This window comes from Porcisia hertigi, chromosome 28, assembly GCF_017918235.1.
Source record: "Porcisia hertigi strain C119 chromosome 28, whole genome shotgun sequence".
NCBI lineage: Eukaryota > Euglenozoa > Kinetoplastea > Trypanosomatida > Trypanosomatidae > Porcisia > Porcisia hertigi.
Genome location: NC_090587.1, coordinates 175,123 through 236,070, shown reverse-complemented (window position 1 = coordinate 236,070; position 60,948 = coordinate 175,123). Strand labels below are relative to the sequence as shown.

The window sequence follows — 60,948 nt, the reverse complement described above, 5'->3', positions numbered from 1 at the left end:
TCCTGTCACCTCCGTGTCTTTCATCCCCCTCCCCCTCCCCTCCCCTCTTCCCCTCCCCTCCCTCCCCTCCCTCTTCCCCTCCCCTCCCCTCCCATCCCCTCCCCTCTTCCCCTCCCCCTTCCCTCCCATCCCCTCCCCCCCTCCCCTCACCCTCCCCTTATTCACTGCCCTTACTTTCAATTTTCCCAAAAACGTTTCTTCTTTTTCCTTGTTTTGGTGCTCTCATCACCGCACATAGTTGCCGCGTCGTGTCTTTTCGCTGTTTTGTTTGACGCCGAGGGGGGGGGGCGAGGCCACGCCACGCCATATTGCTAGTGCTTCAAGAAAAACCAAGGGGCGTCTAGTGCACATACTTCGCGGGGAAGCCAAGGACCGGCGACATAGCAGAGTCAGAGCCGGTCCATCGTTGGCGATGTCAACGCTCAGCCTCTACGTAGCTCCTCGTCGCACTGGTGTCCGACGGTGAACTCGAACCCGCTCCGCCTGCCCCCCCCCCCCCCTACTGCCCACCGGCGGAGGTCGGCAGAGCGGGAGCGGGATCGAGGTGCGGTGTGAGGCAGACGTCCTCCTTGGAGAGTGGAGTCGGCCACTACTCTAACGTGTGCCTACCGCTTCCAATCCACTACGCGACGGGTCTGTGGACGGGCCTGGGGTGCTGTATTGCGGGTTACCCTCACGTTTTTTTTTTCATGGGTAAAAGGGCACGCTCTAAAAAAAAGGGGAAATAACCACGATGACTTCAACATACCCCCACTATCCTCTTTTTTTTCCCCGGAGTTTTACTGTCGTTGGTGTGCTGCAGGTGCCCAACATGTTATCTAGAACTGATAGACCTGAGCGAATTCACTTCCCAATGATGAGATCATCCCTGCTCCATTTTTGTGTGCTCTATACTTTTTCTTTTCAGATCCCCTGCTTTGTGCCCCCCTCCCTCACTCTCTCCATCTCCTCTCTTCCCTTGGTGCTGAAGTTTATGCCTTGTCTTGAAACCTCGAAACCAGAAGAAAATGAGGTTGTGTGGAATAATCGACGTGTGGCACTATCCGCCGCTCCTTCTTTAGCCCCCCCCCCCCCCGAGACAAAAAAAGCACCTGCCCCTCATTTTACCCCAACTCCCATCGCGTCGATGAAGTGTCGTCGAGCGGACGACACGCGAATTTTCTGGAACGAGTGCATCGAAGGTTCAGGAAACGCTGTGGGTTTAGCATCGAGGCTTTTTTTTTTCACTCCAGCTTACGCAGATACTCTCTGTCCCTCATCGCGTGTTTCTTTTAATACTTTTGTTCATGCGTGAGTGTGCTTATCTGCAACTTTTTTTTTTGGGGGGGGGCCAAGGTCGCCATTTTCACTCACCTCTCCCCTATCCCCTTTTTTACCCCCCTCCTGTTCCTCGATCGTCACTAACAACATCCTCTCCTCCTCTTTTTATCTCGCTCCCTCTGTGTGTGTGTGTGTGTGTGCTTGAGTCTTCCCCCCCCCTCCCCTACCCCGATATTTTCCTTGAGTGTTCCCTCGCTCCCTGGCCCTGCGATGAAGCGGGAAAACTACAGAGCCTAAGGCAGCAAGCAGAGTTTTTTGCAGTCTGTGTATCTGTTTCTTCTCTGCTCCGTGCACTTCGGCAATAAGTCACTCCCCCCCTCCCTACACACACACACACACACACTTTTTCTTTTTTTCCTCAATCCGTGCTTCGCGCTCGGCCTTTCTCCTGTGCACTCCATGCTTTACAGTGCTTTTACTTCCTTCTCGAAATTATCCTTTTCATCGTTTTTTTCTTGTATTTATTGAGTGTTTTTTTTTTGTTCGTTCTTCTTCCCCTTGGTATTATTGTACGCCAACCCCCACCCACCAACCACCCCCCCCCCTCTCCTTCCCCCACCTTCTCCTCCATCGACACAAGACCCCCCTCCCACCCGGCACATTTCCTCCACATCTTTTTTTTTTTTAATTAGTTCAGCTGTTCCACTTTGTATTTTACATTTGCTACTAGGTGTTGTTCATATGTGTGTAATTGAAGATGTTCTTTTCTTAATTCGTATGTGTTTGTGTATACGCGTGTCTTCTGTAAAAGGGGAACCCCCTCCCTTCCTCCTGTGGCCCCCTTATTCCACTCTTCCATCTTTATTCTCCCGTTTGTGTGTGTGTGTGTGTGTGTTGTTCCGCGGTGAAGGTTTTCACCACGCTCTGTTGCCCCTGCCCTCCGTTTTTTATTCCGCCCTCTGCGTTTACATGATTGTTTCCTCGTTAGCATGCTCTCTTCGTTTTTCTTTTTTCGGGGGGGGTCTATTTCTTGGGCTTCTCTTCTCCTCCCCTCCCTCCCCCTCACCCCCTCTTTTTCCAGCGGTCAGAGATTTCTTATTATATGCATTTTGCAATCCCTTTGTCGTTTATCCCACCCTTCGCTGTGAAATATATTTTTTCTTCCTCTCATCCTTTTTTTTCTTTCCCCTGCCCCCCCCCCCCACCCCCTTCTCCACAAAAAAAAGATCGTGGCTGTCCTCACCCTTTCTTGATGAGATGTGTGTTGTCTGTGTGTGATTGTGTGCTCTTCGGGATTACGCACTTTTTTTTTGCAAATGTTAGTTTGCTTCGGGCGGAGTCTCGAGTACTGCACAGCTGGAGTATGCGTGGCTATGGTGGGGGTGAGGCAAGAGCTAAAGCTGGACTCCTAGGCAAACAAACAAAGGAATAGAGAGCGGGTCGCTGGCTACTTCGAGAGACGGATCGCAGGTGCACGCAAACTTTTAAAGAAAAAAATATTGGAATGAAGCCAGAGCGAGCACAAAACAGAAATATATTTTTTTATATACAAAAAGATGGATAACCTACTTGAGACTCTCTCGACACACACACACACACAAAAACAGAAGACAAAAGGAGGCTCGTATGATGTGGGTTCAGGCAGCAGAAGCGATGTTGCATCTTGGCTGGCCAAATCAATTCCCTTTCCCGCAAAGCTCACATCGCAGAACTCTCTCCTTGGCCCACCCCCATAAACGCATCTGTGCGTGTATAGGCGGGAATCTGCCGTCATACACACACACACACATACACACACACATACATACACACACTGTTCCCCTAATCCGCCCCCTCCTCCCCCCCCTTCACACACACACACACACACACACACACACACACACTTAGCTTCACAACCACAGCAGACAACACATCAACGCAGGTGTTGTCCATACCGCTTTTCGTACCTTCTCGAGTTTTGCTCACTTTTTCCCTACCCGACTTTTGCCGCGTCGGCTCGGCGCTGCAAAGTCTCTTGATCTATATATAAATATATGCATGTGTGTGTGCTCCTTTTCGTGTCGATACACACACCATGCAAGCGTCTGTAGCACGTGAGATCGTCAAAGCTGTGCACACAGCCCGCAACTGCGCCCTTTATTGCGACTACGAGAACGCCCTGCACTATTACGACCTCATCCAGAATGAGATCGCCTCGCACCTGAGCGGTCTCGACGGCGTTCTTGCACGTCACTGGGCGAATCTACTAGAGGAGCTGGAAAGAGAGGCACAGATGGTGCAGGATGTGCAAATGGAGCTGCACTCGTTCATTGACCCTAATGCCGCAAAGAGACAGGAACAGATGGACCACAATGAGAGTCGCAGCATCGGGAACGTCAAAACAGCTGGTGTGCGCAGAACAGGTGCAAAGAAAAAGGCACGTATCGGCACCTCGCTAGAAAGCAGTATTGCTACCAACGTCGGCGTACAAAACGAGAAGCTCTACGGTGACAAGGACCGCTTCGGCCCGCCCGAAGGTCCTCAGATCCCACCAGCACCATTTCTGCAACCGCGCAGCGGTCCACCGTCCTTCGCGGCGGTGGCGCCGCCCATCTCGAGTGGAAGCTCCGCGCCGACTGCACCGCATCGTGTCAGCCGCACCTTATCGAGCAGCGGGGTCGGGTTTGCCGGCCGACACATGGGTGGTGCGGTCGGAGTCGGTTTTCGTCAAGGGACTGGTGCGTCAGGTGATACCGGGGGAGCTCCAAGGGGCAGGTTAAAAGCCAAGAATGCAACCCCCCGGTTTACCGGTCGGCCCGGGGAAGAGGAACTGGTGCGTCTCATTGAGGCTGACATGCATGTCGGCAAGCTGCCGGTCACGTGGAATGACATCGCTGGCCTTGAGGAAGCAAAGCGCCTGCTCGAAGAAGCGGTGGTGTACCCGGTCCTCATGCCTGATTACTACCAAGGCATCCGCCGTCCGTGGAAAGGTGTGCTCATGTACGGCCCGCCAGGTACCGGGAAGACCATGCTAGCCAAAGCGGTTGCGTCGGAATGCAACACCACATTCTTTAACATATCTCCCGCAACGCTCACGAGCAAGTGGCGTGGCGACAGCGAGAAGCTCATACGCGTGCTCTTCGAAATGGCACGGCATTACGCTCCCAGCACCATTTTCATCGACGAGATTGACTCCCTCTGCGGACAGCGAGGCGGCAACGACGAACACGAGGCCTCCCGGCGAGCGAAAGGTACGCTGCTGGCGCAGATGGACGGCGTTGGGGTGGATGCCAACAAAATTGTCATGGTGCTTGGCGCTACGAATCACCCGTGGGATATCGACGAGGCGATGCGCCGTCGGCTTGAAAAGCGTATTTACATACCCCTGCCGGATGCCGCAGATCGTGTAGAGCTCTTCAAGATCAACACGAAATCGATCAAGCTGGGCAGTGATGTGAATTTTGTGGAGTTGTCAAATATGCTGGAAGGCCGCCACTACAGCGGTGCTGACATCACGAACCTCGTGCGTGATGCAGCCATGATGACGATGCGGCGCTTCATGAAGGAGGCGGACAAAACGACACTGAAGAAGAACGCGGCGGAGATTGGCCGACAGGTGGCAGAGCAGCCTATCAATATGGATGACTTTTTGGCTGCCCTCAAGAAGGTCCCGAGTAGCATCAACGCCGCAAATGTCAAGAAGTTCGAAGCATGGAAAAGGGAATTTGAGCTCAACATGTAGAAAGGCGGGTGGTGTATAAAAATGGGATTCCATTACATCGCAACCCTTCGTCTATAATGGGTGTCTCTTCGCTTCTTCCTTGGTGACCTCTCCCTTTTCTTCTTCTTTACCATCCCCCGTCCGCCTCCCCCCCCCAAAAAAAAAAACATTGGGAAGCAAAGAAAAACCGCTCGAGAGAGAGAGGCATCGCCGTCTTGGATTTGAGGGTATAGCAGAAACTGAAAAACAGAAGGAATAGAGAAATAGAACTGCACTCACCCTTTCAGATTGGCGAGAATCCAAATAATGGTGTGTGTATCCGTGTTGCAGTGTGTAGTCTTCTGTGGTATTGCCTCCGCACCCCTCCCTTGGCTGTGGATATCCTCCTCCCTCCAGGTCCCTCTCCGTGGATTCCTCTATCCAATGCATGACAGCCAGTATCACCCTCGCATACGCGTTGGTGCGTATGCTGAACAAGCACCCATGCTAGCAGATGATTCACCGGTACTTTATTTGAACATTATAAACGAACACACACAGAGAGACACGAAGTTACACACGCACACATTTTTCGCGGGTGCGCGAAGAGTCTGTGTGGTTGCGCAGTGACGCACCTTTTTCTGAGCGCTTATATCCGACCCTGTTCGATGACAGATGTTTTTCCCACTCGATTTCTGCGCGCGAGTGAGTGTGTATTTGTGTATTTTCACTGGGATTGTCTGTATCGCCTAGAAACGTAGTCTCCTCACCCCAAGTGTTCTACAGCTCCGCCGCACATGCGTCATAAAGGGAATCTGCCAGAAAGGAACACGGCCTGCTCAAAACCGAGCATTCATCTGCCGGCTACACCATTTGGCTCCAAATGGACTTTCTCAGTATCCCTGGATGATGATGGCTTTTTTTTGCCCTCCATTCACCCCCTTTCCCTCATCTTGGACAACTGACATGCTTCCTTTTCTTCTTCTCTGTTTGTTTCGATGCCACTTGCTGTAGTGACGCCAGGTCTTTGGTGGTGGTGTGTGTGCATCGCTGTCTACGAGTGTGAACCCTATTGCGTCTGCTGAGTCCCCCATATTCTCTCCCTAATTTCACACACACACACACGAGCGTGTCAACACTCACTGTTCTCATCTTTATTCCCATACCACCTCCTTTTGGTTGTCATTGTTGTTTTCTCTCACGGACAGATTAGAGGGAGAAGGTGGCCAGAGGAAACCCTGACCATCATGTCCCAACTTCCCCCCCACGACAGTCATCGACTTCGGCGGCGTCCCCGCCTCCCATCTACCGGGCCACAGAGCACTAGCAGCAGTGTGAGACCCTCATCCCGGTGGCGCACGGAGGCGTTGGAAGGTGGGCCGCCCACCGTCTCGCCACCCGTTTCGCCGCCCGCTACGCCCGTGGTTGCAGCGACGCGGGACCGCTGCTCCAGCACCCCACCTCCGGTGGGGTGGCAGTACCCATCTTGCAGTCGCTGCCTCGCCTGCGGACAGCTCGGGTGTGATTCATGCAGTGTCAAAGTAGATCCAGCCGCCACGAGGCAGCGACTGGAAAACCTGCGTCTGAACACACTGTTCGAGCGCGCAAAGCTTGCCCGCAGCACTGATGAGCTGCGCAACGAAGAGGGTCGTCAACGAGCGCGACTAATGGGACGCTACGAGTCCTGGCTTGAAAGCCTCCACACACTCGAGCTGATGCGACGGCACACCGTGCGTGTTGTGATGCAGGAAGCGGCGTACCGCCTGCATATTTATAAAGAGGAACAGGAGCGGCGTGCGACGCATGCGATAGCCGCTGATCAGCACCTACTGCTTCTTGCTCTGCAGTCGAGCGAGGCGGCGACCCGTTACGCAACACTGGCGCGAGAGCGCGAGGGATTTTCCGTGCTGTCCCGTCACTATGCCTACGAAACGCAGGTGGTGCGGTTGCACAAGCGCGAGTTCACGACGCGTGAGGCGCTACGGTTCAACGAGTCTTCTCAACGGCATCGACTCCAGGCGCAGGAAGTCGAGTGGCGCAACCTCATGAGGGACCACGTCACCGAACAGCAGCGATTCTGCGAGAGCTGCTGGGGAAGCAGGGAAGAGCTGTGCCGCCAGCAACTCTCCGGGGTGGAAAGCTTGGCTGCGCAAGCGGCTGCGCACCGTGAGGTACTGCGTCAGCAGGGTCAGCAGCGCGACACGCTATTCACGTTGGCTGAGCACGTCAAGCGCGGTGTTGTTGTCGAAGAGGCCGCTACTCGCCTGCGGGTTCGCGAAGAGATGATGGAGGAAGCGGACTACATCGAAGAGTGCCACCGCATCTTTGAGCGTCAACAGACCACTCTCTGCAACACCGAAGCTTCGCAGCGGCAAGGCATCCGAGAAGCGGCTGAGCATGGCTACCACGTCCTGTTTCTCGACATGAGGGCGAACGAAGACGCCGTCTTCGCTGCCGAGGAGGAAAAAGCTGATCATCGTCACTCGGCGCTCATCCTCGCGCTCGAGACTCTCTCCAGCATCCAGCAGGAAGAGAGCAAATTCTTTACTGCTCTTCTGCGCAAGGAGCGTGATGAGGGTGCTAGTATCCGTGTGGGGGTAGCAAAGAAAGCCGAGATGAGGGCGGCACTGCTTCACCGCTGCATCCAAGAGAAGAAGGATAGCGTGATGGCTGAGGAGTCGCTCGCCCGTGAGGCGATTTGCAAGGCCGCTGCGATTAGTAAGGTTGCTGTAGCGAAGTGGATTGAGGCGAAAGCAGAGGCGCGAGCCGAACTGTGCGCGTGTGCCAAGGCCGCTGCTGAGAGTCTTGCGAAAGAGGAGCAAGAGTCACGTCTTAGTTTGCTGTCACTGATGGCGGCGCAAGAAGGGCTGGTGGTGCGCTTGTGTGAGGCCAAGAGACTGGCGCGACTGGCCTTTGTCGAGAGCGAGGCGACTCCTCGCGGCGCTATTTGCCAGGAGGAGCAAGAAAGTTGGCAGCAGCTCTGTATGGCATTTGCTCGCACGGGCAAGGCAATCGAGGAGAGGCTTTTCAAGGATTACCAAGCTCGTGTGAAGGTGACACAGAATGCCCTCGAAGCCACTGAGCAGCTTACCCGGGAGGAGGCACGGGAATGGGCACGCTTATGCTACGAGGAGAAGGAGCAACACGACCGCGCAAGAGATGCCCTTCACTACCGTTGCCAAGTGGAACTCATGTACGAAGAGACGCAACACCGTGCGTATCTGGCTCGCGATGAGGTTGCGGCCAGAGCAGAGCTGCGCACGAGGATGGCACTCTTCGCGCGCTATGCAGCAGAGGCGGCCCTATCCAACCTCCACACACAACTGTGCGAGGTTATTGCGTTAGAGGAAAGTGCGCGTGTGTGCTTCTACGAGCATGTCGGCGAGTGGTACGACTGGGCGATGCACCAGCAGCGTGAGGAGGAGCTGCAGCTCATTAAAGCATTGGAGAGGCGCATCCAGGAGGAGCTGTACTCTCGCCATGACCACATCAAGGAGGACGACCGCTTGTACGATACCACAGAGTCTCTCGTGTTTGCATGTGGCGGCGCCGAGGACAGTGATCGCAGTACTCTTGGCGAGGGCGGGGCAGGTTTGGAAGTGAAGTACACACCGAACCTCCGTCGCGAGCTCGTGATGCAAACCTTGGGCAACCCCGCCTGTGTCTCGCCACTCTCAACCGCTGCTGTGGACTTCCTCGTCGCAGTCATTGATCATTTTGGGCAGCGCCGCGACGCAGCACAGGAGCGCTTCGCCGTAGCGGAGCGCAACGCAAGAGAGGCCTCCAAGAAGGTGTTTCAGCACGAGCGCCTGTTAGCCGCTGAGAAGGAAAAGGAAAAAATGTACGAAATGTCCACCCGTCGCGAGACAGAGGAGCGGGAGCGGCGAATAAACCAGGAAACGGTAGACAAAACACGCAGCCAGCAGATGATTGTCGCAGAGAAACGACGTCTTGCAGATGTACAGGCGGAGCTCTTGCAAGAGCAGAGGAAGCTGGACCTGCTAAAGAGAAGCATGAGCAAGCAGTAAAAACCGCTGATTACTGTCCTTGTGCAGCTTTTCTGTTTCCCTTTGGTTGCTTAACTTTTGCGCAGTGAGACCGCGCGTCTGTGGCGATGGCGGTGCACTGAAGTGGGGTTCAACTCCGCAAATCGGGTGTGATGTGTGTTTTCGTACAGCCTCATCGAGGTTTATTTCTTCCTACCCCCACGTGTTCGTCACTACGTAGGATTCGACCCTCGACAGCTTTTTTTTCCCCTTCCCTTCCCCCCCCCCCCTCCCCTCCGAATCGTCTAGCCGCGCGTGAGCCCCTTCATCTATTCGTCACCGCTTCCGATTGGTTCTCTGTTGATGTCTCCAAGGTTGTGTAGCTTGACGCTGCAGAGCAGCAGTAAATATGGAAAGGGAGGGGGTGGGGAAGGGAGTCTCCAGGGCCACAGAATACTCTTCGACCACCAACCCACACATACATACATGAGTTCGCTGCCATTCTCAGTTCTTGTTTCGTTGTGTTGTCTTTAGATATCATAGATGCACCCCCCCCCCCTCTATTGCTTTTCTTTTTCGAGGTGACCTACCCGTCTCAGCGCTTGTGTCTTTTCCGTCGTTGTTGTTAGGCTGTTTTTTTTTCTCGACTTCACGCGCATTTGTTCAGCGCGCTGAGTACTGCCGCTTGATAGACCCCTCGGGAATACTGTACGGCGGTGGCCACGGTCGTCTGACGTTTCTTTAATGCCTGTGTGCGCGGATTTGTCTGCTCCACACCTTGGACCTCCGCAACTCTACTCACACGCCTGTGTTGCTTCCGTGTTGCGGCGTCGTTCTTTTTTTTTTCAGTTCTCCATTCACTTAACCCCCAAAACCAACCACGATGGGTGAGGCATGGGGGGATCTCTCTGAGAGGTGCTGTATCGTAAAGCGCACATGTGCAGGGCAGGTCGAGCTCACCATTCACCTGCGTCACCTCCCGCTCTGCGACCAATGTGGTCTAGCGTGGCACCGCCTCTCTGGCGCCCGTGAAGAGGGATTCCTTGCCTTACATCCCATCCGACGCGTGCCAACCAAGGAAGAATGTTCGTCAGGGCGGTTCTGAGGGTGATTTGAGCGCATTACCCTTGAGAGTCCTTTTTGGGCATGCTGTATATTCACTGGCCTCCTACTCCACTCTTTGGTTCTACTGGGTTTCTGCTGCCTCATCACCCAGCCCACCTCACACAACGCACTTGCACTACCACGCCCCCCCCCCCCCACCCCAATCTGTCCCAACACCCCATCACATACACACGATGACCTGTTTTGGTTCCTTTCCTCCTCTCGCTCGCTCGCCTGTCTGCCACCTCCATCGTTAACTGTTGGCGGTGGTGTTTACACACTCCCCCCCCCCCCCCCCGCCCCCGCCCCCAAAGCCCCACTTTTATCCCTTCCTGTGGCTGCCTTGCCGCCTCAAACAATCCAAGCGCACACACAGCGGAAGCGATGATGGCTCTCCACCTACCACCCTGTATTTCGGTTTTGGCTTGCTCTCACCACACTCTCCCCCTCTCTCCCCTCAACTAAAGCCGTAACCCTCGGCCCTTGAGCCACAAAAGGATCCGAGCAAAGGCAACAGCTTCTTGCACACCTCCCTCTTGTCCTTCAGTGGTCTCCATTGTGCTGCCTCCGCGATTCGTTCCTCTTTTTCACCCCGGCAAAATTCCACGAGCGACCCACAGCCCACACATCAACACATCCGCAGATATACACTTCTCAAGCCCCTCCAAAAGCGCTGGTCGGTGTGTGTGTGTGTGTGTGTGTGTGTGTGATATATATATGTATATATGTATATACATATACATGTATATTTGTACGCATACGAGTCCGCTCCCCTTTTTTCTCCTTTCCGTTGCTGCTGCTCTGTTTTCCCAGCCCCCGCTTTGCCGCACCTCACTGCTGTCTTCCCCACAAAGGTGGATACCGAAGCCTCCTCTTCTCGACATCGGGGAGTGCGCACACTTCGCGGGGAAGCCAAGGACCGGCGACATAGCAGAGTCGGAGCCGGTCCATCGTTGGCGATGTCAACGCTCAGCCTCTACGTAGCTCCTCGTCGCACTGGTGTCCGACGGTGAACTCGAACCCGCTCCGCCTGCCCCCCCCCCCCCTACTGCCCACCGGCGGAGGTCGGCAGAGCGGGAGCGGGATCGAGGTGCGGTGTGAGGCAGACGTCCTCCTTGGAGAGTGGAGTTGGCCACTACTCTAACGTGTGCCTACCGCCTCCAATCCACTACGCGACGGGTCTGTGGACGGGCCTGGGGTGCTGTATTCCGGGTTACCCTCACATTTTTTTTTTCATGGGTAAATGGGCACGCTCTAAAAAAAAGGGGAAATAACCACGATGACTTCTTCCCTCCTCAGCATCCAACCCTTTCTTCTCCCGCTTTTTCAATTATGCATCGGGGGGGGGAAGCTGGAGGGAGATCATTCTTCCCTCTCTTTGTGACATCAAGTGTGCAGCCTCTACACGCAATCAGCCGTACACCTCATCCCTCTTTCCTCCTTCCTCCTCTCCTCCTCGCCGTGTGTGTGGTGCTTGGTGCTACACAGGTACTGGTGCCCTCGCCCTACTCCTACACAGCGCATACTCATTCAACACTTGCAAGTCGGAAGAGACTGGGGTTTCTTCCCCTTATTTTTCTGGTGTTTGTCATCTCTCACATACTCTGCTGCTTATTTGTGTACATTTTCTCTCCCACTCCACCGATCGCTACGGGCATCGTCTCTCCAGCGTGAAACGCGACGAGGGCGAATAGGCAAAAACAAAAAGATGACCTCGAAGCTGGACATTGTTGTGATCGGCGCCACTGGGTTTACCGGGAGACTCACTTGCCGATACTTAGCGCGCAAGGCAGAACTAAAGGGGCGTTGGGGTATCGCTGGTCGCAGCGAGGCCAAATTGGCTGCTCTCAAGGCAGACCTCGGCATCGACGTCCCCACGTTTGTGGTGGATACCGGCAAGCCAACAAGTGTCGACGCTGTGTGCACGCAGACGGCGTGCGTGATCGCGTGCGCTGGCCCCTTTACACTGGTCGGCATGCCTATTGTCGACGCGTGTGTACGCAACGGCACTCACTACGTCGACTCTACCGGAGAAATCTCGTTTGTTCGTCGCGTGATCGCAAACTACCACGAAACGGCGGCGAAGAAGGGCGTTGTGATTGTGCCATGCTGCGCCTTTGAGTCTGTGCCGGCGGATCTTGGGAACTACATCATTCACCGTAACGCAGGGGAACCGCTGAAGGTGGTGCGTGGGTATTTCGACGTCCATTCTGCCGGTGTGTCGAACGGCACGATAAACACGATAGCGTGTGCAATCGATAAAATGACGAAAAGAGACCGAAGCCCTCTGGCGCTGGTCTCGGAGTCGGATGTGCAACCCACGAGTACACCCACACGATATGGGGTGCGGTACGAAAACGGACGCTTCACCGGCCCATTCCTCGGCGCTTATTGTGATGAGAAGGTGGTGCGCCGCACCAACAGCCTAATGGGCTCGTCAGCTGTGTACGTGGAGGCCATGCAGGGCACCCTTGCTCGTATGTTGGGCCTCACGGTTGCCAGCTATGCGGCTCTCATGTCGGTAATGGTCGCGCCCCTGCGCCGCTGGATCCTTGATAAGTACTTCACTGGCACCGGTGTGGGCCCCTCCGACGTGGCCATGTCCACCTCCAACTTCTGCTGCGAATTCGTCGGCGAGACGGCATCCGGCAGGCGTGTGGGGGCGACGATCTCCGCCAAGGAAGACGCATACACTGCTACAGCGCTGTTTCTCGGGGAGTGTGCCATGTGTGCGGTGACGTTGGCCCGCAAAGGGTCGGTGAAGGGCGGCGTCCTGACACCAGCCTCTGCCTTTGGCGATGAGCTCGTGGACCGATGCCGTGCTGCCTTGATTAGCATCAGCGCAGCGGTGTTCTCTGGACCAACAAACTCAAAGAAGCCGTAGCGACCGCGCTTCTCCCATGTCACACAACCCCCCTCCCTCCCGCGTCGAGTGATGGTCAAGTGCAATGCATCTGTTTTGGGTCGATCCCCTCCCCATCCCACCTGTGCTTTGTGAGCTGCCGGTTTGTTTTGCTTTTCCAGTTCCGAGGGCTTGGCGATGTGATGGGCGAGAGGCGTTTAGCGAACATTAAAGCTTAAGAGGAAAAAAAAACTGATTGAATGACTGCCGCTAGATGTGTACTCGCCTGCGCGTGCAGGTGATCTGCGCACGCCGTTCACGGGTACCTGTCGTCGGACTACGGCACATGAAATCTGAGCGAAGCCCGTTGAACGCACGAATACAGTAAATAACCTGGTGCGCGTACTACCGGGAAAGTGGAGCAGAGGGCGCACGCTGCCCGCCCCCTCCTCCGAACCAGAGAGGCAAAATCCCTATCCTCGTTTCGTGAACGCCTTTAGTTGTCTTGCTCTCTCTACCCCTGCTTGATCTTTTCCCTGTGACTCACGTGCTGACTGCCTCTCTGCGGTCGACACCAAGGGAAAGGTTGCAGGGAGCTTCCATGTTCCTTTGCTGCGGAGCGGGGATGCGCGCGCGGCTCTTCGCCGTGTTGCTGTGTTGCCTTGCTGTTGAACTTGCTTTCGCGACTCTGGTCCGCTCCGCTGAGTATAGCAGCCGCGTTATGGCTCTCACTTGCTGTGAACGGGTCGAGACTGCGTGGACCATCCTGTGGTCCTGGAGCCGCACCTGTGCTGATGAGCGAGCACGCCGCGACGCCACGGCAAAGGCGTTCACGAACATGCTGGCTGCGCAATCGCGCTCCTCTATTCCTGCTCTACCCGTGCAGAAAGTGTGCCGCGGTACGCACCTGACGCGTGAGGCCATTCGGGCATTTTTCGAGCATGCACTCTGCGCCTCTCTCCCGCTGACTCACACGGACCTTGTCCGAAGCGCCTACAGCTCCTTGATGGAGGATTCCCCGCATGACGAGGATGCGCTGACGTCGGGTGTGGCGGTAGCGTGTTATAACGTGCAGCAGGTGTCGAGCTTGAAAGTGGTTGAGTGGGAGGAGTTGCTGAGCGGCGGGAGCGATCTCGCGGATGCTCAGTCCCTCCTCTGCCCGCGACCATGCATGTGGGTAGTGGACACGATTGCCGGTGGCGCTTATAGGCTGTGAAAGAAAAAAAATAAACTGTTTCGGACGAACCCTGTTTGCTATTGTCATCAACGTTTCGTAGGTTGCCAGACACCCTACCCCTCCCCCCTCCCCCCCTCCTATGCTTTTTGTTACCTGCCGCGATGATGTCAGGAGAAGACGAGAAAAAAAAAGGTACAACCGCATGACGTGGGTGTCAAATGTGTGGTGATGATTGTTGCGCCTGGTTCACCCCACCCCAGCCCCGTCGGGCACACTCTTCTATGCAGTGAAAGAGTCACTGCGGGTCACAAGGGACAGACATGTGTTGAAGGTTACCCACGTTTCTTTGCACCCTACTCTCCGCTCCTCCCCGTCGCGTCTTGTTTAGTCTTCTTTTACTACAATCCTCTCCGCGTTATCTCCTGCGTACGCACGTCTAGTGCCTCATATTCAAAACGGTTACCTGTAGACACCAACTGTGCGCCCTCTCCTCTACCTCCACCTCCACCTCCGTCTCTTCCCTTGACCCAAGCAGCATCCATGAGCGACGCAGAAGCGGTGCGGTACGACCGCCAAATCAGGCTTTGGGGCAAATCGACTCAGCACCAGCTGAAGCACGCAACCGTAGCGCTGCACGGCGTCGCTGGTGCTTCTTCAGAGGCAGCAAAGAGCTTGGTTCTGGCAGGGGTGCGCGCAGTCGCAGTCGTCGATGAAGGCCGTGTCACAGATGCGGACGCTTCTACCAACTTCTTGATGCAGTGCGAGGTGGGCGACACGCGCGGCGCACGAGCACTCGGTGCATTGCAGCGCCTGAATCCGTACGTGACCGTGCACAACGCCGTTACCAAACTAGGCGGCTCTCCGGGGGTACGGGTGACCATTGCTGCCGTCGGCTGTTTAGAGGACGCCGAACCGCACGTGCGAGCGGCTTCGCCAAGCGCCGACATCGTCGCACTGCACGTCACGTTTGGCTCGACAGTCCTGGCGCTCTTTCTCTATCAGCGGCTTCCGACTCACTCGCTGGCAGATCAGTGGCACCGCCTTGTGAAAGAGCCGAGTTTCTTAGCGCGAAAACCCCGCGGCTACCAAAAAGCAGTCTTGGCGCTGCACATGCGGGCAGAGGCAATGTTGCTTGGGTTCTCTGCTGCCGCTGCACAAGCGTACGAGCTAGTCGACCGGCTGCACCTCCAGCTGCTGACCGCCGCCGATGTGCAAGAAGTTCTACAGGGTCGAGCCAACAGTACCAGTCCGGCAGACTGCGTTCGAGACACCATCGCTGGCGCGTGCATTGCCCAGCACCTGATCCGCCAAATCGGCGCTCTCACTCAGCCGCTGGACACGCAGTCCTTCCGCTGGATGCTTTGCGGCGCCGGTGTGGGTGTGGAATGCCTCGTTGGAATGTAGCGGGCCGGCGCCGTCCCGCCCCCGCCTCGGGCGCCCACCAGCCCCCCACCCCGGCGCGCCCTTCCTGGCTGGGCCCGAGGGGGGGGAGGCGGGGGTTGGTGGGCGCCCGAGGCGGGGGTTGGTGGGGGGAGGGGACAGCCGCTTGTTGGATGCAAGTTGAAAAAAGAGGGTACGTCGCAACCCCGCTTTTTCCCCCGGGAAGATCAGGGCATTGCTCAGCTGCGTGTCCGCAGGTAACGGAGTCGATGAGAGCAGTTACCAGAGATACCTTTGGATGCGTGTACCCCAACCGACTGCCAGCGAGAAAGAGAACAACCAAGACACACAGACTCTATAAGATAACCAAGCTAAACGAGCCAACACACAGCGTGCGGCGTGGCGCATTTGCGCGTCCGTCTTTTTTTCCTGTCACTGATCAAACGGCGTGGGAGCGATGGCCTCCTTGATCTCCTTTGGCGCCACCGGCTTGCGGCCATACATGGCCAAGAGCACTACTTGCGCGCAGCACGCGAGCCAGCATAGGGCGTTAGGGACAATAATGAACATGTCGCCGATCATGAAACCCGCGATGAGCCATAGAAGGGTGTTTAAAAAGGCACACCCGACCATAACCGGCGCGAGCACCTCGGCGTTCTTCGTGGCGACAATGTGCTTGAACGCCATAAGAGGGGCACTCAGCATGACGATGCAGGCCACGCTGCCCTCGTAGCCCGTCATCGTCTTCGCCATTTCTGGCCGCCCAGACAACGTGAGGGCGATGCTCACTAGCAGGTGGGCTGCGCAGAGCACGAAGAAAAAAGCATACGTGAACACGCTCTTGGAGTAGCTGGTGGACTGCAGTTTGCACCCTGACCTTTCCTCCCGCCGTGCTACAGTGAGGAATACGAGACTGCAGTAGGTCGAGACGGTGTTGCCCAGGATGTTCGAGATGAGCAGCGGGTAGGAGACGGAGAAGACGCCATACGATGCCCACGTAACCGCGTTGTACATTTGTGCGCCGTAGAAGGTGATGGTAGACGCTCCCACAGTGCCCGACTTCTCCAGCCGACGAATCGTCAAGACAGGCGACGCATTCATCACGACGGAAAACCCGCCAGCCGTGTAGGCCAACACGTTGTAGACGATGGTGAAGGTGGTCATGGATAGCAGGAGAGCGGGTTTGGAGTGTTCCTCTTCGTCCCGTTAAACAATAAGGCGCCGTGAGCGAGTGGCGAAAAAAAAAAACAACGTGGCTACGGTCAAGGGTGGTGGCGGCGGTTTGGGTGGTGTGTTGGGGGGGAAGTTCGGCAGATACGAGAACTGCTCTGGTGGTCACAGGTGACGATGCGTTGGACTAGGGAGGGAGGGTGGAGGGGGGGGGGGCTAAAGGTAGAGGCCGTTGGGAAATGGTGCTGACGTAGGAAGAGAAAAACAAAAGAGGCAAATCCGTTTGTAGGGTACGACACAGTAGCATACACGCTTCGAGCAGGGTAAAAAAAAAGAATAGGATGAACTCAAGTCGAAGCACAACCTTGAAGTCCCCGATGAGGACACGCTGACACACTCATGGCCTGCAGCCTCCACTCTCCAAGGAGGACGTCTGCCTCACACCGCACCTCGATCCCGCTCCCGCTCTGCCGACCTCCGCCGGTGGGCAGTAGGGGGGGGGGGGCAGGCGGAGCGGGTTCGAGTTCACCGTCGGACACCAGTGCGACGAGGAGCTACGTAGAGGCTGAGCGTTGACATCGCCAACGATGGACCGGCTCCGACTCTGCTATGTCGCCGGTCCTTGGCTTCCCCGCGAAGTATGTGCACTAGACGCCCCTTGGTTTTTCTTGAAGCACTAGCAATATGGCGTGGCCTCGCCCCCCCCCCCCCGCCCCCACCCGACCCCTGTAATGAGCTGACGGCCATATGCCCCTCTCTTACGTCCCTTCGATCTGAGGGTTCATGCCGTTCCACACACAGTGTGGCGCTGAACAACTTATTGAGTCGTTATGTAAAGCTGCGCCGTAAGAGAACGAAGTGAGAAGGGGAGGATGCGGCGGCGGGCGTAGGCGAAATAAAAAAAAAGGGGGTCCTGGATTTCATGTTTACGGGTAATGCATAGCTTGCTGCTAAGGGGAACGAAATACACTCAATGTAACGAGAACAGCGATCAGCTCGGGGCGTTCTTTTTTTTTTGTCTGGAGGGGGGGGGTTGCCCAATTGTCGGTAGGGAGTGGAGACGAGAGAGGGTCCTGGAGCAGGAAAGTGTGTTTGCAGGGGACGGGGGGGGGGAAAGGTATATCATACTTCAACAACCAACTGTTGTACGAAAGACGATAAGAAGCGCGGGTGGCCGTCATCGCAAAAGCTGGCACCGACGCCCCGGTGAGCGGGCAGGTGAGACTCGCGTCTATGACACCCCCCACCTCCACCTCCACCCCTACCGAATGCGGTGCATCACCGCCCGAACAAAAATGAGCGAAGCGACACTAGTTTCTTCCTTTGCCCCTGGGCCTTTCAAAGTGCGGTGGTGTGTTGCATTGCCCCTACCCCCAACTCCCCGCTGGGACATGCCTGCGTCCATATCATAATCGCCTACAAGTACAGCAAGTAGACTCTCAGCTCTGCACCCGGACAAAGGGAGCAGGAACGTCCCAGTGCGGCGAAAGCTCAGTGACTCGTGATCAGATTTAGCTGCTCCTGTTCCTCTCCGGAAAGCAGCACCGTCTCTTTGCTCACGGTGCGAGCCAACTGCGACAACTGCACACGCGCCACCTGGTGAAAAACGAGTTGCGAGGATAGCGTGTCCAGCACTGCGCGTGCCGTGCTCGCCTCTAGCTGTTTAGCGGCGTGCAACGCGACGGCGCGTGCTGCCATACCGTCCAGGAGCTTTGGCAGATTCCAGTTTTGATCGAGCGTGATGGTGCACAGCTTCATGATGTCTGGCCCAGTCAACTCGCTGGCGTGCTGGGCCACATAGTCCACAATCGTTGCTATATCCTCGTTTGTCACCATGTTAGCTCCCATGAGCCACAACGACGTCAACACATCCGTAGCGACAGAAACAGACGGCAGCGACTCCACCGCTGCAGCAATGCGGTTCGAGAGCGTCGCCGCCAGCTCCGGGTGGCTCTCCTCCACAGCACCATAAGCGTGCAAGAGGTCGCACTGCGCCTGCAGCGGGAACTCGTCGACGAGCTCAATGGCCCTCATTCCTACCCTGCGGTAAAAGGTGGAGCTCAGCATGCTCATGCGACTAAAACCGCGAAGCGACATGAGGACATCTGGGGCGACCAGGCTGTCCACGCGATCAACAAAGACGCGACAGAGAATGTCCATGAGGTCTTTGTTCACAAACTTGACGCTCCCGAACGCAAAGAAGAGCAAGCTAATCGAGCGGAACTCGAGAGTTGCAATGATGGGACGGCGGAGAAGTTGCGTAGCAAATACGCTGTAGAGATTGCGCTTCGTGCACTGCAGCTTGGCGAACCCGTGCAGAAGAGCGGCGATATCCCGTGCGCTGGTGAACAGCTCAATGTTGTCGACCGCATAGTCGGCAAGAGCCTCCGTCATAACTTGATGCGAGAGACGCTGGCCTGCATCCGCCATCTCCCCCAGCCCAAACACACAGCAGCTTAGCTGGTGCGCGGAGAGAGAATCGGCCATGCGCGGCAATATGTCCACAAGAACGTTGGCGAGCGCCGTATCGAAGCCGGGACGTGAGGCGACAACGCAGAGGGCAGTGAAGGTATCAGGAGGCAGACCAAGGGCGTGCGCTCTGACGGTACTGTGAAGTTCTGCTGCAACCTCGGTTGCGAACGCTGCTGCCGCCATAGTGCTTCGGTGCCAGACTGACAGCAGCCGAGCTACAACTTCTGGAGAAAGTGCTGAAGCAACCGGCAGCACCGATGTCACGACGGCCTGCACGCTATCTGCATCGACGGTGGGGATTCGCCCGATTAGTTCAACAACAGCAATGGCCAACTCTAGGGTCATGGTGCCCGGAAGGCGTTGCGCCGCCCCCAAGTACGCCACCACCGCATACGGCAGTTCCAGCGCTGCCCCGGATGGTAGGAGGGTGCTGCTGTCCAGGGCAAAAAGGGCTGCTGTCACCAGCAGCCCCGGCGGTATTGAATCCCAATTGCCGTGGCGCACCCTCTGTAGTAGACCCGCACCCACCGCCGCCAACTCCGGTGAGCCGTACTTCAGCTGTATCGTGGCAAAGCGCAGCAGATCCGCCAAACACGACGCATCTGCACTGTCGGTGAGCTCCAGAAGGGGAGCGAAGTGCACGGCAGCGGCCTCAGCGAGAAGATCCAGTAGTCGCTCCTGCCTCAAATTGCCAGCCTGTAGCGACGCCAGAACATCCAGGCACAGGGAAATGGATGGTGCAGTTCCTGTCATTACCAAGCGGTCCGCTACACGGTCGCATGCCGCCAACACGAGGTCATCCGTTCCAGCGAGGCGGCCGCCGCCGCCGATGGCCATCACAGACAGCAGCGCAGGCAGCGGCATCTGCTCCACTTGAGGCAACAGGTGTGCAACGACCATGTCGGCGACTTGCTTTTCCAAATCGATTGTCTGATCACTTGGTGCTGTCCATCGAGAGATCGGCCACCCGAGAGCCCCAGCCAGCTCCGTGAGCCCCTTGGTGGGGGCGGACAAGATGCACTCCTGTAGGTGGGCGGAGTCACGCAGACACGCTTGTAGCACTGTGCGCAGCGCACCTTGCCGGTCGTGGCGGCCCGCACGGACAAGTGCCACCACACCCTCTAGTGTCAACGACGGAATGCACTTTGGTAAAAGCATCACCAGAGTCGACGGCACCTCTCTCACACGCGCAAAGACATACGTGGCCATGGCGACCTCGTCCGCGCATGACGTGCTCCCAAGATTGCTCACCTGAAAGAGATCCTTCTCTGACACCACTGCACCGCAAACGACACTTTCGTACACGCGCTGAATGACGGACATCTGTTGCAGAGCATTACCAGTCCCTGGAGACGATGAGCACGACGCCGCAGCTGTTGCCCCTTTCGCGTCGACCAGAGCTGCTCCAGAAGCAGCATCTCGCCCCTGAAAGGCTGCCAAAGCACGAGGGTAGTGCTGCGACTGCGCATATACGCTGTTTTCGTACTCGGCGAACACTGCGCTCGGCAAGGTTGGCGACACGGCTCGAAGTGCCACCGCCCTGTCCAGCGTCGACAGCGTCACCGGATCCTCGATGTGAAACACCCTCACTGCTTGTAGCGCCGACTGTAGCTGATGGTCTAGAACGTCTTCCTTTTCCCCGAGGAGAGCGAGAACAATACGCCAAACGTCGTAGCGCGCGTGGATCTGTGCACTCGAATGGGTGGCGCTGCCGTTTGCTGCGTGTGCCGCCGCGGACATATCCCCGGGTGTGCAGACAGTCTTGAGAAGGTGGCAACGCTGCTGCGCCCACTGTGCGTACGGCAGCGCCCACCGGCTGGAGACTTCTAGGGGTCCTCCACGCACGCAGGCCCTCAGCACGTCCAGGCCAGGAGAGTTGTGGGCGGCAGTGGGCGATGCCTCTAGACGCGCCGCCAATTGCACCACCACAGCCACGCCGTCCTTCTCCCCAAGGTACCCACAAACAACGGCCACAAACTCTTCGGCGGCAGCTGTTGATAAACTTGTCGACCGACCGCCGACTTCCACCGCATCTTGCGCGGCCAACATGTAGATGGTGGCGTTGAAGTGTTGTTGTGCCTCCACTGCGAGATGCACCACAGCGAGTATGTCACCGAGTCGCACTCTGTGCTTCTCTAGCACTCTGGTGGCTGTGGCCGATTGATTCATCTTTGTCATGTGAGTGTGAAGCCTCCGTGCCAAGGCATCGGTGATATGCAGCGACGCCGTCGAAAACCACCGCAGGGTGTTCGCACCATTGGCGATCATTCGTACCTCTTGCGCGGTGCAGGAGGGCAATAAACGCAAGCTGCGACGAGCAAGAGCTTCGGTGGAGAACAGGGGGGCGGTAGTTTCTGTATCCGACGTAGTAAAAAGTGTTGGCCGCAGTTGGGCGACAGCGGCAAGTGACAAGCACAGCTCTTCCTTCACGAGAGACGTGGCCACCGCTGGCGCGGCTAAGCGCCGCACGAGCTGGGCGAGGGCCGCAGACATGGGGGGAGTTCGCCTTGCACTTGACCAACGTCAGCAACCCACGCCGGGTCCAGCGTTCTTGTGTGTGAGGGGGAGCGAGAGGGAGGGAGGGAGGGAGGGAGGGGGGGAAGAAGAGGGCGGAGCACACAAATGCACCCACAACCACAACGGGAGCTCGACCTCTTTTTTACTTTGCGTGTACTCTTCCGATTATTTGCTACGAGTAGACGACGTCCTGTGGAATGCGCAAAAACCGAGGCAGTGAAAAGGGCAGGGGGAGAATGACAAGGGATGAGAGAGGGAGAGAGACAACAGGGCAGCGGATGCTGCTCCTGCTGTGTGGAACAGCGGTATCCGGGGGGGGGGGGAGGAAAGAGGAAAGAGAGAGGGGGGGGCACATATGCCAAAGGAATAAGGCGAAAAAGATGACGGGAGGCCGATAAAACGCGAGGGGATGCGACCCGCACTGAAAAGGGGTGACGCAGCGAGACGAGAGAGAGTAAGAGGCGGGAGTGATGGGCACGCGGTTCAAGTCACCCACACCTCCCCCCCCCCTTTCCCGCTGTTTTCTTCGCCCGCGATGTGCTCGTCTCATATTTCACCGACACACCAACACGTGGAAAAGAGAATAGCACAAGGAAGGTGTGGCGAAGAGAGTGTCAGGGCCGGGGAAGGGGGAAGGAGAGAGTTGAGACCATAACAAGTGCGATCCATCGGAATCGGGGCTTGTCCTCCCCTCATGTTTAGTTTTTATGTGCGTAATGGGGTTACCTACTGAATGATTACGCGATTACACTGAGGGGAGAGAGAGGGTAAAGGAGACACACTCAAACACAGTCATTGCTGCTCCACATGAGCAGAGAAACAACGGCTCATGAACTTCGTGTGTGTTATGGGGGGGGGGGGGGGGGGAGGAGGAGGGCGAGATCGTGGATTCCCCCTTGACGACTGAAGGTGTCTTAACGTGGCATTACCGGGCTTGTCAGACACCGGCACGCACCACTCTGGTCCGCACCTCTTGATGCTACGATAGACGCATCGGCTACGGCGAGCTTGGCCGCGCGGTCTCCACCGCGTCTGCTCTAGCCCGCTTCAGCTCCGGCTCCAACGCTGTCACGTCGCTGCCACCTGCCGCTGCAGATGTTCTCGGAATGCCTTGCTGCGCCTTTGATACCTCCTCAGCAGCCTCTTGGCCATCTTCAATCACCTCGTACGCCTCATCGTCGGCCACCAGTACACCACCCTCCTCGCCCTCGCGCATCATGCCAACCAAGCGGAACACGAGTTTTGTGCGCATGACATCGCCCTGCCTTTTGAGCTGAATACCTACCCTAACTCTATCCAGCAAGCCTGGCACTTTCTCGAGCTGCTCCCGCGGGATGCGACTCTCCTGGCCGTACTTTGGTACAAGCACAAAGATGTGCGTTTCGGAGAGACGCACCACATAGCCCTCCTCCTCAGGTATCTTTCCATCCTCGAAGTTGCGCAGGTAGAAGCCGGTGAACAGGTTCTGCGAGTCCCGGCCTGCCCGCTGCGCCTGTTCGTGGCGATAGTTGAGGTTTTCTGCGATGGCCTCCATCTTCTCCGTATTCATATGCTGCTCACTCACCCCTGCGATACCGATGGCGGCGGCCAGCTGACGATGGACGATGACATCGGCGTAACGGCGGATGGGCGACGTGAAGTGGGTGTACATGGGCATGGCAAGGCCAAAGTGGTAAAACTCGTCCTTGGGGATGCCGCCACTGGAGAAGTACTGGGCCTGTCGAAGGCATCGCGTCGTGAGAATGCGAACGAGTTTATTGAAGTACGGGTCCTGAGGATCCTGGCACTTGTCAAGTGACTTGTTTAGCGTCAGCGAGGTAGCGTCATCAAGGCGTACGCGAAGCTTTCCGTACAAAGCGTCATTCAGCGTGTCGAAGGCCCCCTCCGCAGGTCGTTCGTGGCGGCGCAGCAGCGTCCACTGTGGGTAACACTCATACACCTTCGCCGCTGCCGCCGCGTTGGCGTACAGCATCCACTCCTCGATCATCGAGTTCGCCTCGAAGGTTTGGTACACCTGCATGTCGGTTGGGTTGACGTGGTCGTTGTCGACTTTGAACTTGAACTCCTGCGACGCCAGGAAAAGTGCCCCGTCCTTTTCGCGCTGCTCTTTGAAGTGTTTGCTAAGCCGCATCAGCTCGCGCAGCGAGACAGCAATATCGGAAAAGTCGGTAGGGTCATCAATCATACGTTGCGCGTCGCCGTAGTAGAGTGCGCCGCGAGAGCGGATGATTGTCTTGCCAAACCAATCCCGCACCACATTCAGCTTCTCGTCAAACTCCCAGAGAATCGAGAAGGCGTAGCGGTCCTCAGCCTCCACGAGCGAGCAAAGGTTCTCTGTCAGCAGCTGTGGAAGCATGTTGATGCGTCGGTCCACTAAGTAGACACTTGTGCTACGCTTTGCCGCCTCCTCATCCATAGCCGTGCCCTCGTGTAAAAAGTGTGTGACGTCAGCAATGTGCACACCCACCTCGAGGTGGTTGCCGTTCACGACACGGCAGTGCAGCGCATCATCGATATCGCGACAGCCAAGTGGATCAACACTGACAATACACAAGTCACGCAAGTCCAGTCGCCTAGCCTTCTCTTCCTGGGTCACCGTCCATTGCCCCTTTGGGAGGCAGTCGTAGACAGCCTCACTGAAGTCGTAATGGGGGACGTCGTTCTCCAAGAGAATCACCGTCGCCTCCGTGTCACGGTCGCCGATTTTGCCCAGGACTTCAACGTAGTGTCCAACTGGAAAACTACTGTACAGTGGCCAGTCATCAATGACCACGCTAAGACGCTTGTCCATCAAGTCGTGCACGTGGCGGGTGCTGATGCGAATACGCGGGATCCGGTTATTCTTGGGTTGGAAAAGGATGGACACACTGCCTGACGTGTTGGCTTTCACCTGCTCAAGCTCTGCTTCATCAAGACTGCCACAAAATGGCCGGCGGTTGCTGGAGAGAATGCCCACCACTTTGCCGGCGGGGCTGAAACCGGCTTTGAGGGCATCTTCTTCGCTTGCAGTCACTGCAATAGGCTCCGACCCCTTGGGGCCACTCCAGTCAGAAACAGGCAGTAGCTGTACCGCCACAATGTCGTCGTGGATCGCGCGATTCATGTTGGCCCGACCCGGTATGACTATTTGCTGGAATGCGTGGCCGTCAAACTTACCACGGACCGCGCCAAAGAAGCAACTTGTTTCACTGACGCGCAGCTTGCCTTTGTACAGGCTCCCGTCTAGCACACCGGCTTCCATAGCAGCTGTGCTGAGATACGGCGTGAAGAGCTGCCTCGTCGCGGGTGACTCTTTCATGCCCTCCGGCTCCTCGAACTGAATTTTCTCCAGCAAGTCCGAGTCGCTGGAGATGATCTGCTTGATGTAATCACGCAGCGACACGCAGCGCAAGTTGCTCACCCCCTGGGCCCCCTCTGACGCGTCCATGGCTTCTTTGAACGCACGATCGTGCGAGACGACCACCACGCCAGACGTCAGTGATTCCGATGTCCCAGGGAAGGCAGCTGCCAGATGCCGCGCATACCACTGCGCCGCCACTCGAATCGCGCGATCGTTGAAATCGTTCGGAGACTCTGCTGCTTTTCGCATGCAGTGCGTTTGCTCATGTCTGTCGTTTGCAAAGACGGTGCACTGTTTGTTTTCATCGCAGAGGAGGCGCTGCAGCCGAGCATAAATGGCCTTGTTGCGGTTCTGCACTTCGCTCATAACTGTTGTCAGGAGAATTATGTTTTGCACGCGACAATCCTCCAAGGCATTCATGTTGTGTAGGACAATGTTTGTGTCAGGTATGACCATGGCGGCTGTCGGGAGAAGGCACGGATCTCTTGCTCCTGAGACAGCAGTATTGGCGCACAGGGGACAGTCGACGATGCCGCAGCCAATGTCTTTGCGCGTGACAACGCCGCCGCCGGTTCTCACGGAGCTACCAATGGTGTTGCGCACATTGTGAATAGACGCACGCTTCTTGGTGAACATCCTTTCACCAGTGGGAGATCTACTAAAGCTTGAGAGTGCAGATGCAATGGGGCCTATCTCTGGTCGACAACAACAACAACAACAACAACTAAAAAAAAAAGAGGCGCCAAATAACGTTTCCTGCTTTTGCACCTCTCCCCACCCTCCCGCAGCGATAAGAGCAAGTGGAATCGAGAGATGGAGGTGAACTGAAGAAATGTATTCAAGCAGTGCTTTCACCAAATGGCGTCCACACACGAGGACGCAGGAGCCACAGCAAACACACAAACACACAAACGTGTACTCTTCTGAAGTAACGCGTAATGGTTGTTGTGGGGACACACACGTTTTCGAAAAGCGAAGAGAGAGAGAGAGAGAGAGAGAAAAAGGGGGAAAAGTGCATAGGACAGAGACGACGAGAATGAGTCCGCTAACCTCGCACACCACACGGGTCGTCGTCGCTAGTCCGCATGCCGCATACAACAATTGCTGCCAAGATGTGTATGTGTGTGTGTGTGGGGGGGGGGGGGCGTGAGAACGGCGAAGATCGTAAACTACGACCCCTCCGTCGACAAGGTCGGACCCTCCCCTCTCCCCTCCCCTCCCCATCCACTTGCCAGTATATCATGGGGACATGGGAATTAAACAACTCCCCCCCAAATAAATTATGGATCTCTTTCAGTTGTCTGTGACGCATAATACGTACTCCTCCTCCCCTCCCCCTCCCACTCACCTCGTGTTCCAGATGCTCTCCAACGGTTGCGGTGTCATCCGGCCAGCATGAGCACAGCAGTCAGATGAGAAGAGAACCACCAACGACAAACAGCAAAAAAAAAACGGCGAGAAAGGCGAGCGACTAACTCTTAGCAGTTCGTCCAGTAGTGAAGTGGACTGGAGTTTCGGCGTGCGAGAGACTGTGACAGCGCCATCAAGGCAGCGGAATCAATGATAACCCACATGACAGGGCGGCTGTCATGATTGGGGTGAGAAAAGGCCCAGGGATAATCGCAGGTGGAGGGAAGTAGTAGACGCTGCTCTTCCCCTCCCAGGGAGGAGGGGCAAAGAAGGCCCGGTGAAATTCACCGAACGTTTTGCCGTTCGCCTCCACCCCCCCCTCTTCTACATGAACGGTCCCGTTGTGGTGTTGGCGCAACTTGCTTGATTCTTGAAGCCTTTCTCGCCCTCACGGATACCCACGAGAGTTGAGGTGCACTCGGTAACAGCGTCCACAAATTTACAGCACTGCTCTAAAGTCTCCTCTGCGGGGTCGCTGTCGGCGCCATCCCCGCAGGTCCGGGATTCAGGCGCGGACGCGCAGTTCCAACCTGTGACAAAGAGCTGAACCGACTCCGGAGAAGCCACAGGAGATGCCTGACCGTAGAGAGGGCTCTCAGCGACCGCGCACGTCGTCCACGACGTGATTCCGACTTCGACAGATTTGTCCAGAAGTCGTGCGGTGCAACTAGACTCCTCCGGTAGTGCCAGCGCCAGCGATTCCGGTGAAACGCCCACGGCTAAAGCTGTTTTAGACGCCGTCTCGAGCCAGCGGGGAGTCAGGCCTGTCACAGCGGCCTCCCATATCACGCGTTCACACCCGCCTGTCTGCCGGAGCAACTGACTTGTGTACTCTGCGACCCGTATTGGTGGTACGTGCGTGCCTTCGTACGCACACGTGAGAGCCGATCGCATCCAAGCACGCCACCGCACTCGGCTGCTAGCAGCGACCGCGTCCATCACTCCTGGAAGCACCTCCCCATAAAACGCGTCCACTGGGATGCCAAAGTCCAGCTGTGCCACCAGGGGTCCGGCTGGGACAGGTACGCACAAGGACGAATATTTGCCGCCGTACAAGTCGCTATTGATGAGAAGAGCTGCCTCTTGGGCTCTGACCAGCGTCACCAGACGATGTTCCTCTACTGCCGCCTCCCACGCTGGCCATGGCCATTGTCTCTGTGCACTAGTAGTGGCCAGCGTCGCATCTGCCCTGCGTGACTCCACGTAGTGTACCAGTGAAGCCGGGACGAGCACCTCGGTCGCGCCTGTGAGACTGAGGGCGCCGGTCACGATATCTACAGCAAAGTCTGCCAGTGGCGCTGTCCAGTCATCTCGACCAGCCCTCCGCATAGCTGAGCGAAGCGCACAAGGACCACACTCCAACATTTCCACTCGCTGCGCCGTCGCTCTCAGGGGAATCATCAATGACATGGCGGCCAGGAATAGACATGGAACAGGGGTAAGAGAAAAAGAGTGTAGAGATTCACCAGTGCGTGAGCTCCACTCGGGGCCTCTCCCGTGTTGTTTATTTTTTTGTAACTATTCCGGCGATTCCCTTAGCAGAGATGAAACGTTTGTGGAGGTGGGGACAGAGGCGGGTGGGTGCGGGGGGGGGGGGGGCAATGGTCAGCGCCAATAGGAACCAAAAAAAGGGGGAGAAGGAAAGACACACACACACACACACAAAAGTATAAGGGGCAAGAGAGAGGAGCGAATATGCGGGTTGAAGGTGCACACGAGAAAGCCCGCATGAGCTCGTATACTGGTATCGTGTTTGACTAGTGCGTCAGAGGGGTACCGGCTCCACTGTCGCGCGAAGTGCATCCGTGCAATGATCGGTCATGATGCAAAGCGCGAGTGGCAGTGAGTCCATAGAGTCGACTTTTAGTTTACCGCGTTAATCTCTGTCTGTCGTCACGAGTTTCTGCAGCGGCTGGCAGACACCGCAGAGCTGAGGGGTCATGTGTACCCCACGAACGCAAAGACGCACGCAGTCGTGCGCATCCAAAGTCACTGCACCGGTGTGTGTGCGTTCTGCGCGTGGACGTCTGCGTAGTTGTTCCCGTTTCTCACGAATGATTTGTGAGAGTGTGTAAAGTCAAACGGCAACCGGCAGAGAGAGACAGTCCCGCAGGTGGTAGTGAGGGAAAGGGGGGGGGGCGGGGCGGGGCGGAGGAGGAGGGGGGGATGCGAGGGAATCGGCGCGGCATCCCCAACAAAACAGAAAAGGGGGGATGTAAAGACCAGCTTAAGGACACACTAAACAAAACTCATGGGCAGAAGATGGGTGGTTGGCGGGAAAGACGGCAAGTGGGGGATCTGGAGAACGGACAGCCGCATGACCGGCTGAGAATCTTTGACTCCTCCATGCCACTTTCGACCACATTACCTTTCCCGACTCTCTTGGATGGCACCTTAACGGACCTATTACCGGCCACTTTTTTTGCCCAAGGTTGACCCCACCCACCCCGGTCGGCATGCCGATCTCGTCTCCCCCACGGGTACTTTCTCAACTATTACTCCTTGTGCAGCTTCGCCGTCAGCATCGCAGGTGCGAAATGCCTTTGCCCCCAACACGACTTCACGAACGGAGACCAGGCGAGCAGTACGGACATGTGTGCCACATCAATCATGGTGTGCAAGGGCATCTCATGGTACAGTGAAATGCCCAGACACGCTACAGCCACCACACAAGGCACAGCCAGCACGCACCGCCACCGGCAGCCACAGCCCCGCAACTGGTCAAGCACCGGAGACACACACCACACCGCCAGCAACGGGCACAGCACCCTAATGACGCTGCACACGTGATGGAGGGCTAATGGCAACTCGCACTCCCACCGGCGACTAGACGGCGAGAAACCGCAGCAGGCGAAGAGAAACGAGCACTGTGTGAAAAGCGCGCCCAGAGAGAGCAACGATAGCCCAACGCCGCAAAACGCTGTGAAACTACGTGTTGCTTTTCCAATGGTGTGCGATAGACTCAGTGTGTACGCCGCTCCCACGGCGTGGGGGACAGCCAGCGGCACAGCGACCCTTATCAAGAAGGCAACACCGTTCTCCCCATACCGGCGCCCGTGCAGCTCGAGTTGCGACGTGGTGGTGGGGTAGTCGAGCCGGTAAGAGAGATGTGGCCCATTTATCATCCGCGCCGCGATCACGCACAGGTAGACTATCGCGAGTAGGTTTGGGTAGAAGAGACAGTGGCGACGCCGCGCCTGCGCGAGCCCAGCAGCTTGCACCGATTCGTCTTGTGACTCATCCATTTCCATCCACTTGTTTGTCTGACACCTTGTGAAGCCACGGATGGGGTCGTTTTGTTCGTCATCCTCGGCTAACCCACGTACCCAGAGCGCGGTTTGAGGTTTGGCCTTGAAAATGTGTTGTGTGTAGTCGTGGGTGCTTTGCACCACCGTCACACTTTCGTCGTCATTGTGCGACCACCGTGGTCGGGCTGTATACGGTGGCCGCGACACACCTGCATCCACGTGGCCCTCATACAACATCGAAGAGCACAGTGCTGGCGCGGCGTCCGAGTTCAGTATTTGAGCAGAGGCCATCGACGAGCGTGACACGCGGCGGATCACCTAATTCTGCAAATAAAAAAAAGAGAAACCACGGGCACGCACGCACGCACGCAGACACACACACTCCTTCTCTGGTGAGTCTTCACCTTCAAAACCTTCGAAGACGGCTCTTATATATGAGTAAATATATATACTGAATTATTTCTCGCAGGGAGCGAAATCGATCTCTACTGAAGCTCTACAGAGTTGAATGTGCAAACAGGCGTGGTGTGCCGAGTTGCGCGGATCGTCACCCTGATTTCACGGTAAAGTGCTTCCGTGAGGAGGCGCAAAAAAAAAAGGAAAATTCGAGAGGGAGGTTAGCGGTGATGGCAGAAAAAGTACAACAACGAAAGAGATCCACGCAGGATAAAGGCGAATATGACGTTGGTGTGGGATAAAGAAAACCAAATGAGCTGTGCCGGTGAGCATCGCACGCGGCTCACCTTTCCGTGGTGCTTCGGAGACCAAGTGACGTACGCGTTGGGCCTCTATGACAGCGCCTCACATCACACGCCAAGAGGATAAGGTGACAAAAGAGGTAAAAGCAGTGGTGCCCCCCTTCTTCCCCAATCTCGGCTCGATGTGTGACGGGGTCACAGCAGCAACACATTACAGGTGAGCGAACAGAAAAGTTCGCATACGTGCACACACACACACAGAGTAAAACATAGTGTTTTTTTTTTGTGTGTGTGAGCTTAAGTGGACAAGCTTTGCGCGTACGTTTTCAAGGCGGGGGGGGGGCCTTCTCTTAAGGAATGATTGCTGTAAATTACTCTGTCGAAAAAGAAGGGGATATTCCTTTTTCTTTTTGTTAGGTCGGCAGTGTCCAGGCACTTCGTTACACGTACAAGCGTGGGATGGAAACAACACAGAAAATACACACACACACACACACACACACACACACACACACAACGTATAGAGGTCCTTGCATATCCGTATATATATATATATATATATACATCCGTGTGTGTGCCTGTGTGTTTTTATGCATACGCACGACGGGGAGCAGTGGAGTTGTTTTTTACCCGAACCCCCGACACACCACCTTCGGTAGCAGCACTGAAGACCCCCTCTCGCCCCCAGCACCCACCCCCCTCCTTGCCTTAGGAACAGGACGTCTCCCTGCTAAATTGGGGGTAGAGAGCGGAAAACCCTTGTTATCGACGCTGTCAGAAAAAGAATGGGCAGTGTCGGTGTGTATACGCGCAGAACAGATATGTACACACACACACAGACACACGTACGAAGCACTCTTCAATGAGGTGGCGGACGTGGGGGAGAGACCGATGCACTGATCCGTGACTAACACTTTAATGGCCATTTTTTACTCCGTTCGACGACACGGTCGGTAGGCGCCAGAGCGAAAGGCGCTAGCCACGCCGCCGCGCCCTCGGCCGTCACCCTGCTGTCGGCTGAAGCCGAAACCGCGTCCAGTGCAACCACCACCCATCGGGCTGCCATGCTCGCTGAGGCCATCGCGCTGACGCTTTCGGGCAACCCGCACCGCGTCGGCGTCGTGGCGAAAACTGCACCGTGCGCCTTTATCGCAATGACCACTCCGCAAAAATGAGCGACACACGGGAATGTCGTCAGGGGTGCAGTGCCAATAGGGGCATTCCTCCGCGAGCAAGCAGCGGCTTTGAAGGAAGCGCCGGCATGGTACGCGACTGAGTCGCTCCAGCTCCTCCGGCTCCATATCAGACCGCTTGCGGAGCGGTGGGCGCTCGCGTGGTGCCTGGGTCTTCTTTGGACGGAAGCTGCTCCGAATCGCCTCCTTGTCTTCTTCCGTGACGAGGGTGAAGCGATGAAGGTGAGAGGCGTGCACAACCACGAAAACCGGGAACTCGTTCACAAAAAAGAGTCGCCGCAGATTCTCGTTGAGGGTGTCGTACGGATCAAGGAGGAAGTACCTTGCGTCGCTGCCCAGCCGCTCCGCCTTGGACAGAATCACGTACTTTTCCTGCGCCAGGAACGCCGCCACGAAATCCCGCTTCTCTGCCTCTTGTAGAGTCGTCGGCACAATCGGCGGCATTGGCGGCATCTCCTCGTAGGCGCGCAACGCGGGCAGCTTCGCTGGGGCGCTTGACGGGGACTCGTTTGTGGCTGCTGTGGCCTCAGGTTCCACCATGGCGACGGGTGTGTGTGTTTCATTGCTTTCAACCTTATCGCTCACGAACTTGGTCACTCCCGCCAGGGATACCGCATCCACACCTGCAGGGAGAGGGGTGGCCGAAGCGTCGTGCACCTTGGCATCCAGAAGCGCAATCGAGCTATCCTGCTGTGTTGCTTGCGTCATGTCAGACACCTCGCCTTCGGAAGACTTCGTGGCCTTTGCTGTCGAACCGCCCACATACTTGGAGGCACGGTTGTACTGTCGGTTGATGTGGTAGCATAGCAGTGGCGGATTGGTTGCCCAGCAGTATTTGAGGATATCACCGAGGCGGTGGCGCTCGCTACCCCAGTCTGTAGAGATGGTTGTCACATCAGCGCCGTCGTCGGTGGTGTAAAACTGAAACTCACAGCGCCACACGACCGTGTTCGTCTTGCGGTCGAGGCGACTCGTGTTCTCCTCGCGCTTGTGCATGCCCTCCGATGTGATCTGGCAAATGACACCGCGGCGCCGGGCCGCTTCACGCAATGCATGCAGCGGTGGTGGCAGCGCCTTGTAGTTGTACCGCCATGACGTGCGGGGGAAGCCGCGCTCGACGTTCCCGATGACGCGACGGCAGTTCTCGAGAAAGTGGTAATCACGCTGCAGCTGCTGATCGGTAAATTCGCTGAGCGGCACTTTTAGCGTTACATCTCGTACGCCAGTGCACTGGAAGTCTGTCTTGTGCACGCGCACACATATCATGCTGCATGTACGACGACCACAACCGGGACACGTGTACATGGCGAGCGTTCCGCAGACACAACACTCGGTGAGCTTGCACGCCACCAGTGGTTCGGCGCAGCGTGTGCCAGAGGTGTGCGACACCTCTCGGTCATTGAGTAGCGCGGTACTTAACGTAGCTGTGTAAGTTCCTTCTGCAGTCTGCAACGCGCGAAAGCGAGGGTCGTCGTCTAGCTCCTCGTTTTCGTTGAACCCCCCGTCATCCTTTTCGCTGCCGCAGCTCTCACTGTCATCGTGCTGGGAGCCGTCATCGCTTTCCTGCACGTCGTCACAGCCCGAGCTCTCGGTGTCTTGGTAATGGCGAATGAGCTCTTGAGATGCCTCCCACTCCCCACCCCCGACATCAAGGCGCGGTGCCTCATAACTTGTCATGTCTGCTTTGAATGTCTTCAGGTGATTCATTGAACCTCGCATGTAGAAACCAAACGTCGTGAGTAAAAATGACAATGGGGTGAAAATGAAAACAATGGCAAAGGGGGCGGGGGAGGTGCAGAGCAGAAATGCTACGGCCGCTGTCCCTTTCCAAGACGGATAGTCTGCGATCAGCACGCCCACTAGACGCTTCAGCAAGCAAAGGTGGGAGACCCCGCGTGACGATCAAGTGCACACACTCGAGTACAGAATGTGCAATAAAGAAACGACCAGGGTGCGTCGCCGGTGTCGTAGCCCACAACTAGAGTGCCGATCTGTGCGGTGCTTCTCTGGTGGTGGTGATGACGGCGGCGGGCACCTTTTTTTTTTCCTCCCCTTTGCCGTCTACTCACGCACGTTAACCAGCGGACGGGAATATGTGGGTATGGATGAATAGTGTGTAGTGTGTGTGTGTGAGAGAAGGGGGAGAGGGGAGAGATGATGACAGAGTGTTGTTGACTCGCGCGCACACAAAGCAGCGAAGCTGACGTGCTGTTTGAGTGGAGAGAAGAGAAGAATAGAAAGCGACCTTTTCAAGACAAGAATCGATCATTTGAGAGGATGAAGAGAGCAGGGGACGCGCGTGGTCGTCATGACAGTCTTCCGCAGCACAGTGAAAAACGACAAGGTGTGTGTAACCGCGCTGGGTGGTTAAACCCGAGGCCAGGCGCGTCATGCAAAGTGTCAGCTGCGCACATCAGCAGCCTCACTTTACTGCAGTTCGTGTTGCTTTACCCCCCTCACGAGAATAGACACTTAAAGAGTATGTAGGGGGGGGGAGGGTGACAGCCTCAAGTGATGTCGACAAGAAATGACACAATCTATGCTACTGTACATATCTGCGGGTACAAAGGTGATAGCGGCCGTGCATCGATGCTGTAGTGTGGGAGCTTCTCTCTCTGAATCACATGCTGGCAAGCATCGAGGCAGCTAAAAGTCGCCAGCGCCCCTCTGCTGAGGCAGAGATGAGCGGGGCCAGTGTCTCCGTTCCCGCCTTCTCGCCATCGACATCCATCTTATACTTTTTCTGCGCGTAAGAAAGCGCCATCTCCAGCAGTGTTGGGGTCATGTAGGGTACCACTATGACTGGGTACATCGGCACCCCATCGTCAAACTCAATGGGTGCCAGCGGGCTGATAGGCTTGGGGACCACGAAATGCATTCCCTTGCGGTCACCATGGGCAGAAAACTGCTTCGATGAGGGACGGTCGACCTTGGTCGGTGTAGTAGAGTCCGCCGCACTCAGGCGCTGTTGATAGTGGTCCGCGACTTGAGTGACAGGGACCTGTCGAATAGCATCGAGAGGCGATGAGCCACTGTAGTCCAGGAGCGACATGAAGGGTATCTCTACTGGGTCAGTGGCGAGCGGCCCGTCAACATCATGGCTGTGTGAATTCACTTCAGTGCGCAATGCGGAGGTGGTTTCGGTTGTCGCAGCGTCACTCGAGGCATGTTCATCGTTTTTGTTCTGCATCGCTACACGGCGCACGGCCCCCTCCCAGAGTTGTAACAAGTCGCGACAATACCCACTCACGATGGCGCAATTACGCTCCACGAGGAACACCTCCCCAGAGGCGCACGCCAGAAGCACCATATCCTCCGGCCCCACCGCCGTACACGTGGGCAACGGCGCGGGTTCTACTGGATTGACTTTGCGCTTCATGAGATGATCAGAAAATTAAATTTGTATGTTCAACGAGTGCACGTATGTCGTAGAAAAGGGGGCTGTCCTTTCCACCTAAGGGGGGAGAGAGAGAGAGAGGGGCCCGAAAAACACACACATTTAACGTAAAGATTGCAATTCGAGTCACATCAAACGCATCAGGGATGTGTGTTATACTATACATTGTGGACAACGTTCCTGCAAAAGCAAGCTGAGTTAAGGTGACTTTAGCCGTACATGGGGATTGGTCTCTACTCATAGCCCCCAGCATCGTAGGCAGGCTTACCGAGAGCTGCATAAGTACGCCCCACAGACACGCGACTCCTACCCAGGGTGGGGGGCATTGACTTCAGTGCCCCCCAACGTCCACAGAGACGACGGCGCGGCTTTACATCCTTTCTCGCTCATGGATTACTGTGTGCGTGTGTCGAAAAAAATTTTTCTTGTTTTTTTTTTTTGCGGGAGAGGGAGGAAGGGGGGAGGGGGCGCAGTCCATCGACGGGGGGCCCCATCACATCACCCAGCTCAAGATGCGTATACATATATCCCATGGATAAATCTCCAAGAAAGGCTGTGTTTGCAAACGTATGGTCTACTTTTGTTCAAGACTCAAGTTGTACGCCGGTATTGGTGGGCATAATTGATCAGCACTCCAGCGCCCGTGCCACACGCATCACTGCCAGGGCCCCCATTGTGGGCACCTCGAATTTGGGCCACTCCTCTGACGGTCGGCAGTTGTAGCGGTGCTTATAGTAGAGGTACGACACCACGACGTTTAGCTGATCGCCGTCGAGACGCGGAAAAAAAACGCGGGCCGAGTTATCGGTCTGAAGGGTCTCCTTAAGAACGACAGGGTACCGTGGATTCGACAACATCGCACTCTCGACAGCCGTTTCGCCCGGTGCATCATCAGCGTTCGGTGCTGCGGCGTCGACCCCATCCTCCTTGCTCTCACCTCCTTTGTCGTCAATGGTTGTCTCACGCGCTTCCCCGAGATGCTGCTCAGATGTGGGAAGGACGTCCAGGGCATTTGTGCTTGGCAGAGCCGTTTCCATGGTGAGTAGCTCGTCCCTTTTAATGAACACCACTACAACGTCCTCCGTGTTGAGGGGAACACGTTTTCTAAACGCGAGTCGTAGCACGGGGGAGTCCATCAGGCAATCCCGGTGAACAAAAGCCTCGTCACCACTACCCGCACTCACGACGACGTAATCCTGTGGATTAATATAGACCGTGTCGATGTGCGACGGAGGCGGCGGAGCCGTCCACATAGCATCGAAGGGCTTACCGCTCATCTCTGCCGCTATTGTTGAGGCCGCCAAACACTTCAAGACCGGGTGGAGAATCCGAAATGGGCGCTGAACGTCTATATGTGGATGTTCTTTTTCTTCAACTGCCGATGTGTTCCGTAGACGCGTACAGGTTTAGTGCAGCTGTTTGTGTGCACCATCGATAGTGCAGCAGCCCGGGGATTTGAGTAGGGCGGAAGGGGGGGGGGCTTAGGGGGTAAAGAGACGTAGTTTGTCAAACACAGCGTGACGCAAGAAGATGAAAGCGAGAGTATGCAAACAAAAAAATTTCTCAATTTTCTTTTTGCTTTTTTTTTCAGTGAATGTGTTGGGAGGAGAGAACAGCTGCAAAGTGGGGGGGGTGGCGGTTGCCTACGTTCCTAGCGCTGCGCACTCCCGGGGGGGGGACATCGTTCATGACGTTGTTCTTGTCAAGCACAGGAGCACTAGAATTAGCGCCGAGAGGCGACGCACGCGGTCCAGCAGCGGAGAACCACGTCCATCGGTACTCCCTTGACAGTTATTTATGGGGTGCATCTTTCAATGTCTTTTTTTCGAAAGAATTCAGTCACCCACCATGACGTCGCCTGAACACACATCCGCGACATGAACAGCGCCTAATTGCGAGTGTTGACGCGTACCCCTCTCGATCTTTTTGTGGCTGCTTCTCCGCGTCTTGCCGCACCCGTACTGCAGCCCAACAGTGACCCCGTCTCAGAATCGTAATAGAGGGGAGAGGTTGAGAGGAAGACAGAAAGGACAGGGAAAGTGAGGTCCCTCACGGGTATAAACACCAACGCATAGAGGAGTGAATATTTGATTGCTGTTGATATGGCGTCCTTGAAACCAAAAACAAAAAAATAATGGGAGAAAGGAACAACAAACATTGGCCATGGGTTAGTGCGTGAATCCACGTGTGTGTACGTGGAGGGGAGGAGGAAAAGAGAGGTGCGTGTACATCCGTGTAGGTTCTTGAACCAAGCCTACTACATTAAGGTATGTCACAAAATCACCACAGAAACCATCACTGGTCTCAGTAGACGAGCCTGGGGGAGAGGGGGGGGGCAACAACAACAATGCGAAAAAAAAAGACAACAAGTTCAGCTGACCAGGAAAGGATGAAAAAGAAACCTTCGAGACATTCGATGAGGCTTTGGCGGTTATAGCACCCCAACAAAACGAGTACGAGGCCACGCACAGGGGAGGAGAGGGAGGAGGGAGGGGGAGGGGGGGGGGAGGCACCATTGATATACGCCCACAACACACTCCTCTACCCCTCTTCATTTTCATCTCCCCTACTCGACAGCATATAAATAAAAATGTTTGATAGGGACTAAAGCGAGAACCTTCTCCCGTTCCCCCGTTTGTGCACTTACACACACACACACACACGCGCGACAGAAACAGAAACAGAAACAACTGTGAAAGGAATTGAAAGAGGAGAAAAAGGCGGTCTTCCATCATCCTCGGTGCCCCGCTCCTCCATTCATGCTGAGATGACGCAAAGTGCCGCCGCATGTGAGTTCCCGTCTCCACACATGACGGTAGTGTGTGGGACTTGGCTAGGAACAGAGCTGTCCGGGTACAACGTTCACGCGCTTCGCAGTGAAAAAAAAACAGTTGTACGCAAGAAAGACGCATTACACCAGGAGGTGAATATCATTGCCCTCCTCCTGTCTTCCTCTCCCCCCCCCACCACCACCACCATCACACACACACACACACAGTAAAAAAAAATTTCAAACATATTTGGGGCGATCGACAGTTTCACGCTGCTGAGGCCACCACCTTTTTTTTGTCCTCTACTCCGCTTCACGTCCCTCTCTTTCAGCCTTGTCGCATGTCAGTTCCCAGGCCGGACGGTACGTGCCGTCACTTCTCTTCAAGCGTGGGTTTCGGTTCGTGTCGGCGCACCGCCCGAGAGATGAGTAGCCGCTTTCGTACAGGTTGCATTGTGGGACACACATAAGCCGAGTGTAGCTCCACACATCGTTCACAGACCAGTGAAATATGGGGCAGGCACGCAAGAAGTCTGGCCAGCCAGGGGTCGTCCTTTCAACTGCCTCCGCTTGGTAGCGGCCGTGAGGGTCTGTCTTGCGCGTTCCCATAAACACCACCTTGAGCGGGCATCTTTCCGTGAGCGTCCATAGGCTGCGTCGCATGTCCTCTGTTACACCCAGGTGGACCAGTGGCAAGCCTCGCGCGACCTCTTGCATGTACCACTCACGAAACCTTCGCAGCTCATCAAACTCATCATTATGCTCAATGACAAAAATGCAGCATTGTGCTAGCACGGAAGCTGGCATTACCCTCCGGAGTAACTCGAACATCACTACACTGTCCTTTCCACCATTGAAGGCAACTCCGATGTCGGGCGGTGAATAGCGCTTGAACATGTCCTCAATTAGGTATTCGGATGCTTTTATGCAGTCCATCAGCTCTGGTGCCATGGGACATGAGGGCATTGAGATTGTGTGATGGCCTATAGAGTCACCATCGCCACATCCGCTCTGATCCACCGAGGCGCTTGAGGCGGCCATCGCATACTGCGTTTGCAACAATGAAGCCAGCGGGGGGGGGGGGGGGGGAAGGGGGGCGACAAGAAGACGAACGAGTGCTGGTGAGGTGAAGAGGTAAAGACAGAAAAACACTATAAGAATCCCACACAGAAAAGTTAGCGATTTATGACCAGCGACCAGCACAGGATCTTCTCAAGTGTCGCGGTTGAAGCCGCAAGTGATAGCAGGGAAAATCCTTCAATGAATACACCAGGATGCCTTTTGAGGCAGCAGCTGGGGGGGGGGGGGAAGAGGAAACGAGAGGCAATCACCTGCTCAATAGCCAAGGAGGTGTGTGTGTGTGAAGTGGGGGGGGGGGGCGAAAAAAAAATGAAGGAACAAACCTCGAGCAGCCCTCCCGGCAAAATTGTGGGGGATATGGAGAAAAGGCTGGTTGTGCAAAAGAGAGTATGTTCCTCTGTATGGGGAGGGGGGGAGGGGTGAAGGAGGGGATGTCGCGGTACGTGGGGTTTGAAAGAGTGGATCGTGACGCTCGAGGCCTCTGCACCACAATATGCGGTGGCCTTCACGTCTTAGTTACTTTCACAGGGAAGTGTGGTGGGTGAGTGTAAGATGACTAAGCAATATTATGGCGAGAGAAAGCCAAGAAAACTAAAAAGAAATGAAAAAGGCGATATGCTGGCGGTGGTGCTTCCTCGCGTATGTGCAACTGTCTATAGAGGGTTGCTTTGGGGATGGAACAGCGGAAGCCGGTCTACGGGTACCAATATCGACAATAGGGGCGCTTGTAAGAAGAATAATAGTAGATGCATCACGAGGAAAGAAAAAAGGGAGTCGAGTCAAGGGGAGAAAGAAACAGAGAAATGCATGCTTGGCCAAAAATTTAGCACCGAGAACAATCGGTGGGCCATGGAGGAGGGGAGAGCTCCGGAACAAGGCCGGTGCTTCTTGTGTTGTGTGCCAGAGTTCTCCATGGCATCCGCGACACATATCCTTCCCAAATTCACATCCCAAGACAAACTGACGCATGCCGTATGCTTCAGGACAAGGCACCCAAGGGTAGGGGGTGGGGGAGAGAGGAGGTTGTACAGAGAGAGAAGAAAAAAGAGCGTCTAGTGGTGAGGGGGCGAAACCTCAGCGATGTCCTGCATTTGCCGCTCATGCAGCACAACCAATGCACTCCCTTCACTGTTTCAACTACCAAAACCAATCACTTATAGCTGTCAATAGGGTAGGAGGCGGCCAGCACTATCCCTTCCCTGGTGCCGTTTGAGGCGACTGTACGCCACACTCTTTTTCAGTGTTATTCCGTCCTTTCTCCATCCCCCGCTCCCTGGGGCACGCATGTGCGTGCCGAGTAAAAAAGACGCTGCGCCACAGTCACCTCTCAGCCCCATCCCATCCCTCCCCGTCCACTTACACGCATTTGCACACGTGAATTGACGCCGCAAGGCTGTTCAGGTCGGTGCTAGGGAAAAGGGTCGCACGAGCAGGAACGAGAAGAGGGCCGAGGGCAGCGGGATCGAGCGGGACACAGGAAAAATAACAGCGCCATTGTCAAAGGCGGCACTCTCCCGTAGTGCCCGCTCCACATGGAGGGCAATGCTTCGGGCGAGTAACACATCAAACGCAAGAATGCCGTGTTCAGTGAAATACTGTAGGGCCGTCCAGTAGAGCTTGCGTCGTGCGGGCGTGGTGTGTGTCGTGGACAGGGCTAACCAGCTGCGCAGGCACAGCGAAACAAGAAAAACCACATCCACGTGAGCACTGGACATCAATAAGATGCTTGCAGAGTGGTGCTGCTCCAGTTGTTCACACACCGCCAGCACACGAGCGTCCGTGTTGGCGTACAATGCCCATTCCTCAGCGCTGCGTCGCACTATACACTTCTCTATGTCCTGCCATGTGAGCCGAAGCGACGTTCGGTTCACTAGGAGGGTTCGAATAACGGCCGCCAGCGTCTCGGACAGGCGAGTCGGGAATGGTGCCGGCACCTTTGTCTCACATGCAGACGGGTCGAGACCCGACAAGACGTGCAGAGTGTGCAGCTGCAGCTGTCTCACCTCCTCCTCCTCCTCCTCTGTGGAGGTAACGGCGGTGATGTCGCCAATAGGCAGAGCTTCGCCCTCCGCAAAATTATCCACATCGCACACGGTATCAATAGTCAGTTGCGCCTCGAAGCCATCCAGGAGAATGGCGGGCAAACGCTTTCGACCCTTGCCGGAGGTGATAAAACGAACCATGAAGTAAATCGGATCCACGCCGCGGCGCTCTTCGCATAGTCGGCGCAGTTGACGGATACGTTGCTGTGCGACGGCTGGGTCAAACCACATCCGGAACTCTGCAGACGGTCGCACAAGCACACAAAGTGCCATGGAAGAAATCAGAGTGAGAAGAGATTCTTCTCCGAAAGGGGGGCGATTTATCGTCCCAGCGGACGAATCGTCGTTGGAGGCCGAGTCTTGGGTGAGCTGCGCCGGATCTAGCCAAAGGTCAGCGACCTGCCCCCAAATATTTTCAAGAGGCTCTCGACTGGAATCACAGCGACCAGTCCGGCCACCAGCAGGAAGAGCTGTCGATTCGAGGAGGAGGTAGATGGACTGGTAGCAGACGCCAGCGCGGGCTGCACGGGCGACACTGAACGCGTCTTCACTGAAGAACACGTCTGACCCACCGACTTGCGGATACACCTCCACGGGCCAGAGAAGCGGCCAAGTCATGCGTCGTCCCACGGTGTGAGGGCTTAAACGAAGTAAGGCGCGCGATGCGTTACGCGCAGCTTCTGCCAGCCCATCGCGAGCGGCTGTGCACGTCGACCAGCGAAGAAGCAGTGCCACTCCATACGGTGTGAGAGAACGCACGCAGCCAGAGCCGCACGGCTCCCTCTTCTCCACTGGGAGTCTTGACGTGGTCGGGCAAGCCCAGAACTTCGATGTAGTGTCAAGCGCCCCACCACCAACCTCTACAATAGCGTTGAGAAGTTCCTCCCAGTGCGGTGGGGAACGAGTGACATCGTCTCGAAACGCCTCCACGTATGGCTTTATGGCAGCCCATCCGGCTACTGTGGTCGAGATCCAGACCAGTTCACTCCAGCGAAACGAGCCTCCGCTGCCCCACACATCGTTGATAACGGATGCGAGAGTGTTGGGCAGGTTTGGGGTATGAACCTCCAGCAAACGTGTCCAACACTCGCGTACGACGTCTGAAACCTCAAGGGTGACAGTGCGAAACGAAACGTGTGGCGATGTCAGTTGCCGTCCGCGAGTTATCAGCAACTCTTGAGACTTGGCAAAGAGAGGGCCGTCCAACAGCCCCCACATATGCGTGCTGCACCACATCGCTTTTTCACCGCTACTCGTGAGCAGTGTTGCGATAAGCCGTAAGGCAAAAGAAAATTGCGCATCGTCCACCGGTGACGCCACTGCTGGGTCCCAGCCGAGCACGACTTTCGAAGTCACCTCAAGGCAGCTTCCTTTGTCCGTCGGCGACAGCGACCCAGCGCAGCGGCACAGCGCAGGAGCCCCAACCAGATACACGCCAGAGTCTCGCCACACCGGTTCACATAACAGCCGGAGAAGCGTGTGATACAGCTCCTGCCACGATTGTAGCGACGAGAATGCAGACAGGCTTTGCGCCTCGCCACATTCACTCAGTTGTGGTAGAAGCCATAGCAGGACGCACGCAGCGTGGGGAGAGGGAAGCTGTGCCGCGATATCGTCAACAACAGACCGATGAGATTTAAGAATCGTCTCCACGGAGAGTGAAAGTGATGGGCGTGCCCACCACAGCGCTAGCCACGTAGCGTGAGGGTCCACGTTGCTCAAAGACTTTCCAAATGGAACGACCACGTCAGTCAGCACGCGCACAAAAACATCCGTCACTTCGTGGTCCAGTAGAGGCAGCCATCCCTGTGGCAGCTCCACGAGAAGGCGATGCAGGAAGCCTACAGGAATCGCACTGAGTTCTTCCTCCGCGCCCGCCAGGGAACGCACGGCAGAAACAACGGCATACACAAAGTCTAGCTGTGCACGTGGAGGAAGGGCCTGAAAGAGTGACAAGGCCGTCTCTGTCCAACAGCCCCCCTCACTCAAGCACACTCGATCTACTACTATCCGTTGGAGATCAGCAAAGCTCTCGTGCTGGACGATGAGCTCTGGACGGTGTTTCAGTAAGTACCGCAAGCTATCGAGCTGCTCCGTCTCGTCAAAAAGATGATTGGTGGGGCTTCGTATGGCAGCCTCCAGCGTACGCAGGCACTCTTCGTCTCTACGCATCGCTGCAGAGACCGCACCCCCGGGCGTCGAAGTGTCGAGTATCTCGAGGCTCTCCCACACGCCGGGCTGGAGATCGCTCTCAAACTGCAAGACGTTCACCTCACCAGACATATTCGTCTTCTCTTTCGATGACGACAACGATGATGGCGACCTAGTGTCCTCCTCTTGCCAAGCCACAGCGGCGGTGTGGTGACTTGATTCCATCACATCAAAAGCGCGCCTCATCAACTCGTTCCATCCTCTCCCCTTCGCGAATGGCGCCTCACATGGGACGTGGAGTTGTGATTTTCCTTCAATGTGAGCTGCCCGCAGGCGAGCCGCCTCTCTGGACCACCATGTCGTGTCCCGTGCAAGCTCCTCGGTTTTTTCGTAGGTCTCCAGGTACCGGTCACAGATCCAACGAATGGCCCGTACCGTTGGTGTCGACGCAACCGCCGCGGATGAGCCCCCCTGAGCGGCTAAACGTGAAACAACGGCCGCCGTGGAAACGCCATCAACTACGGAAGAGGGGAGAAGTGAGGTAAACGAAACTGCGCCTCCACCGCCGCTGCTGCTGCTGCAGATGCCACTTGGGCCATTTGTGGCGCGTCGTACGACATCATCCAGACTTTCTGTGTGATTGGCTCGCGGCGGGAAATGCATTTGATGACTGTGTGAGTGAAAGTGGGGGGGCGGGGAGATGGGGAATGAGGAGAGGAGTAATTATGATGCTTCTTCACACCGCAGCTAGGGTGCATAGGAGACAAATTATGTTTGCCTTTTTTCTTTGGAGGGTGGGGGAAGTGGGCAGATCTGTGATTGGGGGCACTAAGCCAGTCTAAGATCTACAGGCATCCAAATCTCCAGAACACCCTCTCAAAGGCAAAATAATCGAAAAGAGAAACAGCTGCTCCGTGCGTCGTGTTGCGGAGGCTGGAAGCTCGGGAGGAGCACCTCTGCAGCTCAACTTGCCCAATATTGAATTCCCGTCTATACACACGGCTGTTTCATGGCCACTATAGACGCTGTGTTACTCGCATGGGGGTCACTGTGAGACGACAGTGACCTTCACCTTCCTACTCTGCTGCTGTAAAATCGCTGTGTGCATATATATGTCCCTTCGCCCAGGAGGAGGAGGAGAAGAGGGGGGGGATGAAGTCACTTGGGTGTAGCGACGGTTATGGAAGTGGAGAGAGAAACAAAAAAAAAACTGCGTAATAAGCTATAGAGAGGGATTTGGGGAAGGACCACCGCCTGTGTGGTGTCAGGTTCACCTGGCATGCGGCACAAGTCGCCCTGAGTGAGAAAAAGCGGGAGGGGCACTGATGCTCGAGCGCCTGTAAACCGATGTCCAGATGTCTTGTGAGGGGGGGGGGGCGAAGCGAGACTACGCAGTTCATAAACTCACGCAACCGTTGCACTGCGAATCGGTTACCCCCCCCCGCCTCCAGACAACTGCCCTCTCCTTTTCTACTCTTCCTCACGCAGCTAACAACGGTTCATCGGGAGTACACTGTTCCCAGCGTTGAAATCGTGCCTTTACGTACACGTCGCCTGTAGCTCATTTTTGTTTTCGTTTATTATTGATTGAGAGCGCTCGAAGAAGCAGACGCATACACATACACACACAACAAAAATAAGAAGGTCTGTACCTTTCTCCTCTTTTCTTTTGGGTCTGGAATAAGTGGGGGAGGGAGGGGGGGGGGGGGGGGAGGGGGCGACACACACAGTGGATGTGCCGTGGCTACGCTAAAATCTCTGCCTATATATATATATATATATGCCTACATATTCCACTTCAGCTCCAGACACCAATGCTCAAACTAAGCAGCTATACTCGACGCTGGATTACTAAATATCGACAACAGTATCGAGCAAGCATCATCATGCAAGCACACAACTCCTTCACGAGGCGAGTACTCCCATCGACTGCATGCGTCGATGCGCAATTTCATCTCAGCCGCTAATGTAACACATGAGGCACACAAATCCAGCCATGCGAGACTTTGGCCCCCTCCCCGCTATTCTGCGGGAGCAACACACATGGGAAGAAATTTCAAAGACGAGCGAGAAAAAAAAAAACAGACGCGTTTACATCATCCGCATGACGGCGCGCAATGTAGTGTCTCTGGAAGACACCACCAAACGAATCAACCGCTTGCCCCCTTACACTGTACCAACGACCAAAGCAATAAAAAAAAATGCTTTTTGATCGCGCCACCCCAACCACTCGCCCTCTCGCACCCAAACACAGACACACACACAGGGAAAAAAAAGGGCATTTCGCCCCTCCATGTGTGTTTCGTTTTGTTTCCCCCGCTCCTGCCTTGGAAGTGTACACCCCCCCCCTCTCCTCACGCGGTGCAGGTGCTGTTACTCTCCGAGGCCACAAGCGGGCCGCGATATGTATACCGAACTTCCGGCTTTGCCTGTGAAAGCGGCGAGTACCCGGATTTGGGCAGCTCCATCGACAAGGCATATTCTCCGTACATGTCCCGCAACGGAGTGGCGCTAAGGAAATATGGGTTTTTGCGCAGCGGGTAGTCAGTGGTCGTGCCGTAGGATGTTGACCACGACGGGAACCAGCAGGCTGAGAAAAGGCTGAACGTTTCGCCGGGGCGAATGCCGTAGACGTGGTAGTCAAACCGGCGGCACCACTCTGACTTATATGCAGTGTACTTGGCCCATAATTCCCTCTTGTGCTCCAGACGCTCTTTCGACTCCATCACACCAAATTTACGACACTCGTAGTCGTTCGGCAGAAAGCCGGAGAGGCGGAACATGCTACGGTAAAAAAAGCAAAGCTCGGTGAAAATAAACGTACCAAAGGAGACAAAAAAACGGGTCGACGGGTGCGGACTAGTGTAGCGCATCGACGCTTTAGAGCGTACCCACATGCTGTAGCCATACCCGATAACCGCAGAGATACAGTGCTCGTACATGCGTACGCCGGCTGCCGTGTTGATAAAGGAAGGAGTGTGGTCAATCACCGGAAACGGTGTCCCCATGATGTGGCGTGTGAGGTTGAAGTTTGTGTAGTCCGCGTTGGTGATCGTCCGATACACGGAGTCCCGCCGTTCAATAGACAGAGAGGTGCGCCAGAGCTGAAATGACTTCCACGCGAGCTGCTCCTGATCAGAGAGCTCGCTCTCGGTACTAGGGGCGTAGCGGGTGTGTTCGGTCGCCACAAATATGGGTTTGCCGCTACCGTCTACACCCCCGGCACCGAGCTCCACCGCTGTCGCCATCCTAAACTGGGTTCCTAAGGATAATGATCCTCACGATTAAAAAGGATAGACAACCGCCTTCCTTTTGGCTATTATGCTCTTGTTTTTTTTTCCTCACTGTATGAAGGAGGGAAAGGGGGGGGGGGGGGAAGGGGAGCGCGCTGATCTCGCAAGTAGTGGCTTACGGGGCAATAACGCCACGGATGAGCCGCAGTACGTCTGTGTGTGTGTGTGTGTATGGTACGGGTGGAATGTAGTCGCTAGGGGATCAAGAGAAGAATTGTATAAAAATTTAAAAAAAGTGCATGCCGACGGTGCAGGAGTGGAAATGCAGGGCTATTTTCTATCGCACAAATCTTTGTGGGCAACGACGGTCCGCCTTGCTATGAAGCAAAAAAAAAAGTATAGACAAAAGAGCGGGGAGCAGGTGGTGGGGGGTGTCTTTGTTGCCCGTTGGCTGTTGTGGTTTCGAGAGGTAAATGCTTTCCGCCCATTAGACCCGGACACACACATACAAGTAGAGGGGGAAAAAAGAAGGAAAGTGTGTGCCACCGCATACATGTCGGTACACTGCACAATGGGTGAGCGTAGCAGTGCCGAATGGTATCGACGAAAGAATGACACGAGGAGCAAAGTTCAAAAGTTGATGTGTATAGGGGAGGCCCACAGGGTGCGTCCAACTGCCGTCAGCTGCAATAAAACATTCCTTTTTCCCCTCACCTGCCCCTCTATATACCGAAGGGGAGAGAGAGCGGATCGAATTGAGCACGCTCGTTTGCTTGTTGATGCGACAACGTAGTAAGCGCTGCAGAGACTCTACAAGGAAAACCCCTCCGCTGCAAAAGAAGAGCACCAGTTATCCTACACCTCCAGCGAATTCACTGAACTTGGCGGCGGCCTGAAGAGGCAGCGAGGCTCGAGGTCAGCGCAGGTAGTTCCAATCTCACCCCCCCCCTCTTTTGGGAGACAGGAAATAAAATGAGAGTTACATACCCCCCCGGAAAGCGCCATTTTTCGTTTTTTTTTTCTATATTGTGCACGGTGTAGTGCTCTCGCGTGTCGGGTGACACGCAGATCGAAGTCGAAACACATGCATGCTCAGGGAGCATGCAAGAAACGAACGCACTCAGCGCCGCGGTTGCGCGGGCGACCTCGTTCTCAGGGCACACCCTACAGAATGAGAAGCCCAAACGAAGAACAAATAGTCCAGAGAAGCAAAGGCAAACATCGATTACACACGCACAGTGTAGTGCGCATACGTGCACGTGGCTTATCATCCTGTCAGATTTACCCTCCTTTTCCGAAAGCGGTGCTCGGCTGCATCCCTAGCCTGCATAAATCGGGAGCTGTTCATTGCGCACCCCTTTCGACATCTGCCTCATCTCTCCTCAACTACCACTACGGGTACCGGATGAGCCGCCCCCCCCCCCCACAAAACCCCTGCGCAGTGAGAGCCACTAAGATCGACGCTGCAATGAAATCTATATATATATATATACCCATGATCATTATCGTCAGTGCGCCAAGAGGAAACAGTCAGTCAGTCAGTGAAATAGAAACCGGTGCACTACAACAGCATTCCCCCTATCCCATATTGACGGGGCAGAGAAGGTCCGTCCTAGACTCTAGTGGCACTGCGCGAAACCTTCTCATGTGATGAAGCCCAAGCCACCGCTAACATCGAAAAAAAAAAACTCAGCGGAGCCTAGAAGAGATATAAACGCAAGCAGGACTACCATGGCCTCGCAGCCCCCCTCCCCCCCCTCCCTCCCACATGCGCACACGACGACTTTTGAGCAACCTGCAGTGCCGCCGACCCACCCATCCCCTCGCTAAAGACGCATCGCATCATGATTTCCGCAACAGAAAAAAGCTTCTGTCGAATGACAGAAAAACCTCCTCCATATCAGGAGCTTAGAAAACAGAGAGACATCTACAAGTCTGTACCTGCTCACAGCAACAACACACTTGTTGAAACCCGGAGACCAAAAGTCCTAAATTCGTGCAGCCGTCTTCAAACGCGCGAGGTGAACCAACCAAGAAGCATGCCGGTCCCCACGCAGGGTCGCCCTTTCTCACACTGCAGCCCACAGCCACGCCGCGCGGCCCCGCCACCAGCCGCCTCGGCCCGCAGCACTCTGCGCGATACGGGGGAAGGAGAAGGAGCGCAGGCTCCGCACACACAAGCCGGCAGAACTCCATCGTGCAGCTCGCCGCTTCTCCGGACGCCTCCGGCATCGGTGCCTCGTCACTCTCTCCCGGACAACCACATCGCAGCCACGACCATCGGCTTATCGCCGAGAAGAGCAAGGGGTGCCACGTGCCCTACCGCGCGCACACACACGACAAAAAGCCCCGCGCAGCCACGTTACTGTGTGCAGCACAGTGGCGGCAACAAAGGCGTGAGCGCCCCGCTCCCAGCCACCCGAGACCCTCGCTCAGCATGTCCGACACAAAGCCGCGACACCGGCTACCGCGGCGCTAACGCCTCGGGGTGGGTGGCGGCACAACAACGCCGGCGAGGTGCCAAGCAGCACCCCACCAACGCTCCACGTCGCAACCGGCACTCGCTCACCGCTGAAGGGGAAGCCTTGTGCACCACATGGGAATCAGAGTGCAGGTGCATCGCAACAGCCACCACCGCTACGACCTGTCCCAGTGGGCAGAGCCCTCGATCGCAGCGGTCCGTACAGCCCGCGCCAGTGCCCAGCGAGAGGAGGAAAAGAGAGACCGAGCGGCACAGGAGACGCACTCAGCTCCTGTCAACGCAGCCGCCGGTTCTGTTACGCCTCCGACAGCAACAACCACAACAAATAAAAGAGGATAACAACGAATACAGGAAACACAGGCAAACTCAAACAGACATGCAAAACTGGGCGAAAAGGGGGAGAACTGCACGCGGGCAGTGAGGCACAAAAAAAAGAATAGGGAGACAAAAACACGTGAGGGGGGGGGGAGCAGAGCAGCAACACGCTCCTCACACACGCACGCACGTGCAATACTCGAGAGGCACTCCGTCAGCTGCGTGCTCGTCTTCCTCCCCGCAACAACAAAAAGGGCTGTCCGAGTGAGAAAAGAAAAAAACAAAGAGGGGAGTTCAGTTATAAAAGAATACAGTTATATATTAGTGAGCCCCTGCACAGCCGCGCTGCTGGCCTTCTGGGGGCCGCCGCACGACATCATGGTGCACGCATCACTCAGCTATGGGCTACTGTACTCCTGCAGGACACGGAGTGCAATCAGGCGCAGAGGTGCAGCGCCTACAGACGCATCGTCCCCCAGGTCATCGGCACAGATGCAGAGCTCGGGGCTGCCAGCAGCGCAGCGTACTTCCCGTACAGCGCGGCGTTCTCCTTCGTCGCACACACAGAGTCATAGGAGGGGCACGTCAGCGTCCCAGAAGAGAAGAGTGGGCTCAACGTCGGCAGAAAGAAGACTGTGCCAGGCTTACACCTCACGAAATACCCCGCACCACGAACCTTGATCGCATATACGGTGTCCCGGCACCAGATTTCGGCACAAATGCCATATTGCGAGTGCTGCCTGGATCCAATGGAGAACCCGCTCGGCGTGTCCAGACACCGCGACGTGACACCAAATAAACTTCCCGCGAGCGACCTCTCATCTGCGCTGCAGTCCCCGTGCATACTTGGCACCACCACTGGGCAGTAGTCCATAAACGAAGAAAAGCCACTTAACCCGTAGTTCGCGCAGTACCCATGATAACTCGGCACCGGTGATCGCTGAGTCACTCCCACACACACGCCGATACTGCTGCGGTCCGAGGTGCACACCATCTTTTTCTTATTCGTATCGCAGAACATTCCAGGGAACTGCGACACGCCGTTGAGCACACATTTTCTTTTGAGCAGGCCGCAACCCGCGTTCTGCCCGTACGCCATCGGCTCCGCGTTGCTGTAGTTGCCACGGTAGTAGCCCAGATCCTCCATGGCCGCAATCGTGATCGCAGAGTAGATGCCGGCGCCGGTTGATCCAGCCATGAGCTCGTCCTTGGCGTTGCGCCGCTTCCAGTGAGATAAGGCTGTGGTCTCTCCTCCCCGGTCTTCCAGCTCCATGAATGCACTCATGTAGCATCCGTACTGCGCACGCACCCTCGCCGCCACATTCTCCGAGGTGATCACAGGCGACTTCTCTGCCCCTCGTAGTCTCTTGAAGGAGATCATCGTGTGCGCTTTGAATTTACGAACATTAAAACCCAACGCGTGCAACATCTCGTGTGCGATCATACGCACAATCGCTGGTTCAGCAGAGATGTACATGGGCGAGACGTTCACCACACCCACAGACGGGCGGCCGTTGACAAAGCTCTGGTAAACCACTGCCCACGCAGCTACGAATCGCGACGTTGGTCCAGCCGCCACGTACAGAACCAAGTCGGCGTCCGGCACACCAGCCGTCATGTGCGACGCGGGGATGCTGAACAGACCGAAATATCGTTGTTTCGTCACATCACGCAATACAAGGATGTTGCCACTCTCCCGCTGCACACTCAGCCGCTCGCGATGCAGCTGCACGGCAGACGGGATCAGCAGCTCCAACAGCGTCCGCCTCTTCGCCTTCGTCAAAACGTCCTCTGTAGTGCACGCCACAGTCCCGCCCGCGAAGGTGGGCCGCTTCTGCCCCGCTCGCGTGCAGTGTCGGCTAGCGTTGGAGATGTCATCCGTGAACACAGCAATGCGGATCGGCAGCCACGGCCGCGCTGCAGCAGACACAACAGCGCGCCCATCCGTGGGCACCTCCACGTCGCTCACCAGGCTCACGCCAGTGCCCATTACACGCGCCTGCATCTCGTCAAACCCGCAGCGACGTCCATCATCAATGGCGGCCACCTGAGCTGAGCCAGCGCCACCAGCGCCTCCACCAGCACACAGCACCACCACAGCCGCCGCCACCAGCCCCGCCCTCACCAACGCGCAGCCTACAGACCCGCGCATCGACGACACAGTCCCCGCCGACAGAACTACCGCGACTGGAATAAAAAAAGGGGACAACAAGACAGGAGAGAGAACACTCACGCTGCCCGCCGTCGTCGCGAGTCCGCTACACAAATGAATAGAGAGATAAGATTCACCCCGCAACCGCGCGTACACACACACACGCAGGGAGGCCACCGCAACAGCGGAGTGCACCAATAGAGGCGAGAACCGAAGGGGGGAGGGGGAGAATCGCGGCAGGGGAGGGGGGATCGACAAGTTGAGGCGCATCAACAACGGCGTGAGAAGACGTCGTCCACTGTGAGCACAGACGTCCCCCCGTCGGGCAGACAACAGTCGCAGTCCGAGAGGAGGGAGGAAACAGCCACAGCAGCACAGAGTCGGGTGACAGCGCCAAGGGCAGACACACTCGGCGTGTTCGCGTATGGGCTGCAGATGACCACACCACTCGCCCTTCCTCCCGTCTGTGTGTGTGTGTGTGTGTGTGTGTTACTGCGCGCTAACCAGTGTTGAAGAAACCAGAGAGGGTGGGGTGGGTTGGACACGAGAACAGGGAGATCAGATCCGCCACTGCGAACTGAATGCAACCTACAGAAACGAGAAGCCCCTCAAGCTGCCAGTATGTGCGCGTGTATGCGGGACGGGGGAGGTTGTGTGTGTGCGTGTGTGTCTATGGTTCACAGATGTCTACGCGCAACGTACACGCTGAGTAGCGGCAGTAGCGCAGAGTCAGGCAGCGGGAGTACGTAGGCGGCAGGAGGAGAAACGAAGATGAAAAGACAGGCGGAGGCGCAGCCTGCAACGCGGTCGGCGCCGAGCGAGGGGACAGACGGGCAGAAAGCAGCCACTCCGCGCCTCCACGCGGCGCCTGCACCACGTGCAGCGAGAGCAAAAAGCAACAGTGGCGGCATCGCTGCGGCGGCGCCACACAACTCCCGACAGGTACGCCATGCCCGTCGCGCACGCGCAGCGCATCACACTGCACCCGCCACACTGCAGAACAAGCGGTGCAGCAACACGCACAGGCATGGAAAGGCACCCGCAGCTAGCGCTGAGTTGCGTTGAGAAGGCACAGACAGACACAAGTCAGTCATCGGACGCAAACAGAAAAAGGGAAACGAGGGGGAAGAAGAGGTGGACACGGGGGAGGAGGGGGGGAGGAGGAGGGGTGGGGAATATGTGTGAGGCGGGAGAACAAAAAATGCGCCGCAACACGAGACACGTAAAACAACAAAGGGGATAATGGGGGAGAAAAAGACAACAATCAGCACACACATGAGCTCTGCGACACACACACACACACACACACACACACACAGTCATACACAGGTGCCACTCGCGCGCGTCACCTCGCACCTCCCTCGAGCTCCCCAGGCACCTCTCGACGCCGTGCATGCATGCCACACACACCTCACCGCACGCGTCGCCGACCGTGTGTGCCTGCAGCAGACGCATCTCTCAGCCTGCAAGCCCAGGCGCCGCGACGGTGGTGTGGCCCGGCGCTCGGTGACGCGGGTGGATCGCTGCCTTGGCAGGCCGTATCCCTCTGATTTCACGCTGGGGAGTGGGGGGAGGGGGGCGGAAGGGAGCCGAGGGGAACCTGCATCGCACCACCGCAGGTGCTGCGACAGCAGGGACGCCGCTTTCAGTACGCGGTGGCAGCGACATGCAATCCCTCCCTGTGCCCACACGCATCCGCCACGAGTCCCTCTGTGCCTCCAGAAAGGGAGTGGCGTGCACACGCGTGTCCGAGCGCGCAGTGCGCTCAACTCTCGTACTGCACATACAAGAAAGAGTCGGGGAGCTACAGGGGTAGGCACAAGAGAGAGCCGCTCCACCCGCGACGACACACCACCCATCGTACTTCACGTACGACAGTCACACAAACAACTCGTCAAGAAACCATGCTGATATAATAAACAGGCGTAGTCAGGGATACGCGGGGGTAATGAAAAGACAGTCAACTGCACACCGCAATGGTGTCACGGGGAACAGGAACAAAGAAAGGGGATGAGAGGGAGGGGGAGAGAGGGAGGGAGAGAGAGGGGGAGGGGGGGTGTCAGTTATCAAAGAGTACACTCTTCACTTACTTATCGTTGTACTGCCACATTTACTCTTCACCGCGGGTCAGCACATCATCTCGCCGTGCACACGTCCTCCACATGCGCGCGTGTGCGAGGCCTCCGTTGTGCGCTACACAGGAAACAAGCAAGCCGTCAGCAGCACCGCCAACAGCGCTGCCAACGGCCCTACTGCCATCGTAATAGCACGCACACACCCAGCGCTGTGGTCGGCCAGGAGCGCAGCGTACTTGCCGTACAGCGCCGCGTCCACCTTTACAGCACACACGGAGTCGTACGAGGGACACAACAGCGTACCCTCCGTAAACAACGAACTCATCAACGCGAGCTCGTGTTGCATACCAGGCCAGCACAGCGAGAAGCGAGAAGCACCAGCCACCTTCACACTGTACAATGATCTGTCACACAGCACATCCGCACAGATTCCATATTGCCGCTGATGTTTGCCCTGCACAGAGAAACCGCCTGACGTGTCTAAACACCGCGACATGGCACCGTACGCACTGCCTGCGAGTTGACGTCCGTTCATACTGCACGACGTGTCACTGTACTCTTTGACGTACGGGCAGTAGTCCATCTCAGAGTTGTCCCCCCCCCTCTTGGGATTCTTGAAGTACCTGTACAACGGGGGCAGCGCTGACGGGTGGGACAAGAGGGAACACCTCCCCAAGCCTCTGCGATCAGACGAACAGACTAAAGGGGGTTGAACAGAATCACAAAACATATCAGGGAACTGCGACACGCCATCGATCACACATTTTCTCGTGGTCAGGCCGCAACCCACACTCAGCCCGTACGCCATCGGCTCCGCATTGCTGTAGTTGCCCCGGTAGTAGCCCATATCCTCCATGGCCGCAATCGTGATCGCAGAGTAGATGCCGGCGCCGCTGACAGCCGCCATGAGCTCATCCTTGGCGTTGCGGCGCTTCCAGTGAGATAGTGTTGTACTCTTCATTCCCAGGTCCTCCAACTCCATGAAGGCACTCGTGCTGCATCCGTACTGCGCACGCACTCTCGCTGCTACGTTAGGCGACTTCATAACCCACGACTTGTTCTTGCCCCTTAACGCCAGTGAATCGAGCAGATTCCTCGCCTCGAATTGCTTGGCCGTGAAACCGAGTGCGTGGAGTATTTCGTGGGCAACCGCCCGCGTCATCTGCGGAGTGGCGGAGATGTACCTCGGCGACACGTTCACCACACCCACAGACGGCCGCCCAGTGCCAAAGCTCTGGCACGTCCTCCCCCACGAACTCACAAAACCCGACGTCGGCCCAACAGCCACATAGAGGACAAAGTCGGCGTCCGGCACACCCGTCGTCATGTGCGCGGCCGGGATGCTGAACTGACCGCAGACACGGTCGTCCTTCAAGGAGCGAGACACAACGATGTTGCCACTCTCCCGCTGCACACTCAGCCGCTCGCGGTGCAGCTGCACGGCGGACGGGATCAGCAGCTCCAACAGCGTCCGCCTCTTCGCCTTCGTGAGAAAAGTCCCCAAAGAGCACTGCATCTCAGTACCCTTGAAATCGGGTCGACTCTGCCCTGCAGCAGTGCAGTGTCGGCTGGCGTTGGAGATGTCATCCGTGAACACAGCAACGCGAATCGGCTGCCAGGGCCGCGCAGCAGCAGCAGCGACACTCCGCTCACCGGCGGCCGCATCCACGTCGCTCACCAGGCTCACGCCAGTGCCCAGCGTCTGCGCCTCCAGCTCGTCGAACCCGCAGCGATGCACACCCGCAGTGACAGGCCCCGGCTCCCGCTCCACCTGCGTCACACCAGCGACAGCAACAGCAACAGCAGTAGCAGTAGCAGCACACACAAGCACCGCGGCCACCACGGCCCTCAGCGGCGTGCGGCGTACGGCGGCGCACATCGACGACACGGCGGCGCGGCACAACGACAAGAGCGCGCAGAGCGACCGATCCCACAGCGAGAAGCACAACGACGAGTAGCAACACCGGCGGCGAATAGAGGTGAGTGGAGGGAGAGCGCGCACGGGCGCACGCCACGGGCAAGTGAGAGAAGAGAGGAAAGGAAAGGAAAGGAGAGGCGAAGCAGCACCGACAGCACCACGATAAATGACAGCGGCAATCGATACGGCGGGGCGCCTGTACCCACACAATGACACTCGCGATGCAGACGATATGAAGACGCGCAGGACGGGCTATAGTGCCAGGGCTTCGCTGTTCGTCAAACGCAGATGATCCCGCCACTCGCGCGCGCGCTGGGATGGGTGTGGATGCAGGGGACGGGAGGTGTGGGAGCAGGGTGCGGGGAGGGTGGGTCTGCGGGCCACCGATACGTCGAACAGGCGCAGTGGCAACGCACAGCAGGGGCAACGGGGAAAGGGGGGTGACAAGGGGGGGTGGAGGGGGAATGTGGACACGGCGGAAGAGAGAGGCACAGTCGCTGCGATGGTGCGCGACGCGATGAGCGCGGAAGGGGCGGCACTGAGACATACAGCGCCGCTCCGCATACAGCACCACAGCGGTGCGTGCCGCAGGGCACAGCCGGGAGGGGTGGTGGGGGGGTGCTACAGAGCGGCTCAGATGCAAGCACTCCCGGTGCGTCGCTCAACATGCGCTGCGGGGTCTTCCTGCGGCCTCCTCTCTGACGCACACGCAACACGAGGACGAGCCAAACGGCACGCGAGGCGAGCGTAAGCGGCAAGCGGCAAGACGCACAGGTGACGGAAGCCCTTCGGCACTCCGTGATGGACGCCATACAGCAGACACGGTAAGACACGGACGGGACAGCCGGGCGAGGAGAAGAGGGGGAGAGAGAGAGGCCGTCCTTGTCAGCGGGAAAAGAGAAAAGCGCAGCAATATGAAAACACACGCGAAGAAACACGAGGAACAGGAGGGAGGGAGGGAGGGAGGGCAAACACTACACACACGCGCACACGTGCGAGCAGCAGACACAGTGTGCAGGGAAGCGACGCCACCTTGCCAGCGACCCCAAGCCATTCCAGCACATCCTCGGCCCTGGCGACCACCATACAATGCCAGCAGCGGTGGACTCCTTGTCCACTGCGTCGCCTTCACGTGTACGCAACAAAGCACCACGGTGAAAACCACCACAGCTGTTTGTCAGTGCTGGCACTGCGTCGGCGAGGTTGAGAAATGGCACGAGAAAAGCAGCAACAGTGCAGCAGCGCGAGTCCGCGTGCGCGTCGATGCTCCACACTGGACGGTGAGTTAAAACGCGTCTGTGCGGACAACGCCTTCAGCACAACCCCATCGGAATCAGAGGAGGTGGCGTCGGTGTGACGCCGCACGTGTCGCCTTGCCTCCACCCTCGACCACAGCATTCGCAACACCAGCGCCCCTAGCACCCGGAATAACAGCACCCAGAGTAGTGTCTCGCAGGTACGGCTTCGGTGAATGGGGAGAAGTGAGTTATTAATCAATGCGTATCCTTTTTCCCCGTCCAAACGTCTTATCCCCCCGCGAGCACATCGACAGGCATACACACGCACAGCGGTCACGCACGGTGAGAGGGAGGCGGTCGGGGGCAAAGCATGTCAATCCTCGCAGCCAACCACAGGGCCCCTGAAACCACGGGGATGGGCACCGCAGAGACGTGCTCCTCCTCACGCGCCGCAGTACGCCCGGTCGCTCATCGCTGAAGGCGAAGCCTTGTGCACCACATGGGTATCAGAGTGCAGGTGCCTCACAACAGCCATCCCCGCTATGGCCTGTCCCAGTAGGCAGAGCCCTCCAACGCAGCGGTCCGTGCCGCTCGCGCCAGTGCACAGCAAGAGGGAGGGGGAGAGGAGGGGGAAAGAGAGGCACAACGGCACGGGAGACGCACTCAGCTCCTGTTGACAACGCTGCCGTTTCTATTTTACCTTTAACTGCAACAGCAACAACTACAGAGAAAAACAGCGAAATAAAAAAACTAAACGCGCGGCCAGCATCACTCACACGCGGGAGGTACATCAGAGAAATCAGAGACATGCGAACCGACAGCGGGGCATGGCAGAGAGGGAAGGAGGTGACTTGGGGAACAGAGGGGAATAGGGGGAATAAGGGGAATAAGGGGGGAAGGGGGGGAGCTGCGAGACAGCCAGCGTGCGCACACACAGGCGCAGGCACTTACACAACGCGTGTGGCACTCAATGAAGTCAGTGCCGATCCCTCACCCTCCCGGAAACGACGAAGGATTATCAGAAACACATGATGGGCAAAAAAAAAAGAGGGGGGTCAGTTAATGAAGAGATTACACATATCGACGAAATTATTAAGAGGCCTCTGGACTGTCACGCTCAGCCGTTGCCGCGGCCCACCGCACGACATTGTGGCCACCACGTCATCCATACACGAGTTGTGGCAGCGCTGCAAGACATCAAGGGCGCTCAGCCCGTGAGCAGCACCACCACAAGCGCCACCACCACAGCCACCGTACACAGCCGCACGCCAGCAACGCTGTAGTCTCCAAGCAGAGCGGCGTACTTCCCGTACAGCGCGGCGTTCTCCTTCATCGCGCACACAGAGTCATAGGAAGGGCACATCAGCGCCCCAGAAGAGAAGAGTGGGCTGACTGACGGCAGGAAAAAGTTGGAACCAGGCAGACATACCGAGAAACCAGACGCCCCAGCCACTTTCACGGAATATACGAAGCTACCGCAGCGAACGTCCACACAGAGGCCATATTGCGGAAAAGACACTGAATTCAACGAAATACCGCTGGGCGTGTCCAGACACCGCGACATGGCACCGTACACGCTGCCCGACAGCGTTTTCCCGTTCAGAGTGCAGTGCGTGTTACTGTTGGCCTTTACAAATGGGCAGTAGTCCATGAGCGGGTCCGAGCCACCCACGGTCGAGCTTCTGAAATACTGGTATTGGGTAGGCAACCCTGATGCGTGAAACGACAGGGCGCACACACCCATCCCACTGCGGTCCGAGGTGCACACCATCTTTTTCTTATTCGTATCACAAAACATATCAGGGAACTGCGACACGCCATCGATCACACATTTTCTCGTCGCCAGGCCGCAACCCGCATTCTGCCCGTACGCCATCGGCTCCGCGTTGCTGTAGTTGCCCCGGTAGTAGCCCAGATCCTCCATGGCCGCAATCGTGATCGCAGAGTAGATGCTCTCACCGATTTTGTCAGCCATGAGCTCGTCCTTGGCGTTGCGGCGCTTCCAGTGGGAGCCAACAGCAACGCTTCCTCCCTGGTCCTCCAACTCCATGAAGGCGCTGGTTCGGCACCCGTACTGCACCTGCGCCTCTCTCGCCACATTCGGAGTGGCTATGATGGGTGACCTACCCTTGCCGCGGAGGTTCACATAGGAGATCATGTTATGCGCTCTGAATACACGCCTATCGAATCCCATAGCGTGCAGCAGCTCGTGAGCAACCGTGCGCGTCATCTGCGGGATGGCGGAGATGTCCGCTGGGGACAAGTTCGCCACGCCCACCGACGGCCGCCCATTCCTGAAAAACTGGCAAACGACAGCCCACGCGGCAGTCGTCCCCGATGTTGGCCCAGCAGCCATGTACAGAACGAAGTCGGCGTCCGGCACACCCGTCGTCATGTGCGACGCGGGGATGCTGAACTGACCGCAGAGTCGGTGTCTCCTCACATCACGCGATACAACAATGTTGCCACTCTCCCGCTGCACACTCAGCCGCTCGCGGTGCAGCTGCACGGCAGACGGGATCAGCAGCTCCAACAGCGTCCGCCTCTTCGCCTTCGTCAAAACGTTCTTTGCAGTGCACGTCACAGTCCCGCCCGCGAAGGTGGGCCGCTTCTGCCCCGCTCGCGTACAGTGTCGGCTAAGGTCCGTGACGTCATCGCTGAAGACAGCAATGCGGATCGGCAGCCACGGCCTCGCTGCAGCAGACACAACAGCGCGCCCATCCGTGGGCACCTCCACGTCGCTCACCAGGCTCACGCCAGTGCCCATTACACGCGCCTGCATCTCGTCAAACCCGCAGCGACGTCCATCATCAATGGCGGCCACCTGAGCTGAGCCAGCGCCACCAGCGCCTCCACTAGCACACAGCACCACCACAGCCGCCGCCACCAGCCCCGCCCTCACCAACGCGCAGCCTACAGACCCGCGCATCGACGACACAGTCCCCGCCGACAGAACTACCGCGACTGGAATAAAAAAAGGGGACAACAAGACAGGAGAGAGAACACTCACGCTGCCCGCCGTCGTCGCGAGTCCGCTACACAAATGAATAGAGAGATAAGATTCACCCCGCAACCGCGCGTACACACACACACACGCAGGGAGGCCACCGCAACAGCGGAGTGCACCAATAGAGGCGAGAACCGAAGGGGGGAGGGGGAGAATCGCGGCAGGGGAGGGGGGATCGACAAGTTGAGGCGCATCAACAACGGCGTGAGAAGACGTCGTCCACTGTGAGCACAGACGTCCCCCCGTCGGGCAGACAACAGTCGCAGTCCGAGAGGAGGGAGGAAACAGCCACAGCAGCACAGAGTTGGGTGACAGCGCCAAGGGCAGACACACTCGGCGTGTTCGCGTATGGGCTGCAGATGACCACACCACTCGCCCTTCCTCCCGTCTGTGTGTGTGTGTGTGTGTGTGTGTTACTGCGCGCTAACCAGTGTTGAAGAAACCAGAGAGGGTGGGGTGGGTTGGACACGAGAACAGGGAGATCAGATCCGCCACTGCGAACTGAATGCAACCTACAGAAACGAGAAGCCCCTCAAGCTGCCAGTATGTGCGCGTGTATGCGGGACGGGGGAGGTTGTGTGTGCGTGCGTGTGTGTCTATGGTTCCCAGATGTCTACGCGCAACGTACACGGTGAGTAGCGGCAGTAGCGCAGAGTCAGACAGCGGGAGTACGTAGGCGGCAGGAGGAGAAACGAAGATGAAAAGACAGGCGGAGGCGCAGCGTGCAACGCGGTCGGCGCCGAGCGAGGGGACAGACGGGCAGAAAGCAGCCACTCCGCGCCTCCACGCGGCGCCTGCACCACGTGCAGCGAGAGCAAAAAGCAACAGTGGCGGCATCGCTGCGGCGGCGCCACACAACTCCCGACAGGTACGCCATGCCCGTCGCGCACGCGCAGCGCATCACACTGCACCCGCCACACTGCAGAACAAGCGGTGCAGCAACACGCACAGGCATGGAAAGGCACCCGCAGCTAGCGCTGAGTTGCGTTGAGAAGGCACAGACAGACACAAGTCAGTCATCGGACGCAATCGGGAGAAGAGAAACGAGGGGGAAGAAGAGGTGGACACGGGGGAAGAGGGGGGGAGAAGGAGGGGTGGGGAATATGTGTGAGGCGGGAGAACAAAAAATGCGCCGCAACACGAGACACGTAAAACAACAAAGGGGATAATGGGGGAGAAAAAGACAACAATCAGCACACACATGAACTCTGCGACACACACACACACATACAGACAGTCATACACGGGTGCCACTCGCGCGCGTCACCTCGCACCTCCCTCGAGCTCCCCAGGCACCTCTCGACGCCGTGCATGCATGCCACACACACGTCACCGCACGCGTCGCCGACCGCGTGTGACTGCAGCAGCCGCATCTCTCAGCCTGCAAGCCCAGGCGCCACGACGGTGGTGTGGCCCGGCGCTCGGTGACGCGGGTGGATCGCTGCCTTGGCAGGCCGTATCCCTCCGATTTCACGCTGGGGAGTGGGGGGAGGGGGGCGGAAGGGAGCCGAGGGGAACCTGCATCGCACCACAGCAGGTGCCGCGACAGCAGGGACGCCGCTTTCAGTGCGCGGTGGCAGCGGCATGCAATACCTCCCTGTGCCCACACGCA

The 60,948-nt window shown here is 56.8% G+C and overlaps 16 protein-coding genes across 16 annotated transcripts; 5 read left to right on the top strand and 11 right to left on the bottom strand.

Annotated features, from left to right (window-relative positions):
• Positions 1 to 3,334: 3,334 nt before the first annotated feature.
• On the top strand, positions 3,335 to 4,981 carry JKF63_03457 (uncharacterized protein; the record flags this gene model as incomplete). Its single annotated transcript, XM_067899460.1, has 1 exon — positions 3,335 to 4,981. One exon carries the CDS (start codon positions 3,335 to 3,337, stop codon positions 4,979 to 4,981), a length of 1,647 nt encoding a protein of 548 aa, XP_067755699.1.
• Positions 4,982 to 6,186: 1,205 nt separating this feature from the next.
• On the top strand, positions 6,187 to 8,967 carry JKF63_03456 (uncharacterized protein; the record flags this gene model as incomplete). The annotated part of the gene is made up of 1 exon (XM_067899459.1): positions 6,187 to 8,967. One exon carries the CDS (start codon positions 6,187 to 6,189, stop codon positions 8,965 to 8,967), a length of 2,781 nt encoding a protein of 926 aa, XP_067755698.1.
• A 2,770-nt stretch (positions 8,968 to 11,737) lies between these two features.
• Positions 11,738 to 12,913, top strand: JKF63_03455 (uncharacterized protein; the record flags this gene model as incomplete). Its single annotated transcript, XM_067899458.1, has 1 exon — positions 11,738 to 12,913. The coding sequence occupies one exon, from the start codon at positions 11,738 to 11,740 to the stop codon at positions 12,911 to 12,913; it is 1,176 nt and encodes a 391-aa protein (XP_067755697.1).
• A 559-nt stretch (positions 12,914 to 13,472) lies between these two features.
• On the top strand, positions 13,473 to 14,087 carry JKF63_03454 (uncharacterized protein; the record flags this gene model as incomplete). The annotated part of the gene is made up of 1 exon (XM_067899457.1): positions 13,473 to 14,087. The coding sequence occupies one exon, from the start codon at positions 13,473 to 13,475 to the stop codon at positions 14,085 to 14,087; it is 615 nt and encodes a 204-aa protein (XP_067755696.1).
• A 501-nt stretch (positions 14,088 to 14,588) lies between these two features.
• JKF63_03453 (uncharacterized protein) lies at positions 14,589 to 15,452 on the top strand (the record flags this gene model as incomplete). The annotated part of the gene is made up of 1 exon (XM_067899456.1): positions 14,589 to 15,452. One exon carries the CDS (start codon positions 14,589 to 14,591, stop codon positions 15,450 to 15,452), a length of 864 nt encoding a protein of 287 aa, XP_067755695.1.
• Positions 15,453 to 15,860: 408 nt separating this feature from the next.
• On the bottom strand, positions 15,861 to 16,592 carry JKF63_03452 (uncharacterized protein; the record flags this gene model as incomplete). Its single annotated transcript, XM_067899455.1, has 1 exon — positions 15,861 to 16,592. One exon carries the CDS (start codon positions 16,590 to 16,592, stop codon positions 15,861 to 15,863), a length of 732 nt encoding a protein of 243 aa, XP_067755694.1.
• A 1,497-nt stretch (positions 16,593 to 18,089) lies between these two features.
• JKF63_03451 (uncharacterized protein) lies at positions 18,090 to 21,563 on the bottom strand (the record flags this gene model as incomplete). Its single annotated transcript, XM_067899454.1, has 1 exon — positions 18,090 to 21,563. The coding sequence occupies one exon, from the start codon at positions 21,561 to 21,563 to the stop codon at positions 18,090 to 18,092; it is 3,474 nt and encodes a 1,157-aa protein (XP_067755693.1).
• Positions 21,564 to 22,584: 1,021 nt separating this feature from the next.
• JKF63_03450 (uncharacterized protein) lies at positions 22,585 to 25,563 on the bottom strand (the record flags this gene model as incomplete). The annotated part of the gene is made up of 1 exon (XM_067899453.1): positions 22,585 to 25,563. One exon carries the CDS (start codon positions 25,561 to 25,563, stop codon positions 22,585 to 22,587), a length of 2,979 nt encoding a protein of 992 aa, XP_067755692.1.
• Positions 25,564 to 26,661: 1,098 nt separating this feature from the next.
• Positions 26,662 to 27,738, bottom strand: JKF63_03449 (uncharacterized protein; the record flags this gene model as incomplete). The annotated part of the gene is made up of 1 exon (XM_067899452.1): positions 26,662 to 27,738. One exon carries the CDS (start codon positions 27,736 to 27,738, stop codon positions 26,662 to 26,664), a length of 1,077 nt encoding a protein of 358 aa, XP_067755691.1.
• Positions 27,739 to 28,832: 1,094 nt separating this feature from the next.
• On the bottom strand, positions 28,833 to 29,822 carry JKF63_03448 (uncharacterized protein; the record flags this gene model as incomplete). The annotated part of the gene is made up of 1 exon (XM_067899451.1): positions 28,833 to 29,822. The coding sequence occupies one exon, from the start codon at positions 29,820 to 29,822 to the stop codon at positions 28,833 to 28,835; it is 990 nt and encodes a 329-aa protein (XP_067755690.1).
• Positions 29,823 to 31,212: 1,390 nt separating this feature from the next.
• On the bottom strand, positions 31,213 to 33,195 carry JKF63_03447 (uncharacterized protein; the record flags this gene model as incomplete). The annotated part of the gene is made up of 1 exon (XM_067899450.1): positions 31,213 to 33,195. The coding sequence occupies one exon, from the start codon at positions 33,193 to 33,195 to the stop codon at positions 31,213 to 31,215; it is 1,983 nt and encodes a 660-aa protein (XP_067755689.1).
• A 901-nt stretch (positions 33,196 to 34,096) lies between these two features.
• Positions 34,097 to 34,855, bottom strand: JKF63_03446 (uncharacterized protein; the record flags this gene model as incomplete). Its single annotated transcript, XM_067899449.1, has 1 exon — positions 34,097 to 34,855. The coding sequence occupies one exon, from the start codon at positions 34,853 to 34,855 to the stop codon at positions 34,097 to 34,099; it is 759 nt and encodes a 252-aa protein (XP_067755688.1).
• Positions 34,856 to 35,499: 644 nt separating this feature from the next.
• JKF63_03445 (uncharacterized protein) lies at positions 35,500 to 36,150 on the bottom strand (the record flags this gene model as incomplete). The annotated part of the gene is made up of 1 exon (XM_067899448.1): positions 35,500 to 36,150. The coding sequence occupies one exon, from the start codon at positions 36,148 to 36,150 to the stop codon at positions 35,500 to 35,502; it is 651 nt and encodes a 216-aa protein (XP_067755687.1).
• A 1,796-nt stretch (positions 36,151 to 37,946) lies between these two features.
• On the bottom strand, positions 37,947 to 38,684 carry JKF63_03444 (uncharacterized protein; the record flags this gene model as incomplete). Its single annotated transcript, XM_067899447.1, has 1 exon — positions 37,947 to 38,684. One exon carries the CDS (start codon positions 38,682 to 38,684, stop codon positions 37,947 to 37,949), a length of 738 nt encoding a protein of 245 aa, XP_067755686.1.
• A 1,436-nt stretch (positions 38,685 to 40,120) lies between these two features.
• On the bottom strand, positions 40,121 to 43,579 carry JKF63_03443 (uncharacterized protein; the record flags this gene model as incomplete). The annotated part of the gene is made up of 1 exon (XM_067899446.1): positions 40,121 to 43,579. One exon carries the CDS (start codon positions 43,577 to 43,579, stop codon positions 40,121 to 40,123), a length of 3,459 nt encoding a protein of 1,152 aa, XP_067755685.1.
• A 1,691-nt stretch (positions 43,580 to 45,270) lies between these two features.
• On the bottom strand, positions 45,271 to 46,164 carry JKF63_03442 (uncharacterized protein; the record flags this gene model as incomplete). Its single annotated transcript, XM_067899445.1, has 1 exon — positions 45,271 to 46,164. The coding sequence occupies one exon, from the start codon at positions 46,162 to 46,164 to the stop codon at positions 45,271 to 45,273; it is 894 nt and encodes a 297-aa protein (XP_067755684.1).
• Between the last annotated feature and the right edge of the window lie 14,784 nt (positions 46,165 to 60,948).